The 72,089-nt window shown below is 38.6% G+C and overlaps 1 pseudogene; it reads left to right on the top strand.

Moving 5' to 3' along the window:
• Nucleotides 1-25,773: 25,773 nt before the first annotated feature.
• LOC129081008 (protein EFR3 homolog A-like) lies at nucleotides 25,774-60,068 on the top strand (annotated as a pseudogene).
• The last annotated feature ends 12,021 nt before the right edge of the window (nucleotides 60,069-72,089 follow it).

Raw genomic sequence — 72,089 nt, 5'->3', positions numbered from 1 at the left:
AAGGTTTTCTGTGTACAATATCATGTCATCTGCAAACAATGGTAGATTTACTTCCTCCTTTAATTTGCATAACTTTTATTTGTTTTTCTTGTCTGACCACCCAGGCTAGGGCTTCTGATAGTATGTTGAATAGAAGTGGAGAAAGTGGACATCCTTGTCTTGTTCCTGATCTTAGTAGGAAAACTTTTACTTTTTACCCATTAAGTATGATGTTGGCTGGAGGTTTTTCATATGTAGCCTTCATTATGTTGAGGTATGTTCCCTTTATTCCCATTTTACTGAGTGTTTTTATCATAAATTGGTGTTGTACGTTATCAAATGCTTTTTCCACATCTACTGAGATCATCATGTGGTTTTTGTCTTTCCTTTTATGTGATATATTACATTTATTGATATTTGTATATTGAACCATCCTTGCATCCGTGGGTTGGATCACACTTGATCGTGATGGATGATCTTTTTAATGTATTGTAGGATGTGTTTTGCCAATATTTTGTTAAGGAGTTTAGCATCTATGTTCATCAGCGATACTGGTCTGTAGTTTTCGTTCTTGGTGGTGTCTTTATCTGGTTTTAGGATTAGGACGATGCTGGCCTCATCAAAAGAGTTTGGGAGTCTTCCGTCTTGGATTTTTGGAATAGTCTGAGAAGGACAAGAGTTATCCCTTCCTTAAATGTTTTGTAAAATTTTCCTGTGAATCTGTCCAACCAAATGCTTTAGTGTGCTGGGAGATTTTTGATTACTTCTTCAATTTTACCAGTTGTTATCAGTCTGTTCAGGCTTTTGGCTTCTTCTACATTCATTGTTGGAAGGTTATACTTTTTCTAGAAATTTTTCCATTTTGTTGAGGATTTCATATTTCTTGGCATATAATTGCTTATAGTAATTTTTTACAGTTCTTTGTATTTCTGTGGTATCAGTTGTTATTTCTCCTCTTTCATTTCTGATATTATTTATTTGGGTCCTCTCCCTTTTTTCTTGATGAGTCTGCTTAAAGGCTTGTTGATTTTAATTTTCTTTTCAAAGAACCAGCTCCTGGATTGGTTGATCCTTTGAATCGTTCTTTTAATATCTATGTCATTCAATTCTCTTCTGATCTTAATGATTTCCTTCCTTCTACTTGCTCTGGGATTTATTTGTTGTTGTTTCTCCATTTCTTGAAGTTGTAGGGTTAGGTTATTTATTTGAAATATTTCTATCTTTTTTAGGTAGGCCTGTGTTGCTATAAACTTCCCTCTCAAGACTGCCTTTGCTGTGTGCCATTGATTTTGGACTGTTGTGTGTTCATTTTCATTTGTTTCCAGAAACTTTCTGATTTCTTCTCTTTTCTCATTATTGACCCATTTATTGCTTAATATTGTGCTATTCAGTCTTTATGAGTTTGAATGTTTTTGAAGTTTTTCATTGAAGTTGGTTTTCAGTTTCAAGCCCTTGTTTTCTGGGAAAATGTTTGTTATTATTTCAAAGTTCTGGAATTTCTGGGCTTGTTTTGTTTCCTATCACTTGGTCTGTCTTCGAAAATATTCCATGTGCCTTTGAAAGGAATACATATGTGGCTTCTTTGGAATGAAAGGTTCTATATATGTCAATTAAGTCCATTAGATCTAATACATCATTCGGTTCTGCAATATCCTTGTTTATGTTTTGTTTGGCACATCTATCCATTTTTGACAGTGGAGTGTTAAAACCCCCTACTATCAATGTGTTGCTGTCTCTATCTTTCTTGAAGTCCTCCAATATTTTCCTTATATATTTGGGTGCCTCTATGTTGAGTGCATATATGTTTACATTGTTTATGTCTTCTTGAAGGATTCTTCATTTGAGTATTATAAAGTATCCCTCTGGGTCACTTTTTATGGCCTTTGTTTTGAAATCTATTTTGTCTGATATAAGTATTGCTACTTCTGCTTTTTTTTCCCCCTGACCATTTGCTTGGAATGTTTTTTCCTTCCCTTGAATTTCAGTTTGTGTAGGTTCTTTGTTCTGAGGTGTGTCTGCTGTAGGCAGCATATGTGTGGGTCATGTTTTGTTATCCATTCAGCTTTCTCATGTCTTTTGATTGGGGCATTTAGTCTATTTACATTTAAAGTTATTATTGATAGGTACTTTTTCATTTCTTCCATTTTATCTGTGTTCTCTTTCTCACTCTTTTTCCTCTTCTTCTTAAACTAGTCCCTTTAGCATATCTTGGGTTTCTGGTTTCATGGAGATGTATTCTTTCAGCCTTTTTATGTCTGGAAAACTCCTTATTTCTCCTTCCATTTTAATTGAGAGACTTTCTGGGTAGTGCAGTCTTGGTTGCAGGTCTCTGCTTTCCATGACTCGGGATAGTTCTTGCCATTCCCTTCTGGCTTGTAGTGTCTTTGTTGAGAAGTCAGCTGCTGGCCAAACCAGGGCTCCCTTGTGCATTACTACCTGTTTCTCCCTTGCTGTCTTTAGGATTCTTTCTGTGTCCTTGCTATTTGCCATTTTAATGATGATGTGTCTTGGAGTGGGCCTTATTGGGTTCCTCTTGAATGGGGCCCTCTGTGCCTCCTGGACTTGCTTGAGTTTTTCTTTCTTTCAATTAAGGAAGTTTTCCATCATTAGTTTTTCAAACAAGTTCTCTATCCATTGCTCCCATTCTTCTCCTTCTGGTATCCCTATTATATGGATATTAGTACGTTTCAGGTTCTCCTGCATTTCCCTAAATGCCTCTTCATTCTTTTTGAGTCTTTTTTCCATTTCTTGCTCTTTCTGGGAGCTTATTTCCACCTTGTCCTCTAGCTCACTGATTCAGTTCTCTGCTTCATCTAGCTTGCTTTTTATTCCTTCTACTGTGTTCTTCAAGTCAAAAATTGTATTCTTCATTTTCTCTCATCTCTTATTGATATTTTCTATGTCCTTTTTCAGTTTGATATAATTTGCAGTAAGTTCCTCGTAGTTTCCCTGTAGTTTTTTCATTATTCTCTCTGAGCTCACTGAGCTCATTTAACTTCCTTAGAACCATTGTTTTCTATTCAATATCTGATAGTTTATTTGCCTCTTTTTCATTTAGTTCTCTCTGTGGGGATTCCTCCTTTCCCCTCTATTGAGGTGTGTTTCTTTTCCTTCCCATTGTTTTTGAGAGACTTCTTTTTTACTCTGATTCTTAAATTGATCTGCTTTGGTTTCCTGACTTTGTCCTGTGAACTTCTATGGTAGTAGGTGGCACTTTTTTTTTTCTTTCTTTCTGGATCTGCCTCTGGTGATGTCAGATGTTAACCCTATCTGGCCTTAGGCAGTCTGTTAGAGATTTCCAGGATTCTACTGTCTGTTCTGTCTCCTGCAACTGTTAATCTAGTCACTCTTCCCTCAGCCCTCAGGCTTTGGAATACAGAGCAGGCATTGCCTCCTGAAGTCAGGGCTATTGTGTCCTTACAGGCTGCTGCCACTTAGGGAAGTGGTCTGCCTGAGCAAGTTGGACATTGAGTGGTGGAGGAATGAGTACTGGGATCTCCCTGGCTACTCCCTTAGTTATATCCCCAATGTTTCCATCTCCAGTCTCTCCTCAAGTGTCTCCAGAACACTCTGCATCCCCTTTTGTCAGGAATTTTCAATCTGTGACTGCTGCTCTGTACTCAATGCCCAGGCCTTTGTGCTACTCCTGACCAGGGCAAAGCATCTTGAGGGTAGTGCTGTTGTTTCTTTCCTGCTGCTACCACTGTGGGGCATGGTGTGCCTGAGCAAGATGGAAACTGCAGAAAGGGGGAGGAGCTAGCACCTGGATCCCCTGAGCTACTCCCTTAGTTCTTTCCCCAATGTCTCTATCTCCAGTCTCTCCTCAAGAGTCTCTAAACAGCTCTGTGTCCCCTTTATCCAGGGACCTACTATGTGTGTCGGTAGCTCTGCTCTCAGCATCCAGGCCTGCACCCAACTCCTGGCTGGGGCTGAGCCTGTTAAGGGTGAGGCCATTGTGTCCTTTATGCCTGAGAAAGATGGATGCTGCTGAGGAGGATGTGAGTCAGAACCTGGGCCCCACTGGCCACTGTCTCAGTTTTCTCCCCAAAGCTTTTCTCACCAATCTCTCCTCAGGCAGCTCCAACCCACCCTGGCCCTGCCTTTGCCCAGAGACCAAGGTAAGTTCTACCACTGCAAATTTTGGTGTTGGCCCTTTAAACAGCTCCCTGCATTTCCAGCCATCTGTTTTTTGCAGAGAGCAAAACTATGTTTTTTGCAGCTGTCTTTTGTCTGTGTGCTTTTTGGGCTTTGGTGCTGTAGGCTGGAGGTCCTCGCTTATGATTCAGACCCTGCTCTTCTTAGGGGGATCCAACTGGTCATTTCAATATCCCACTGGCACTGCCGCCTGTGAGTGCCTAGCCTAACTTCTTGAGTTTCCACTGCACTTCTTAGACATTAGGTTGTGTGAAAGCCGAGTCCACTGTCTGTCTGAGGTTTTAAGGCTCCTCTCTCACTATCATTCCATTGTTTTCCAGGCTATTTCTCCATCATTTAGTTGCAATTCTAGTTTGGTCCTGGGAGGAGGTCAGAGTGACTTCCACTCACTCTTCTGCCATATTGAACTCTATAATTGGGTTTTGATTGTTGTTTGGTCGTTCTTTGGTGGGCTCTTCCCTCCAGGTTTTTGACTGAGCATCACTCTTCCCCACCTTGTCTTATGTGCTGCTGTGTGGGTGCACTGTTTTTTTCCTTTTTCATCAGCCTCTAGTGATGTCAGATGTTGACTCTGTCTGACCTTAGGCAGCCTGTTTGTGACTTGGTCTACTATCTGTGGCTGACTCCTTCAGATTTAATCTGTTCACTTTGCCCTCAGCTGTCAGGTTTAGGCATCATAGGGTGTTGCAGAATCCCTCCTGGTGTGTGCCTCAGGCTGCTGTCACTGCAGGGGAGTGGTCTGCTTGAGCATGCTGGTTACTGCTGCATAGGGGATGACCCAGAACCAGGATCCCAGTGTTTACTCACTCAGTTCTCTCTCCAAAGCTTTTGTCTGCAGTCTCCCCTCAGTTGTCTCTAGCCCACTCTGCCTCCGCCTTTGCTGGAGCCTAAGGGATGTCGCTGGAAATTAAAATTTCTTTCTTGGCCCTTTAAACAGCTCTTTGCACCTCCAGTGGTTTGTCTCTGGCAGAGAGCAACCCTGCTTCTTTTAATCGCTGTGTTGTTATCTGTGTACTTTTTGGGCTTTGGTGCTCTAGGCTTGTGATCCCAGCTTAGGGTTTAGACCTTACACTTCTCAGTTAGATCTAACTGACTGCTTAATTATCCCTCTGGCACTGCTGCCTGTGGGCATCCAACCAGGCTTCTTGCATCTCCACCATCCTCTTCAAGAGCCAGGTTGTTCCCCTTTATTTATTTTTTTTGAGGAAGATATTAAAGTCCCTAGGTGATTTGCAAATATATTTTTAAATGCAGGAATGATTAGGTTTCCTGAATTTCAGATCTGCTTTATTTATGGTGAGAAATTGACTGCATCAGAGTAAAGGGGTGGAATCTTAGCCCAGGATCCTGGCACTATTACCATTCACATCTGCTCAAGATATATGAACACACGAGATTTTTTTTTAAATTTTTTTTATTTACTTTTTAAATACATTTGTCTCTGCCTCCCCCCCACCTCTTTCCCTTGCCCCCTCCCACCTTCCCTCCCTCAGCTATTCCCCTTTGGTTTTGTCCATGAGTCCTTGCTATATGTTCCTTGACTTTCCCCTTCCCTTCCCCTTCCCTGCCCCCCCTTCTCTTTTGTCTCTGTTCATTTCTTTTCCTTTCAATGTTGCTGGTCATATTTAAAGATGTAGTAAACCAACTTCCTCTCTCCCCCTGCTTCATCTCCAAGGAAGCTGGAATATTAGAGAAGCCTCTTTACAAATATATTCTCATTATCATTCTCCTTCTTGGTTCTTGTACAGAAAAAAATAAAATTAAAAAATCTGAGATCTAATTAAATGAAATAAAAATAATTCTGCTCTTATTCCCAGAAAATAATTCTGTTCTTACTTACTCTCTTTGAGCAGCATGATGGTTATACATGCACATGTTTTGAATATGTATATGCTCTGCACATACCCAGGCTTACTCCCTATTCCCTCAAATACTCCTGAGGAACTGAAATTTCCCATTTGCCTGCTCCCTTCAAACTTCTTGAGAATAAGAAATTAGAGTCTTCTGATTTGGCTGAGAAGACTGGAAGAACTCCTTTTTTTCTACAATTAAGTACCTCATGTGGACTGTTGGGCCATATATTCAATTTGGGGATGAAAGTAGTGGTTGATGTCTGCCTATTTGGGTGGAAGTATTGTAATAAGGAGCCAAGCACTAGATGAGCTGTCTATATTTCCCACTATTGGGGTGCACAATGGGGTGGTCTAGAGAGGGAGAACTTCCTTTCTGTTTTTGAGGAAGTAGAGAGATGTTTGCTTTTGCAGATAGAAAGACAGGCAGTATAGCAATAGCTAATTTGTGCATAGTACTATTACCTTGGTGATTGCATAAACCACTTTGGTTTTACTGAATCCAGCTTTCTGCAGACTAGTAGGCTCTTTCATGAGCACGTCTTGACATCAATTTGCTGAACACTTTTCCTCAAGGTGAGATTGCTAAACCACCCACAGGGCATACTTCCCACTAGTCTGGGGCCAGAAGTTGACCTCATAGTGTTCACTGTCTCACGAACTCCTTCCACCCCGCAGTGGGAAATTCCTCCCACTCTCTACCTCCCGCTTGAAGTCTGTTGCTAGTTAGGCTCATGACAAATTCAGAACTAGCAGGGCCATCAAGTGCCATCACACTGGATGCATATCAGGGAAGATTCTGGTGGCTAGAGGTATAGAGTAGAAGGAGCCTCTTCCAAAAGGTTGATATGCATGTGTACATCACCAAAGGATGTGATAGAAGCACTTGCATTAGCTGACCTTTCATCTACCACCTACCTACTGCCTGTTTAACCCTGAGCAAGAGGCATAGCCAAGATGTTTATTATTTGTCCTGGAAATATTGGCTCTGAAAAAAAAATGTTCTTACTAGAGTCATCTGTGCTTGTAGCCGCTAGGATGATAAACACTAATGTACAATAGTTGGTGCTCACTAAACCTTGGTTTAATTAATGAAAAAACAGTATTGCCAAAGGCTTTTTCTGAAGAGTCTATTCTATAAATAGGCCAGCTGAGGGGGTCCTGGTTATGTGTGAGTAAGCCCCACCTCCCACCAAGTTCCTTTAAGTTCGTGATTTGGCTTAAGACTAGACTCATTACCTGATATGACATTCCCACCCAGGACCATTCCACTTTAAGAGGACCTCACATTAGCCATCACAGTCACCAGAGCCTGCTGGCTCCTTGAGTCCTGAGGTACTCAAATCTCAATATGGCACCTTCACCTTTCTACCCTGTACTTAGAGCAGAGGCTGGCATACATAGTCACTCAGAAACTATATGGTGAGTTCAATTATTGATATCGACTAAACTTTTGCTTTTTTAAATAAACTCTGAATATGAAAACAGAAGCCTATAGATAAATCATTGTTATATTGGGTGGGGCAAAAGTAGGTTTACATTTATTCATATGGAAATATGATAATTAATAAATAATAATACAAGAATAAACTCTGTGTTTCACATACTTACAGTTGTAAACCTACTTTTGCCCCACATGTGTAGCATCTTCCTGGTCTGCTGTTTGACTTTCCCTTTAAGGAATTCAAGGAGGTACCTTCCATAGAGGTGGTTTTTCAGATAATCCTTTCCTGATAATGTTTTTTATCCAGGTTCTTGATAAAGAAACAATAGCTCTTGTTCATTCACGTCACACAATTTTTGATATTAACTTTATTTTCTCCCACCCACTTATTCCCTCTTCCTCACTGTCACCACCCAGCACTACATCAGGACAGCTCCGTGAGGACAGTGCTAATGGCTGATTTGTTCACTGCTGAAACCTCAGCACCTTGTCCAATGCTTGGACCATAAAAGATAATATTATTGTGTATCATGACTAAATTGGTAAGAATGATTGACCATGAGTGAAAACACAAGGGTTCCTGATCTGGCTTGGTTTATTGCACTGGACAACTCTCTGCACATGTGAAAAAAAAAACAAAACACTTTTAAGTTGATTCTCTAATGAACCTAGTTTTGGCGCTGGGTGACTGGTCCACAGCCTCTCATTGTAGCCATTGCTCACCCATAAGCCATAGAAGTCTGCCCAGAGAAGTCTGTCTTTGTGTTGCTGTTGTTAATTTAGCATGTAAAATTTTGGAGTATTACATACATATAAGTTGCACATGACAAATATGTCCAGTTTAATAATTTATAATAAAGCAAATGTAAAATATCACCCATGTCAAGAAATAGAACATCACCAGTGCCCCAGAAACCCTCTTCTTGCCCCCTCCCAATCACCAACTTGTTTCCTCCCACAAAGGGAAACACTACCCTAACCTTACTGTAAAAACACATTTGGGTTTTACAGTAATAAACCAAATGTTTTTGGAATTACCAAATAAAGTAATTCCTTTATATTTTACCATTTGAAAATGTCTGTATCCTTCCTGGCTGGGTCGTTCTGTTGGTTGACCATTGTTCTGTACACCAAAAGGATGTTTCAGTCCTGGGTCAGGTCATATACCTAGGTTTCAGGTTTGATCTCAGGCCAGGATGTGTAGGAAAGGCAACTGATTGATGTTTCTCACTCACATCAATGTTTCTCTCTCTTTTTCTTCCTCCCTTCCTTTCTCTCTAAAATTAATTAGCATGTCCTCAGGTAAGGATAGAAAAATAGAAGAATAAAATGTTTGTATCCCAGCTGCTAAAATTTGGTTTGGTTTGTTTATTTATTTGGACATTATATAAATGGAATTATATAATATGTTTTCTGTGTGTGTGTGTGTGTGTGTGTGTGTGTATGTGTGTGTGCATCTGTCTTCTTTGGTACACCATTTTCTTTTTGGGAGTCACCCATGTTGTGAGTAGCTATAGTTCATTTATTTTTTATTATTGTCTTGTATTGTTATAATATAAATATATCACAATTTATTGATTTCTTTTACTATTGGACTTTTTCCATTTTTGCCTATTAAAAACAATATTTCTATAGCATTCTTTTAAAAATTTTTGTATGTATATTTTGGTAGAATTGATAAGCCATAGCACAGGAGTATCTTCAATTTTGGTAGTTAATGATAAGCTGTTTTCTGAAATGGTTGTACTAAATTTTTCTCCCAACAGACATATACAGATTTCCCATTGGATTATGTGTTTGCCAGTATTGGTATTTTCGATCTTTTTATGTTTAGTCATTTTAGTACGTATTTCATTGTGATTTTATTTTGCATGCTCTTACTATGTATACAGTCAAGTATCTTATGTAGGTTAGCCATTTGGATATTAACTTTGGGAAGTGCATTTTTAAGTTTCTTCCTTATTTTTTTCCCATTGAATTATTTGTCTTTTTCACATTAATTTGTAGTAATTGTTTACATATCCTAGATATAACCCCTTTTCTAGGTATATATGAAAATATCTTTTCCTATTCTGTGACTTCTTAATAGTACTTTTTGATGAAGAGAAGTTCTTAATTTTAATAGAGTCAATTTGATTTATGTTTTCCTTTACAGTTAATGCTTTTTGTGTTCTGATTAAGAACTCTTTCTCTACCCAGAGATTATAAATATATTGGCCAATATTTTCTTTTCAAAGATTATTGTTTTATGTCTTACATTTGATCTATAATTCACCTGGAACTGATTTTCATGTATAGTGTGAAAAAAGGACTTGAATTTTAATGCTTTTGCATATGGATATCCAGTTACACTATTTAAAAAAATTATTTAGTGTATTTTTTATTCTTCTGCTAATATTAGGGTTTTATTTATTTTGCTTTTTAGTTTTGATGTTGAGTAGATGAAGTGTTCCAAAATTTTGCTTTTATAACAGTATCTTAACTATTAATTGGCCTTGGCATTTACATATAAATATTTGAATCAGCTTATTATGTCTGTCCTCATTATCTTCAAAGTTGAGAAATTGATGGGGATTTCATAGACTCTAGATATCAGTTTACACAGAACTTATATCGTTATTATATTGAGTCTTCAGATCTAGGAATAAGTTCTCTATGTTTTCTAAACATTTAAAAAAGTAATGTTTGGGTTTTCTGAGTTAATTTTTATATATAATATTAATTATGTGTTGAAGTTTATTTGTTTGCATGTAGACAGCCAGTTTTGCATAATTGTTAAAAAAGCTATTGAATTCTCCACTGAATTACAACTTTGTTAAAAATCAGTTGTGTCTACTTCTGGACTTTTTGTTCAATTCCAGTCATCTATTTGTAATCTTTATGCCTATATCACACTGTGCTGGTTCCTGTAATTTTATAAATATTGAAATCAGGTAGCATGATCCTCCAACTTTGTTATTTTTAAACTTATTCTGGCTACATTAGGTCATTTGCATTTCCATATGAATTTTTGAATGAGCCTGTCAATTTCTATAAAAGAGCTGCTGAAACTCTGATAGGGATTGTGTGATACTTTTATCGACCAGCTTAGTAAAATTTGACATCTTCAAAATATATCTCTCCATTTATTTTAATTTTCTTAAACTCTCTTAGCATTTTCTATTATTTTCTTATTTCTTATTTTTTATGTTATTGTGCATGGTTTAAAAAAATTTATGTTCATTTCTTGTATGTAGAAATATAAATAATTTTTTGTGTATTGATATTATAATACTATTGCAAATCTTTTGTATTAGTTAGCTCACTTATTAGTTGTAGTGGTTTCTTTGTACATTCTATTAGATTTTCCAACCAGATCATCATGTTATCTTTTTCCTTTTCCTTTTCCCTACCCAGTAGTTATGTCTTGTCTTTATGTTTCTTCCCTTATTGCACTGGTTATAAACTTCAGTACAATGTTAAATAGAAGTAGTAAGAGTAAACATCCTTGTCTTGTTCCTTATGAGTAAAGAATCCAGTCTGTCACTAATAAGTGTGATGTTGACTAGGTTTTTTGTAGATATTATTAGATCATTTGAGGAGGTTCATTTCTATTCCTCTTTCTGCTGAAAGCTCTTATCGGAATGAATGTTAAGTTTTATCATACACTTTTAATACAAGTAGTGAAAATCATTTGAGTTTTTCTTCAGTTTGTTAATATTGTGAATTACATTGATTTTATTATTGTCTTTTTTATTGTATTTTTTCATTACCATTTATCCCCCTTATATTCTCCACTCCCACACAATCACCGCATGGTTGTCCATGTCCTTGACTCATTTCTCCTTTTGCTCAATCTCTACACACCCAACCCCTTTATAGTTGCCACCCTGTTCCCTAAGTCTGATTTTATTTTGCTTGTTATTTCAGTTTGTACTTTAGAATTCACATATGAGTGAAATTATATGGTATTTGTCTTTCTCTGACTAATTTATCTCATTTAGCATAAAGTTCTCCAAGACTATCCATGCTGTCCCAAAGGGTAAATTTTTCTTCATTTTTACAGCTGACTAGAATTCCATTGTGCAAATGTCCTATATTGTTTTATCGACTCATCTACTGATGAACACTTGGGCCCAGACTTCAAGATGGCAGAAGAGTGAATGGAAATCACACTGACTTCCTCAATTGGCCAGTCAGGAATTACAACTAAATTGTGGAAAAATCACATGGAACAAATGATTGAGCAATAGCAAGAGAGGAGCCGTATAACCTCAGACAGACAGAAGTATCAGGTTTAGCACATCTAATTGTCACTTAACCTGGCCTCTGGCAAAGGCGAGGGGAAGAGTGGACTATAGATACCTGAGAAGAGACTGGGGAAGGAGGCTTTGGGGAGAGGGTAGCCAGATGAATCCCAGTGCTGACTCATCCTCCATACTGCAGCAGCCATCTTGCTCAGGAAGACCACTCTTAAAGAGGTAGTTGTGTGAAAGGACACAGTAACACCACCCTCAGGAGGGACTCTGCCCCATTCTGAAGTGTCTAAGCCTAATTGCTGAGTGCAGAGTGACTAGATTAACAGCTGAATGAGGCAGCCACAGATGGTAGATTCCTGGAAGTCTCAAACAGATAATGTGAGACAGCTAAACTGGCAAAGGTCAGACAGCATCAACATTTGACATTATCAGAAGCAGATCCAGAAAGAATAAACTGTGATTTCCTACCATGGAAGTTCACACTACAAAATCAAGAAGTCAGAAAAGATCAATTTAAGCAGCAGAAGCAAAAAAAAAAAAAAAAAGTCACACAAATAATGAGAAGACAAAAAAACACCCCCCAATTGAAGGGAAAGGAGGAATCCCCAGAAAGAGAACTAAATGAAATAGGGGCAAGTAAACTATCAGGAACTGAGTTCCAAACAATGGTTCTAAGAAGCTCAGTGAGCTTAGTGAGGTCAGAGGGAATTACCAAAAACTACAGGGAAACTATGAGGAACTTATTGCAAAGTATTTCAGCATGAAAAAGGACATAGAAACTATCAAAAAGAGGCAAGAGGAAATAAAGAATACAGTGTGTGAATTAAAGAACACAGTAGAAGGAATCAAAAGCAGACTAGATAAAGCAGAAGATCAAATCAGCAAGCTGGAGGATAAGGTAGGAAAAAAAAATCTCCCAGAAAGAGCAAGAAAATGAAAAAAATACTCAAAAAGAATGAGGAGGCATTAAGGGACATGCAGGACAACCTGAAATGTAATAATATCTGTACAATAGGGATACCAGAAGGAGAAAAATAGGAGCAAGGGTTAGAGAACCTGTTATAAAAAGTAATGATGGAAAACTTCCCTAATTGGAGGAGAGAACAAGTCACACAAGTCCAGGAAGCACGAGGGTCCCATTCAAGAGGATCCCATTGAGGCCCACTCCAAGACACATCATCATTAAAATGGAAAATATCAAAGACAAATAGAGATACCTAAAGGCAGGAAGGTAGAAACAGGTAGACACAGACAATGGAGCCCCAAAACAGCTAGCAGCTGACTTCTAAACAGAAACACTGCAAGCTAGAGAGGAACGGCAAGACATATTCCAAGTAATGAAAACAAAGGCCTGGAGCCAAGACTGCTCTACCCAGCAAGGCTCTCAATTAAAATGCAATGTAAAATAGAATGTGACTGGATCAAAAAATTATGGTACATATACACAATGGAATACTACGCAGCAGAAAGAAAAAAGAAGTACTAAACTTTGCAACAGCATGGATGGAACTGGAGAGCATCATGCTAAGTGAAATAAGCCAGGGGGCGAAAGACAAATACCATATGATCTCACCTATAAGCGGAACCTAACCAACAATGCAAAGAACCAAGGAAAATATGACCAGCAACACTGAAAGGAAAAGAAATCAACAAAGACAAGAGGGAAGGGGGGGGGCAGGGAAAGGGAAGGGAAGGGGAAAGTCAAGGAACATATAGCAAGGACTCATGGACAAAACCAAAGGGGAAGAGCTGAGGGAGGGAAGGTGGGAGGGGGCAAGGGAAAGAGGTGGGGGGAAAGCAGAGACAAATGTATTTTAAAAGTAAATAAATTAATTAAAAAAAAAAGAAATTTAGCATATGCAGAGAAAAGAAGGTTTAAAAAAATACACCTCCATCCAACAAGCATTGCAAGATTTGCTAAAGAGACTGCATTAAGGACTTGAAGAAAAAGAGTCTAAGAATACCCAGATCCTTTCACAGTCACAGACTCTTGATCTTATAATATTTTTAATACATATTAATTAATTGTGACAATGATGTGTTATTTTAATTGTTCCTTTATTATTTGTTGAAAGTTTACCTGTCTTTGTGTATTCCTTGACTAATTCTGTTATTTTTAAAAAAGCTTTAAATTACTGTTTGGTATTCCTTATCCATTTCTTGATTAAGTGTTTTTAAAATTTTTCCCTAAGAAACCCCCCAAAACCTATGAACCCTTTTTTAGGAGTGTTGCAAATAATTTCCTATTCAATTCGAAAGTGGCAGAGGAGTGAATGGGAGTCATGCCGACCTCCTCCCAAGACCAAACTGGAATTGTGACTAAATAGTGGAGAAATCACCTGGCAGACAATGGAACAATAGAGGGAGAGGAGCCTTGGAGCCATGGACAGTGGATTCAACTCTCACACATCCCTACGGGTGAGAAGTGCAGTGGAGGCTGGAGTGGGTGGGCTGGGTGCCCACGGGCAACAGCACCAGAGGGACATTGAAACAGCCAGTTAGATCCCCCTGAGAATAACAGGGTCTGAATCATAAACAGGGACCCCTAGACTACAGCAGCTGAAATTAGGAAAACGCAGACAAAACGCAACCCCGAAAAGCTTAGGGGCGCTCTCTGCCAGAGACAGGTGGCTGGGGATGCAGAGACATTTAAAGGGCCAACGCAAAAATTTGCAGTGGCAGCCACCCTCCTTGATCTCTGGGTAGAGGCAGCACCAGAGTGGGCTGGTGCCTGGGAAAAGATTGGTGAGGAAAATTTTGTGAAGAGAACTGAGATGGTGGCCGGCAGAACCTATGTGATAACTCACCTCCCACTCTGCAGCTACCATCTGGCTCAGGCATAAGGGAATCAATTAACCTGCCTTTTGTGCGTTCTGCACACAGCTTATGTGTGGGGCGGGCTGGGGTGGGGCTAAGTGCAGACAGCTGGAAGAAATAGAGGATCCCTGGCCAAAGGGGTCGCAGAACTGCCCAGAGACCCCTGAGGAGAGACTGGAGACAGAGGCCTTGGGGAAAGAACAGGAGGAGGAACCGGGAGTCCCAACTCCTCCTTTCCATAGTCTCCACTGTGCAGGGGCAGGCCATGCCCCCAAAGAACCAAAAGCTGAAAAGCACACAATAGACAGCCCAAAACCACCCAGTGCACGCATGCACACACCCGCAGGAGTGGCTGGTGAGGGTTGGCAAGGGCGAGTGTGGACCTGCAACTGCAGGGGGCTGCCCAGTGCTCCTGCAAGTTGGTGCCCAGGGGGCCTGCGAGGTAGTGCACAGATTGGCGAGGGCAGGCGTAAACCGGTGCCCACGCAGGCCATGAGTGCAGAGCAGTCCGTAGAAATAGTGTATCCCAGGCCAAAGGGGTCACAGAGCTGCCCAGAGACCCTGGAGGAGAGACTGGAGACAGGATTAACCGGAGAGTCCTGGAGATGACTTCCTCCCATTTCTGTAGTCTCAATTTTGTGTGGGCAGGCCATGCCCCCAAAGAGCCACAAACGGGGAAAGCACACAATAGAAGACCCTAAACTGACCAGTGCCGGGGTGCCTGCCTGCAAGCGTGCCAGACAAGTGCTTGAGAACTGACTAAGAAGCGCCTCTGGGCTGGGGCAAGCATGAATGTCAGGGCGGGCGGGGGATCCTGCCTGGCCAGGGAGCCGTTCAAGGAGCCTGCATGAGAGTGCAGAGCGATCCACAGAAATAGTGGATCCCTGGCCTAAGCGGTCACAGAGATGCCCAAAGCAGGAGTCAGACACAGACAGTAGACTCCTGGTAGGCTCAAACAAACGACTCAAGGCCATATAGGGTCAACAAATGACATCATCAGAGGCAGGGCCAGAAAGAAAAGTAAGTAAGTAGATAAAAGACCCGCCTACTACCATAGAAGTTTATCCACAAAGTCAGGAAATCTAGACAGATCAATAGAAGCAGAAGCAAAAATAAATAAATTAATTACTTAATATACTCTCATAAAAATGGGAAGAAAAAGAATTTCCCCCCAAATAAGTGGAAAAGGGGACTCCCAACAGAGAGAGCTAAATAAAATAGAGGCAAGGGAACTATCAGATATTGAATTCAAAACAATGGCTCTAAGGAAGCTCAGTGAGCTCAGCCAGCAAAAAGAGAACCATGAGAAACTGCAAAGAAACTATCAGGACCTTACAGTAAACTATATCACCCTGGATAACGACATAGAAACTATAAAGACACAAGAGGATATGAAGAATAGCATTTCTGACTTGAAGAACACAGTAGAAGGAATCCAAAGCAGGCTGGATGAAGTCGAAGATCGAATCAGTGAGATGGAGGACAAGGTAGAAAGAAGCTCCCAGAAAGAACAAGAAATGGTAAAAAGACTCAAAAAGAATGAAGAGGCATTTAGGGAAATGCAGGACAACCTGAAGTGCAATAATATCCGCATAATAGGGAAACCAGAAGGAGAAGAAGAGGAGCAAGGGATAGAGAACTTCTTTGAAAAAGGAATGATGGAAAATTTCCCTAATTTGAGGAGAGAAAAGGTCTCATGGATCCAGGAGGCACAGAAGGCCCCACTCAAGAGGGACCCAAGGAAGTCCACTCCAAGACACATCATCATTAAAATGGCAACTATCAAAGACAATGAGAGAATCCTCAAGGCAGCAAGGGAGGAGAAAGTAACATTGAAGGGGGCCCCGATACAGCTAGGAGCTGACTTCTCAACAGAAACACTACAAGCCAGAAGGGAATGCCAACAAATATTCCAAGTCATGAAAAGCAAGGGCCTACAGCCACGGCTGCTCTACCCAGAAAGGCTCTCAATTAAAATAGAAGGGGAAATACGGAGTTTCCCAGACAAGAGAAGACTAAAAGAATACATCTCTACCAAACCAGCACTACAAGATATGCTAAAGGGACTGGTTAAGGAAGATGAAGGAAAAGAGTGAGAAAGAGAAAAACACAGGACAAAGAGAAAAAATTAATATGTTTCCATCAGTAATAACTCTCAATGTAAATGGACTAAATGCCCCAATTAAAAGACAGAAGAAATCTGAATGGATAAGAATACATGACCCACACATATGCTGCCTACAAGAGACCCACCTCAGAGCAAAAGCCCTACACAGATTGAATGTAAAGGGATGAAAAAAATATTCCTAGCAAATGGGCAAGAGAAGAAAGCAAGGGTTGCAATACTTCTATGAGACAAAATAGATTTCAAAACAAAATCCATAAAAAGAGACCCAGAGGGACACTTTATAATACTTAAAGGAAGAATCTTTCAAGAAGATATAAACATTGTAAACTTATATGCACCCAACATAGGGGCACTCAAATAGATAAGGAAAATCTTGGGCAACTTCCAAAAGGGTATAGACAGCAACACACTGATAGTAGGGGATTTTAACACCCCACTGTCAAAAATGGGTAGATCTTCCAAACAAAATATCAATAAGGATATTGTGGAGCTGAATGACGCACTGAGTCAAATAGACTTAGCTGACATATCTAGAACCTTACATCCCAAAGAAGAAAAATACACATTCTTTTCAAATGCTCATATCAGTTTTCAAAGATAGACCACATGATAAGACACAAAGCAAACCTCAGCAAATTCAGGAAAATTGAAATAATACCAAACTTTTTCTCAGACCACAAGGGCTTGAACCTGGAAATCAACCTCAAAGAGAAACTTCAAAAACCTTCAAACACATGGAGACTGAACAGTAGACTATTAAACAATGAATGGGTCAATAATGAGATAGGAGAAGAAATCAAAACATTTCTGGAAACAAATGAAAATAAACAGACAACAGTCCAAAACCAATGGGATAAAACAAAGGCATCCTGAGAGGGAAGTTAAGAGCAATACAGGCTTACCTAAAAAAGATAGAAACATTTCAAGTAAAAGACCTAACACTACAACTTTAAGAACTGGAGAAACAACAACAAATAAATCCAAAGGAAAGTAGAAGGAAGGAAATAGTCAAGGTTAGAACAGAACTAAATGACATAGAGATGAAAAGAACAATTCAAAGGATCAACCAATCCAGAAGCTGACTCTTTGAAAAGATAAATAAAATCAACAAGCCTCTAAGTAGACTCATCAAGAAAAAAAGGGAGAAGACCCAAATAAATAATATCAGAAATGAAAGAGGAGAAATAACAACTGATACCACAGAGATACAAAGGATTGTTGGAAACTACTATGAACAATTATATGCCAAGAAATTTGAAAACCTTGGTGAAATGGACACATTTCTAGAAACATATAATTTTCCAACACTGAAGGAGGAAGAAACAAAAAGCTTGAACAGACCTATAACAGCTGGGGAAATGGAAGCAGTCATCAAGAAACTCCCGGCACACAAAAGCGCAGAATTGGATGGTTTCACTGGAGAATTTTACAAAACATTTAAGGAAGAGCTAACCCCTGTCCTTCTCAGACTATTCTAAAAAATCCAAGAGGAGGGAAGACTCCGAGACTCTTTCTATGAGGCCAGCATCACCCTGATCCCAAAACCAGATAAAGACCCTACAAAGAACAAAAACTACAGGCTAATTTCGCTGATGAACATAGATGCTAAAATCCTCAACAAACTATTGGCAAACCACATCCAGCAATACATTAAAAAGATTATCCACCACGATCAAGTGGGATTCTGCCCAGGGATGCAGGGATGGTTCAATATACACAAGTCAATAAACGTAATACATCACATAAATAAAAGACAAGACAAAAACCGCATGATCATCTCAATAGAAGCAGAAAAAGCATTCGATAAGGTACAGCACCCATTTATGATCAAAACACTCAGCAAAATGGGAATAAATGGGGCATTCCTCAATATAATAAAGGCCATATATGAAAAATTCCTTGGCTAAAATTGTACTCAATGGGCAAAAAATAAAAGCTTTCCCACTAAGATCGAGAACACGACAAGGATGTCTGCTTTCACCGCTTTTCTTCAACATGGTACTGGAAACTCTAGCCACAGTGGTCAGAAAAGAAAAAGAAATAAAAGGCATCCAAATAGGAAAGGAGGAAGTAAAGCTATCATTGTTTGCAGATGACATGATAGTACATAGAAAACCCTGTAGACTCTATCAAAAAACTTCTCAACCTAATAAGTGAATTTGGCAAAACAGCAGGATTCAAAGTCAACATTCAGAAATCAAAGGCATTTTTGTACACCAGTGATGAAGTAGAAGAAGAGGAAATCAGAAAAAAAATACCATTCGATATAGCAACAAGAAAAATAAAGTACCTAGGCAAAAATTTAACCAAGGAGGTAAAAGACCTGTATGCAGAAAACTATACAACATTGAAGAAAGAAATTAAGGAAGACACAAATAAATGGAAGCATATACCGAGCTCATGGATTGGAAGAATTAATATCATCAAAATGTCCATACTACCCAAAGCAATTTATAGATTCAACAGAATCCCTCTTAAGATACTAATGACGTATTTCACAGAAATAGAACAGACATTTCAAAAATTTATATGGAACCATAAACCACCCCGAATAGCCGCAGCAATTTTGAGAAAGAAACACAAAGTAGGAGGGGTCCCAATACCAGACATCAAACTATACTACAACGCCACTATACATCATGTTTATTCTATTATAGTTTTCTTAAATTTTACGCCATTGCCCTTTTCCATCCATTCTACTCTGCCATCTTGACCCACAGTCAATTCCCACTCTGTTGTACATGTCCATGAGTACTTCATACATATCCTTTGTTAAACTCCTTCTTCTTCCCACCATTGTCCTCCTTCCCCAACCTCTCCGGTCACTTTCAGTCTGCTCCATGTTTCCTTGACTGTGGTTTATTTGGTTTGTTAGTTTATTTTGTTGAATATATTCCACTTATAGGTGAGATCATATGGTATTTGTCTTTCACCAACTGGCTTATTTCACTTACCATAATATTGTCCATTTCCATCCATGATGTCGCAAAAGGTAGGAGGTCCTCCTTTCTTTCTTCCTTTCTTTTTGAATGCAGATTGATTCTATTTATTCACTTTTTTAAATGTCAAGATCCATTATAAAATAATAAAAAGTTTAAATCCATTATAAAATCTCAGCAATTAAAACAACATAACACTACCACAGAAATAATCAAGTAGGTCAATGAAATAAAATGAGCATTCTAGAAACAAATGTATATATATGTGCCTAACAATGTAATATATTATTACATCTATATTTCAGATCAATGGGGAAAATAAGGTTTATTCAACAAATAAGATGCATGGACCAGTAGTACTTGAAATAAAACAAATATAGAGCTCTAATTAACATGTTATACAAGAAATATTCAGGTGAGTTAAAAATCAATATGTAAAATCTAAAGAGTTGTCTGAGTAAATTCAAAATAATACTTTCTTACCCTGAAGTAACATATTCAAACCCAGAAGCTACAAAGTTAAATATTGAGGATGTGACTATATTAAACATTTAAGACTGTAGAGTAATATATGCGTAAAAAAAGTTAAAGTGTGAGTAATAAAACAGGAAAGTATTTGCAACACATCTAAAACAGGTTAATAGGTTTTTTTTTTTTCTTTTAGGGCTAAAATTCTACAAACATTTAATAAAAAATAGATAAAGATCTAAAAATTCATTTAAAGCTTTTTAAAAATAATAGAAATAGGCAAGAAATATACAAAAACAGGTTTAGTTTCAACAAATAGTAAAGGAACAATTGAAATAACATATCATTGTCACAATCAGATTACTAAGTATTAAAAATATTGGTAATATCAAGAATTGGTGACTGTGAAAAGAACTGGGTATCCATAGACTCTTTTACTTATCTTAAAACAGTCCTTAGCATATTTGCAATGCTGGTTTGGTGGAGATGTATTCTTTTAGGCTTCTTTTGTTGGGAAACTCCTTATTTGGCCTTCCATTTTAATTGAGAGCCTTGCTGGGTAGAGCAGTCTTGGTTGCAGGCTTTTTCTTTTCATGGCTCGGAATATTTCTTACCTTTCCCTCCTTGCTTGTAGTGTTTCTGTTGAGATGTCAGCTGCTGGCCGTATTGGGGCTTCCTTATAAGGTATTACCTTTTTCCCCTCTTTGCCTTTAGGATTCTCTGTTTGTTTTTGATATTTGCCATTTTAATGATGATGTGTCTTGGAATGGGCCTCTTTGGGATCTCCTTGAATGGGACCCTCTGTTCTTCCTGGTTTTGTGTGACTTTTTCTCTCCTCCAATTAGGGAAGTTTTCCATCATTACTTTTCCAAACAGATTTTTTAATCCCTTGCTCCTTTGTTCTCCTTCTGGTTTCCCTATTATATGGATATGATTATGTTTCAGGTTATTTTGCATTTCCATAAATGCTTCTTCATTCTTTTTGAGTCTTTTTTCATCTTCTTGCTCTTTCTGGAGCTTTTTCATACCTTGTCCTCCAGCTCGCTGATTCAGTTTTCAGCTTCATGTAGCCTGCTTTTGATTCCTTCTACTGTGTTCTGCAATTCACAAGCTGTATTCTTCATTTCCTCTTGCCTGTTTTTGATAGTTTATATGTCTTTTTTCATGCTGATATACTTTGCAGCAAGTTCCTTGTAGTTTCCCTGTAATATTTGGCAATTCTCCTTGAGCTCACTGAGCTCATTGAGATTCCTTTGAACCATTTAGTTTGTACTCAGCATATGATATTTTACTTGCCTCTATTCCTTTAGTTCTCTTTCTGGGTACCTTTCTTTTCCTTTGACTAGGTGTGTTTCTTTGTCTTTCCATTATTTATGGGGCTTTTCTCTTTTGCTTCTGCCTCTTAAATTGATCTGTCTTGATTTCCTGACTTTGTGGTATGAACTTCTATGGCAGGAGACTGTTTTTTCTCTCTCTCTGGTTTTGCCTCTGATGATGTCAGAGGTTGACCCTGTGTGACCTTAGGCAGTCTGTTCAAGATTTCCAGGAATCTACTGTCTGTGGGTCTCTCCTTCAGCTGTTAACCTAGTTCCTCTGCACTCAGCAGGCTGTTTTAGAGACATCAGAGTGCGGGGCAGAGTCCTTCCAGGGGGTGGGGTTATTGTGTCCTCTCACGCTGCTGCTGCTCAGGGGAGTGGTCTCCCTGAGCAAGATGGCAACTGCTGTATAAGGGAGGAGTCAGCACCAGGATCCCACCAGCTACTCTCTCCATTCTCTCCCCAAAACCTCCATCTCCAGCCTCTCCTCAAGTGTCTCTAGACCAATCTGTGCACCCTTTAGCAAGGATTCTACTCTCTGTGGCTGCCACTCTGCACTCAGCAGGCCAGCTTAGAGTCACCACAGGGCAGGGCCAAGGCCCTCCTAGGGATGGGGCTATTGGGTCCTCTCTAGCTCTTGCTGCTCTGGGGAGTGCCTAAGCGAGATGGCTGCTGCCCTCTGGGGGATGTGTTAGAACTGGAATCTCCCCTGACTACTCTCTCAGTTCTCTCCCCAAAGCCTCCTTCCCCAGTCTCTCCTGAGGCATCTCTAGTATACTCTGCCTCCGCCTTTGCCGAAGCTGAAGGTAAGTGGTTACAAATAAAAATTGATGTATTTTCCCTTTAAATGGCTCTTTGCATGTCCAGCCACCTGTCCCTGGCAGGGAGCAACCCTGCTGCTTTTTGCAGCTGACTGTTTTCTGTGTACTTTTTGGGATCTGGTGCTGTAGGCTGGAGATCCCCACTTACGGTTTAGACTCTGTTCTTCTCTGGGGGATCCAACTGGCCCTTTCAATATCCTTCTGGTGCTGCTGCCTGTGGGCACCCTGCCCACCCTCTTGAGTCTTTACTGCACTCCTTATCAGTTAGGTTATGCTAAAGCTGATTCTTCTAATGATCTCAGGTTATAAGGCTCCTCTTTCACTATTGTTCAGTTGTTTGTTCTGAGTGATTTCTCCTCAGTTTAGTTGTAATTCCATGATGGTCCTGGGAAGAGGTCAGTGCTTCTTCCACTCACTCCTCTACCATCTTTGTTCTCTTTTTTTAATTATTTTTTGTCTCTATGTAATTTAGTTTCACTCTGATTTTTATAATTTTCTTTCCTCTATTTACTCTGGTTCTGTCTATTGATCATTTACTCTTTACTTTAAGTATAGGGTTAGATTGTATATTTATGGGTTTTTTTTTGTTGTTGTTGTTTGTTTCTTGAAGTAGGCATGTAATGCTACAAACTTCCCTTTCAGGATTGCTCATTTTCAATTGTTTCCAGTTAATTTTTTATTTTCTCCTTGACTTGGTTGTTAACTTATTCATTACTTAATAACATGCTCTTTAGCCTCCATATGTTTGATTTTTTTCTGCATTTTGTAATATAGTTGATTTCTATTTTCATATTATTGTTTCTGAGAAAATGCTTGATATGATTTCAGTATTCTTGAAATGTTAAAACTTATTTTGTGTTCTAACATATAGTCTAGCTTTCAGAATGATCCATGTGCACTTGATAAGAATATATATTCTGCTTTGGGATGAAATGTTCTCTAAATATCAATTTAATCCATCTAATCCAGTGTGCTGTTTAAGGTTGCCCTTGCATTCTTGATTTTTTTTGTCTGGGACATCTATCCTTTGATGACAACAGGTTGATATAATACCTTAATTTGACTGTTTTGCTGTTGATATCTTCCTTAATGTCCACCAAGAATTTTTAATATTATTTAGGTGCTTCTATTTTGGGTATATATATGTTAACAAGGGTTTTATCTTCATTTTGAATTGAACTCTTTAGTATTATATAATGATCTTCTTTATCACTTGTTACTCCATTTTTTAAAGTCTATTTTGTCAGATACAAGTATTGCTACCCCAGTTTTTTTTCTGTTTCAATTTCCATGGAATATATTTTTCTATTCCTTCACTTTTGGTCTTTTGTATATTTTGTTCTGAGCTGGGTCTCTTGTAGACAACAAATATATGAGTCATGTTTGCTTATATCTTTAGCTTCCCTGTGTTATGTGATTGGAGCATTGGTAATCCACTTATAAGGTTATTATTGTTTGGCATTTATTTACTGCCATTTTTTTCCTTTTACCTATCATCTTCTCTGTATTTCTTCTCCTTCTTAAAGCAGGCTCTTTAATACTTATTGCAATACTGGTTTGGTGGCAATGAACTCCTTTAGAATTTTTTTTTTTTTTTTTTTGGTGTGGGAAGCTCTTTTTGTTGCCTTAAATTTCAAATGATACTGTTGCTGCACAGAGTAGTCTTAGTTTGAGGCCCTTGCTTTTCGTCACTTTGAATATTTCATGCCTGAAGTGTTTCTCTTGAGAAGTCAGCTGACAGTCTTAAGGAAACTCCCTTTGAGGTAACTAACTGTTTCTTGCTGCTTTTAAGATTCTCTCTTTGTCTTTAACTTTTGCCATTTTACTTATAGTGTCTTGGTGTGTGCCTCTCTGGGTTTATCTTGGTTGGGATTCATTGTGCTTCGTAAGCTTGTGTGATTTTTTTCTTTGACCAGGTTAGAGAAGTTTTGCAGCCATTATTTTTTTCAAATAGGTTCTCTATCTCTTGCTCACTCTTTTGTTATTGTAGTATCCCTATGATGTGGATGTTGTCATGCTTGATGTTGTCTCAGAAGTCCCTTCAACTGTCCTCATTTTAAAAAATCCTTTTTTCCTTTTGATGCTCTTCTTGGGTGTTTTTTGTTTTCTTGGCCTCTAAATTGCTGATTTGATCTTCTGCTTCATCTAACTTGCTCTTGTTTCTTTCTAGTGTATTCTTCATTTTTGACTGGTACTTTTTATGGTTTCTTATTTTTTATTTAATTTACTGGAGTGACATTGGTCAAGAAGATCATATAGGTTTTACATATGCACTTCTATCATACTAGGTCTGTATATTACATTGTGTACCCACAATCCAAAGTCAAACCATTCTTCTGTCACTGTATATTAGTCCCCATTCCACCTCTCACATCCCTACCCTCATCTCTCTGGCAACCACCACATTGCTTTCTGTGTCCATGAGATTCAGTTTTGTATCCTACGTATGAGTAAAATCATGTGATTCTTAACTTTTTCTAACTTAATTCACTTAGCCTAATATTCTCAAGGTCTATCCATGTTTTTGCAGGTGGCAATATTTTGTTTTTTCTTATGGCTTAGTAACATTTGATTGTGGAATACTCTTCTTTTTTATGCATTCTATGTCTTTTTTAATTCTTACTATCTCTTTGTTTATGTTCTCCCTCTATGGTCCTTGGGCATCATCATTATTATTTTTTAAGCTCTGTCTCAGTATTTTAGTTGCTTCCATTTCATGTAGTTCTTTATCTGGGGACTCTTCTTTCTTTTCATTTGGGGCATATTTCTTTGTCTCCTCATTTTGTCTCTGTATATTAGGTAGATCTTCTATGACTTCCAAACTTGTTATGATGGTTTTATGATGAAGGTATCTCATTGGGCTCTCTGCTCCTCTTGTTTGACAGACAGCCACATGTTCCTGAGAAGTGCCAGCTGCAACCCTGAGACACAATGGTGAAGGTCTGAGTAATGGATTTGGCCATATCGGGTGCCTGGTCACCAGGGCTGGTTTTTAGTTTGGTAAAGTGAATATTGTTGCTATCAATGACCCCTTCATTGACCTCAACTACACGGTCTATATGATCCATTTTGATTCTACTCATGACAATTTCAAAGGCAAGTCAAGGCTGAAAACAGGAAGCTTCTCATCAGTGGAAAGTCTATCTCCATCTTCCAGGAGCAAGATCCTGCCAACATCAAATAGGGTGATGCTGGTGCTGAATATGATGTGGAGTCCACTGGTGTGTTCGCTACCACGGATGAGGCTGAGGATCGCCTGAACGGTAGAGCCAATAAGGCCATCATGTCTTCCTGTTCTGTGGATGTCCCCATGTTTGCGATTGGCAGGAACCATGAAAAGTATGAGAACTCCATGAAGGTTGTCAGCAATGCCCCCTGCACCACCAACCACTTGGCCCCCCAGAGCCATACATGACAACTTTGGCATTGTTGAGGGACCTGTGACCACAGTCCATGCCATCACTACCACCCAGAAGATTGTGGATGAACCCTCCTGGAGGCTGTGATGTGATGACTGAGGGGCTATTCAGGACATCATCCCTGCCTGTACTGGTACTTCCAAGACTGTGGGCAAGGCCATTCCTGAGATGAATGGGAGGCTCACTGGCATGGCCTTCCATGTTCTCACAACCCAATGTGTCAGTTGTGGATCTGACCTGCAGCCAGGAGAAAGCTGCCAAATATGATGACATCAAGAAGGTAGTGAGTCAGGCATCAGAGGATCCCCTAAAGAGCATTTCAGGATAAACAGAGACTCTGTTTTCTCCTGCAGCTTTAACAGTGACACTTTTCCACCTTCAATGCCGGGGCTGGCATTCACCTCAATGGCCACTTTGTCAAGCTCATTTCCTGGTATGACAATGAATTTGGCTAAAGCAACAGGGTGGTGGACCTTATGGTCCACATGGCCTCCAAGGAGCACTCTGGACCACCAGCCCCAGTGACAGAAAGAGATTCTGTCAGTTGCTGGGAATTCCTTGCCCCAAACCAATCTCTTAACACACTGAGAATCTCCTGATCTCTACCAAATGCCCTGAAGAAAGGGAGTGGTTTAGGGAGCCCTAACTTGTCACACACCATCAATAGAGTTCACTGTACCCAGCAAAAAAAGAAACAAGAAGACGTCTTGTTGGGCTCAGTGGCACAGTCTTCTAGATCACCAGAGATCCGTGAGCTAGGAATGTTTCTTGTGGGTTATGTGCATCTTTCTGTTGTAGTTGAGTCTTGAATGCTGTTTGCCATTTTGTGGGCAGAGTTAACTCTTCAGGCTGACTGACTGTAAGGGTAATCTTCAATCACTATGTATTAGATGCTTTGTAGATATTGCCCACCCCCTAAGGTGGAGTTGTTCCCAGTAGTGTCTGGTGCCTGCCAGAATCCCCCTTTGTATGTGCTGCTAATGTGGCTAGTTGGGTCAAGCTCTGCTGTGGTCTGGAGCCCACCACTGGTTTTATTGGTTCTGAATCCAATTAGGTGGGGTTCAGGTATAGATTGATGTTAGACATTGTGTGTAACTGGCCTTGGGCTACCTGTTTAGAGCTACTATGTTGTTCACTGTTGCTGCATCTAATGGATCTGGGTGTGCATGGGAGGAGCTGACCTGTGTATAAAGACTGACTTCCTTCAGCTTAGAGCTGGGGGAAAATTTGTAAAAGAAGTAAAGCTCCCTGAGGTCTGCTTTCACTTGTCACTACTCTGCCTCCACTGAGAATGCTTGGTCTTCTTCCAGGGCCTTCCAAAGAAAGACTGTAGGGTGGCCCCAGGCTGGTTGAGAATCACAACCCCTCCCACAGGTTGAAAGCTCAGTAGGGCAAGGCATATGGGACTGGAAGGACAGGGCTAGTGTGTTCCCTACTTGGGGATCATGCAGCCAGGCACTCAGTGAGGTAAAAGGGCTCCTGCTCCTGAGCCAAGCGATTCAGTCTCTGCCAGAGTCTTCAGCTCTAGCTCCTCATGAAGGGACTCACTACAAGTTCAGGTTTGGTGCAAGCACAGCCTTCTCAGGCTCAGTGGGACAGATCAAGTCTCCCACTGGGGGTGATGTCAGCCAAGCCCGCATGAGAGGGCTAAGTACTTTGTCTTGGTTTCAGACAATAGTTTCCAAGAGACTCACACTTGGAATATCTCAGCTATGATTCACTCTTCCTTCCCCTCAGGAAGATGCCTACTCTGCAGCCATCTTGGGATCTTGCCAAATTTTTCTTTTTCCCACCACACAGATAATTCAAATAACATTAATTATCTCCAGCTAAATGGACACTCTCTTTATTACAACAAAAGTATAGGCTAGATTGGTTATATAGATAGAAAGGAATTTGAAATGTTCAACAGGGATCCAATGGCTAATTATTCCACATCCAATATAACTACCCTAAACCAATTAGCTGTTCTAAAACCCAAATGGCTTTCTAAAACCCTGGCAGAACTTTCTTTTGAAGTGCTAGAGCAGAGATTCAGACTCTATAAGTTTGCTGATTTAGGGCCAATTTAGATTTATACCAGGTTAGCAGCCCATTTTAGCCCTTGTAGCATAAAAACAGATTGGTCCCATGCTCATGATCAAGGCACTCCAGGAATCTCTGATATTTCCAGCCAGCTTCCTGCAATACCAGGGCCATATTGACTCTCTAATTAGATATTAGAAATAAATATCTAATCATATAATTTCTTATGTACAAACTTTTAGTGTCCTTGACTATAGAATCAAGTCTAAGCATGATGCTTTAACAAGCCTTCATGATTTAAAGAAAAAAGGTTTTATTTATTTATTTTTAGAAAGAGGGGAAGGGAGGGAGAAAGAGAGACATAGATTTGAGAGAGAAATACAGATCAGTTGCCTCTCATGTGTGCCCTGGGTGGGGAATGAACCCCAATCTAGGCATGTGTTCTGACTGGGAATCTAAGAAGCAGCCTTTTGCTTTGTGAAATGATGCCCAGACAACCTAGCCACACAAGTCAGGGTGCCTTCATGATATTTTCCCCGCTCTGGCTTCTCTCTTGCCATATTCTCCCTTAAATTTTACAACTAACTATGCAAAATTACTTGTTCTCTCCAAAATGTTTTTGGGTACTTTTTGGAAGAACAAGGGGCTGAAACTGGTAAGTAAGCACTGGGTATTATTATTTATTTACCCCATTTACTGATATCTTCAGCAAGAATTCTGAGGTCCACTTCTGCATGTATCTCTGGGCTAGTTCCTGGGGGTTGGTCTATTCCTCAGATAGTGTATAATCTAGTAGAAAAGTCAAAAACGTATCCACATTGTGAATACTTAAATAACAATGGCCTATAACTTATGATAAGATACCAGGTTGACTGATAGAGACAATAAATGCTGTAAACCAGTATGACAGTCAAAATATTTAACAACTAGTAATGCACTGGCATCAAATGAGATTAGTGTCGCACTGCGCAGCAGCTATAGGGGCGCGCCACTGTGGGGGAGTGCTGAAGAGAGCGTAGCGCTCCCTGAAACCTGAGGGAAACTGGCTTTGGCCAGCTGAGGTAGGAGCAGGGCTCTGAAACCCGTAGAGCCCGTCCTGGGGTTGTCACGGATGAGGGGCAATAAACAAAAAACCTTCCAAACACTTTTCTGTTTGCCGGAAAAGCAGACAGGGCACTTCCCTCTTACTGGAGAAGTCCGTGGCACATCCCCCTAGTGGGGAAGGCCCTTTTGTCCTTTGTTCCAAAGCTTTAATTGAAAAGCTTATCAGTAGGCTAGGTAACAGGAAAGCATACGTACACTCGTTACATTAGCATGTTAAGTTTCACAGAGAATAGATACCTTTAAGAAAACAAGTGACAGGAATTCACTGATTTACATGGGCCTGAGAGGAGACCAGTCTAAACAAAAGAGAATGAAGATAAGGGCAAGCACCTTAATGATAAAGGGTAAGGGGTATAAATAATGTGAAGGTCCTTTGCAGCATGAGCTGACCAGAGATCTGAGGGAGGAACAGAGCACACTCTAAAGAATTTACTTTTAGGCCTGATTACCCTGGCAACTGCCAGATCTGATTTAGGGCTGTTTTTCCTGCATTGTTTCAAGCCTGAGCCAGGGGGGAGGAGGGAACCACCAAGAGATAAGGAGACTGCTTCTTGGCTGCAATGAGGACTTTGGCTATGTCCAAGCCACGCCAAGAGGTGTGGGGGCCTTTTTGTCCCTTCTCCGTGTCCCCCAATTTCTTATCTGCTACCCATACCAGCCAATGCCTGTCTTAGGTTGCCCCTCCCCCAACGGGTCTTACCCATTCTTGGCAGAGACCATCACAAGGCAAAGCAGAGAGGCAGGGGCTATGCCCCTGCCCTGGGGAACAGGTCAGGTCACCTCAGGAGCCTGTTTCTCCAAGGCCTCCTGATTATTTCCAGCCTTGAGGTCCTTCAGCCTGTTGGCAAGGTTACAGCTCCTGAAACCAAACTGGGCATTTCCCAACGGATTAGAAAGTACATGACCCTATCAGAACATACTCTAGGAGTAAACAATATGTACACCAGACCAAGAATATTAATCCTAGTTATGGGATGTTTGAGGAGCAAAAGTCCTTGAGGCCTGGGGCCTGCTCAAGACATTTCAGGGAGGAGGTAAAACACAGACTGAGCCTACCATGGTGGGAAGGGAGAGAGGAACAGGATAATTTAAATTCCTGTTTGATATAACAGGATGATATAAATGAGGTTCTTAGAAAATTTTTCTGATAGCTGTATGTGGGATGGAAGTAAAATGGAAGGAATGAAAGATGAACACTTGTGAAGAGACTGGTATACGACCTGAGATATGATGTGAGGAGACTCAAAGAGAAAAGTTAACTCATGAAACAGAAAGGACTGAGCAGTGGAGAATAACTCCATATCATACTGGCAAGGGCCAAAGCATTTTCTTACCCAAATTGTTCAGGTATGACTAAGACACATTAAAAAAGCATCATAAAGTATCAACTTAAGCCCCTGGCACTGTCACCACTCTCTTCCCTGAAATTCCCCTCCTACAAACCAACAAAAGAGTTAAAAAATAGTATTTATCAATATGGCTGGCAAAATAGAGCTGGGCGAACAACAGGAGTAGCCTTGTCAGCGAGACTTTTTTCTGTGTCTGCAATATTGAGGCCAAAGATGGGCATCTCAATCTCTATCTTTAGCTTAGGGTTGGAAGAAAGATAAACTATTTAAAAAAAATTTCGATGACTTTAATCAATTTGAATAATACACAATATAAACAAAACTATTTAGGTGAATAGTACATTCTTTAAATTTTCAGGAGAATATTAAATACACTAGAATATTGTAACTTTAAATAAGTTCTTTATAAATGTCCAAACACAAAAATTTTACGAACAATAAATTGTTCGCAAAATACCAATTCAAATACAGGTCACAGATCAACTGTCTTTTCATAATAGAGGTGTTTTGTTACCTATCTTAAATATCCCGCCATGCCCACATTTCAGCCTTCACTGAATTCGTTTTATTTTTATTCCTGTTCAAGTAGAAAAATAAATACTTTGAAGACTACAATCCTTGGAAAATCTATTCTTGGATGTCCCACTTTAGGAGCTATATCTGTTATCAAGAACTATGGTAAATTTCCTGACCTACTCTCCCAGCAAAGCCTAACCTCATCCTCCTGTTAAAACTGGACTTTGGGCACTCAACTCTTCAGCTCTCCACTGAATCAAGCTGGATGTAGAACTCAGGAGGTGGCTAGAGTAATAGGTTTTCCCTTTTGTATTTTTATTTTATTTTTAAATTTTTATTTAATTTTTTTTTATTGTTCTATTAGAGTAGCTCTCCCCTGGCCCACTCAATGTCACTCCCACAGTCAATTGCCACAAATGTATTCATATCCAGGGGGCATTTATACTTGTTCTTTAACTAGACCCATCCTCTTCTTCCCACCATTACCCCTCTCACCCTTGCCCTCTGGTCCCTGTCAGCCAGTTCCTTGCTTCCATGACTCTGGTTATATTTAGCTCATTACTTTGTTTTGTTCATAAGGTTCCACTTATAGGTGATATCATATGGTATTTGTCTTTCACACTGGGCTTATTTCACTTAACATAATATTCTCCAGTTCCATCTATGCTGTCATGAAGGGTTAGGAGTTCTTTTTTTTCTGCTGCATAATATCCATTGTGTAAATGACCACAGTTTTTTGATCCATTCATCTACTGATGGGTACTTAGGCTGTTTCCAGCACTTGGATATTATAAATAATGCTGCTATGAATATTGGGGTGTATAGGTTCTTTAGAATTGGTGTTTTGGGATTCTTAGGGTATAGTCCCAGCAGTGGAATCGCTGGATTAAAAGGCAGCTCCATCTTTAATTTTTTGAGGAAATTCCATACTGTTTTGCACAGTGGCTGCACCAGTCTGCATTCCTACTAACAGTGCACTAGGGTTCCCTTTTCTCTGCATCCTTGCCAGCACTTGGTGTTTACTGATTTGTTGATGATGGCCATTCTGACTGGTATGAATTGTTATCTCATTGTTATTTTAATTTGCATCTCTCTGATGGCTAGTGATGTTGAGCAACTTTGCATATGAGGTATCTGTATGTCCTATTTGGACAGGAGTCTGTTCAGGTCCTTTGCCTAATTTTTAATTGGATCTTCTTGGCATTGACTCATATGATTCTTTATATATTTTGGAGATCAAACCCTTCTCTGAGGTATGGTTCGCAAATACATTTTCCCATATAGTTGGTTCCCTCCTCATTTTGATGATGTTTTCTTTAGCCTTGCAGAAGCTTTTTAGTTTCATGTAGTCCCATTAGTTTATTCTTTCCTTTATTTCCCTTGTCCTAGAGGATGTATTAGTGAAAATATTGCTGTGTGTGATATCGGAAATTTTACTATGTTTTCCTCTAGGACTTTTATGGTGTCACAGCTTATATTGAAGTCGTTTATCCATTTTGATTTTATTTCGGTCTACAGTGTAAATAGGTGGTCTAGTTTCATTTTCTTGCATGTATTATTCCAGATCTCATAATATCATTTGTTGAAGAGGCTGCTTTTACTCCATTTTATGCTCCTGCTCCCTCTGTCAAATATTAATTTATCTTAGAGACATGTGTTTATTTTTGGGCTCTCTATTCAGTTCCATTGATCTATGTGTCTGTTCTTATGCCAGTACCAGACTGTTCTGATTACAGTGGCCTTGTAGTATAGTTTAATATCAGGTATTGTGATACCTCCAAGTTTGTTATTCTTTCTTAAGATTGCTATAGCTATTTTGGGTTATTTGTGTTTCCATAAATTTTTTAAAATATTTGTTCTAAATCTGTGATATATGCTATTGGTATTTTAATAGGGATTAAATTGAATCTATAGATTGCTTTAATAGTATGGACATTTAATGACGTTGATTCTTTCTTTTCTTTTTTTTATTTAATTTATTTCAATTTATTTTTTCAAGTACATTTGTCTCTGCCCCCCCACACTTTCCCTTGCTCCCTCCTTCCTTCCTTCCCTCAGCTCTTCCCCTTTGGTTTTGTGAATGAGTCCTTGCTATATGTTCTTTGACTTGACCCTTCCCTTCCTTTTCCCCGCACCCTCTCCCTCCTTCCCTCTTGTCTCTGTGGATTTCTTTTCCTTTCAGTGTTGCTCATCTTACTTTCCTTGCATCTTTGTATTGTTGGTTAGGTTCTGCTTATAGGTGAGATCATATGGTATTTGTCTTTCGCCTCCTGGGTTATTTCGCTTAGCATGATGCTCTCGAGTTCCATCCATGCTGTCGCGAAGTTTAGTAGTTCTTTTTATCTTTCTGATGCGTAGTATTCCATTGTGTATATGTACCATAATTTTTTTTAGTCCAATAATCTACTGATGGGTATTTAGGTTGCTTCCAACACTTGGTTATTGTAAATTGTGCTGCTATGAACATTGGGATGCATAGGTTATTTTGTATTGGCATTTTGGTGTTCTTAGGGTATAGTCCCAGCAGGGGAATCACTGGATCAAAAGGCAGTTCCATTTTCAGCTTTTTGAGGAAATTCCACACTGCTTTCCACAGTGGTTGCACCAGTCTGCATTCCCACCAACAGTGCACTAGGGTTCCATTTTCTCCACACCCTCGTCAGCACCTGTTGTTTGTTGATCTGTTTATGATGGCCATTCTGACCGGTGTGAGGTGGTACCTCATGGTGGTTTTGATCTGCATTTCTCTGATGGCTAGTGATGCTGAGCATCCTTTCAAATGCCTCTGGACCCTCTGTATCTCCTCCTTGGAAAAGCATCTGCCCAGGTCCTTTGCCCATTTTTTGATTGGATCGTTTGTCTTCTTGGAGTGGAGTCGAGTGAGTTCTTTATATATCTTGGAGATCAAACCTCTATCTGATGTATCATTAGCAAATATATTTTCCCATATGGTTGGCTCCCTTTTCATTTTGCTGATGTTTTCTTGTGCCATGCAGAAGCTTCTTATTTTGATGAGGTCCCACTTGTTTATTCTTTCCTTTATGTCCCTTGCTTTAGGAGACATATCAGTGAAAAAATTGCTGCGTGGGATATCTGAGAGTTTCCTGTCAATGTTCTCCTCTGGGACTTGTATGATGTTGCGTCTTATATTTAAGTCTTTTATCCATCTTGAGTTTGTATTTGTGTATGGTGTTAGCTGATGATCCAATTTCAATTTTTTGCATGTAGCTGTCCAGCTCTCCCAACACCATTTGTTGAAGAGGCCATTATTGCTCCTTTTTATGCTTCTGCCCCCTTTGCCAAATATTAGATGCCCATAGAGACCTTGGCTTATTTCTGGGCTTTCTTTTCTGTTCCACTGGTCTATGGGTCTGTTCTTGTGCCAGTACCAGATTCTTTTGAGTATAGTGGCTTTGGAGTAGAGTTTAATGTCCGGTATTGTGATCCCTTCTACTTTGTGTTTGTTTCTCAAAATTGCTGAGGCTATACGAGGTCGTTTATGTTTCCATATAAATTTTTGAAATGTCTGTTGTATTTCTGTGAAATACATCATTGATATCGTAATAGGGATTGCGTTGAATCTATAAATTGCTTGGGTAGTATGGACATTTTGACGATATTAATTCTTCCACTCCATGAGCACGGTATATGCTTCCATTTATTTGTGTCTTCCTTAATTTCTTTCTTCAATGTTGTATAGTTTTCTGCGTACACATCTTTTACGTCTTTGATTAAATTTATGCCTAGGTACTTTATTTTTCTTGTTGCTTAAAGGAATGGTATTTTTTTCTGATTTCTTCTTCTTTTATTGCATTGCTGGTGTACAAAAATGCCTTTGATTTCTGAATGTTGACTTTATACCCTGCTTCTTGGCCAAATTCACTTATTAGGTTGAGGAGTTTTTTGGTAGAGTGTACAAGGTTCTCTAAGTACACTATCATGTCATCTGCAAACAATGATAGCTTTAATTCCTCCTTTTCTATTTGGATGTCTTTTATCTCTTTCTCTTGTCTGACCCCTGTGTCTAAGACTTCCAATACGATGTTGAAAAGAAACGGTGAGAGCGGACATCATTGTCGTGTGCTCGTCTTAGTGGGAAAGCTTTCAGTTTTTGCCTGTTGAGTATGATATTGGCTGTAGATTTTTCATATATGGCTTTTATTACATTGAGGAATGCCTCATTTATTCCCATTCTGCTTAGTGCTTTGTTCATAAATGGGTGCTGTACCTTATCAAATGCTTTCTCTGCATCTATCGAGATGATCATGTGGTTTTTGTCTTTTCTTTTATTTATGTGATGTATCACGTTTACTGATTTGCGTATATTGAACCATCCCTGCATGCCTGTGATGCATCCCACTTATCGTGGTGGATGATCTTTTTAATGTATTGCTGCATGCGGTTTGACAATATTTTGTTGAGGATTTTAGCATCTATGTTCATCAGTGAAATTGGCCTGTAGTTTTATTTCTTTGTAGGATTTTTATCTGGTTTTGGGATAAGGGTGATGCTGGCCTCATAGAAAGAGTCTGGGAGTCTTCCCTGCTCTTGGATTTTCTGGAACAGTCTGAGAAGGCCAGGGGTTAGCTCTTCCTTAAATGTTTTGTAAAATTCTCCTGTAAAACCATTCCACCCTGGACTTTTGTGGCCGGGAGTCTCTTGATTCCTGCTTCAATTTCCCCAGCTGTTATCGGTCTGTTCAAGCTTTCTGTTTCTTCCTCCCTCAGTGTTGGAAGATTATACTTTTCTAAAAATTTGTCCATTTCACCAAGATTTTCAAATTTCTTGGCATATAATTGTTCATAGTAGTTTCTGACGATCATTTGTATTTCTGTGGTATCAGTTGTTATTTCTCCTCTTTCAATTCTGATATTATTAATTTGAGTCCTCTCTCTTTTTTTCTTTATGTGTGTGCTTAAAGGCTAGTCAATTTTATTTATCTCTTCAAAGAACCAGCTTCTGGATTTTTTTTATCCTCTGAATTAATCTTTTCATCTCTATGTCATTCAGTTCTGCTCTCATCTTGACTATTTCCTTCCTTGTACTTGCTCTGGGATTATTTGTTGTTTTTTCTCCAGGTCTTGAAGTTGTAATGTTAGGTCTTTGATTTGAAATGTTTCTATCTCTTTTAGGTAAGCCTGTATTGCTATGAACTTCCCTCTCAGGACCGCCGTTGCTGTGTCCCATAGGTTTTAGACTGTTGTGTATTCATTTTCATTTCCAGAAATTTTTAGATTTCTTCTCTTATCTCATTATTGACCCAATCATTGTTTAATAGTCTGCTGTTCATTCTCCATGAGTTTGCAAGTTTTTGAAATTTCTCTTTGAGGTTGATTTCGAGTTTCAAGTCCTTGTGGTCTGAGAAAATGTTTGGTATTATTTCAATTTTCCTGAATTTGCTGAGGTTTGCTTGTGTCCTATCATGTGGTCTATCTTTGAGAAACTGCCATGAGCATTTCAAAAGAATGTGTATTTTTCTTCTTTGGGATGTAAGTTTCTATATATGTCAGTTAAGTCTCTTTGATTCAGTGTGTCATTCAACGCCACAATATGTTTACTAATGTTTTGTTTGGAAGTTCTGTCCATTTGTGACAGTGGGGTGTTGTAATCCCCTACTATCAGTGTGTTGCTGTCTATATCTTTTTTGAAGTCATCCAACAATTTCCTTCTAAATTTGGGGGCTCCTATATTGGGTGCATATAAGTTTACAATGTTGATGTCTTCTTGATAGATTCTTCCTTTAACTATTATAAAGTGCCCCTCTGGGTCTCTCTTTATGGCCTTTGTTTTGAAATCTACTTTGTCTGATACAAGTATGGCAACCCCGGCCTTTTTCTCATGCCCATTTGCTTGGAATATTTTTTTCCATCCCTTTACTTTCAATCTGTGTAGGTCTCTTGCTCTGAGGTGGGTCTCTTGTAGGCAGTATATGTGTGGTTCATGTTTTCTTATCCATTCAGCTGCCCTGTGTCTTTTGATTGGGACATTATACCATTCACATTGAGAGATATTACTGATAGAAGTTACTCATCTTTTCTCTTTGTATCTGTGTTCCTCTCTGTCTCATTCTTTTCCTTCATCTGCTTAAACCATTCCCCTTAGCATATCTTGGAGTGCTGGTTTGGTAGAGATATATTCTTTTAGTCTTCTCTTGTCTGGGAAACTCCGTATATCCCCCTCTATTTTAATTGAGAACCTAGATGGGTAGAATAGCCTTAGTGTAGGCCCTTGCTTTTCATGACTTGGAATATTTGTTGGCATTCCCTTCTGGCTTGTAGTGTTTCTGTTGAGAAGTCAGCTCCTAGGCCTATCGGGGCCCCCTTGTATGTTACTTTCTCCTCCCTTGCTGCCTTGAGGTTTCTCTCATTGTCTTTGATAGTTGCCATTTTAATGTTGATGTGTCTTGAAGTGGACTTCCTTGGGGCCCACTTGAGTGGGGCCCTCTGTCCCTCCTGGATCCATGAGATCTTTTCTCTCCTCAAATTAGGGAAATTTTCCATCATTCCTTTTTCTAAGAGGTTCTCTATCCCTTGCTCCTCTTCTTCTCCTTCTTGTATCCCTATTATGTGGATATTATTGCGTTTCAGGTTGTCCTGCATTTCCTGAAATGCCTCTTCGTTCTTTTTGAGTCTTTTTACCTTTCTTGTTCTTTCTGGGAGCTTCTTTCTACCTTGTCCTCCATCTGACTGATTCGATCCTCGGCTTCATCCAGCCTGCTTTGGATTCCTTTTACTGTGTTCTTGAAGTCAGAAATGGTATTCTTCATATCCTCTTATGTCTTCTTGATAGGTTCTATGTCCTTTTCCAGGCTGATGTAGTTTGCTGTAAGATCCTGACAGTTTCTCTGCAGTTTTTCATAGTCATCTTGAGCTGCCTGAGCTCATTGAGCTTCCTTAGAACCATTGTTTTGAATTCAATGTCTGATAGTTCCCTTGCCTCTATTTCATTTAGCTCTCTCTGTGGGGAGTCCCCTGTTCCACTCATTTGGGGGGAACTTCTTTTTCTTCCCATTTTTGTGAGTGTCTGTTAAGTATTTTTGTCCTTTATTTTCTTTCTTGGCCTGCTTCTGATGATGCCAGTTTTTGACCCTATATGACCTTGGGTTGTTTGTTTGAGCCTTCCTGGAGTCTACTGTCTGTGTCTGACTCCTGCTGAGGGTTCGCTGTGACCCCTTCGGTCAGAGCTGGGCTATTTTTGGGGATCTCTCTGCACTCTCACACCGGCTCCTTGAGTGCGCTCGCAGCGTGGCAGTGTCCCCCACCTTCCTGGGCTCGCATGTGCTTGCCCCAGACCAGGGGGCTTATTCGTGACCTCAAGTACTCATCTGAACCCCCTGGCCTGCGAGTTCCCTGGCCCTGTCAGCTTAGTGTCCTCTATTGTGTGTTTTCCCCGCTTTTGGCTCTTTGAATGCTTTGCTTGCCCTCCGCAAATGGGGACTATATAAATGGGAGGAAGTCAGCTCCACGCTCTCAGGATAATCGTGTCTCCGGTCTCTCCTCCAGGGACTCTGGGTAGCTGTACTAATTTTGTGGGCCACTCCGCAATCCCGGGAGGGTGGGTCAATTTACACCTGCCCTTGCCACTCTCTGCACTCCTTTACAGGCCGTATGGGTGCCAATCTGTGGGAGGCCTTGCTGGCCGGTGCAGGCGTTCGCCAGCCTGTGCGGGTCACACACATGCTCGCCCACCCTCGCCGGTCCCTGGGCGCAAGTGTGCGTGCCTGCACTGGGTGTTTTTGGGGTGTTTATGTGTGCTTTTTGGCTTTTGGCTCTTTGGGGGTGTGGCCTCTTCCCTCACAATGGAAACTAGGCAAGGAGAAGGAGTCGGGACTCCCCGGTTCCTCCTCCCATTCTTTCCCCAACGCCTATGTTTCTAGTCTCTCCTCAGGGGTCTCCGGGCAGTTTTGTGACCCCTTCGGCCAAGGATCCACCTCCTGTGTGGACTGCGTTTCAATCGCAGTCAGTCTGGTTCCTGCGTGCCCATATTCTGCCTTTTTGGGTGTTCGCTTTTCCAGCCCACAATGGAGACTACTGAACGGGGAGGGAGTCAGGACTCCCCGGTTCCTCCTCCCGTTCTTTCCCCAACACCTCCGTCTCCAGTATCTCCTCAAGGCTCTCCCAGCCAGTGTGTACTCAGCCCCCCAGCTCACACGCGTACAAGCTGTGTGCGGAGTGCACAAAAGGCAGGTTAATTGATTCCCTTATGCCTGAGCGAGATGGTAGCTGCAGAGTGGGAGGTGTGTTATCTCCCAGGCTCCATCAGCAGCCCTGCGAGTTCTCTTCACAAAGTTTTCCTCACCAGTCTTTTCCCAGACACCAGCCCACCCTGATGCCGCCTCTACCCAGAGATCAAGGAGGGTGGCTGCCACTGCAATTTTTGCATTTGCCTTTAAATGTCTCTTTGCATCCTCAGCCACCTGTCTCTGGCAGAGAACGCCCCTAAGATTTTCGGGGTTGCGTCTTGCCTGTATTTTCTTCGTTTTTGCTGCTGTAGTTTAGGGGTCCCTTTTTATGGTTCAGACCCCGTTCTTCTCGGGTGAAGCTAACTGGCTGTTGCAATGTCCCTCTGGTGCTAGTGCCTGTGGGCACCCAGCCCACCCTCTCAAGCCTCCACCGCACTTCTCACCCATTGGGATGTGTGAGAGTAGAATCCACTGTCCGCGGCACCAAGGCTCCTCTCCCACTATCGTTCCATTGTTTTCCAGATGATTACTCCACTATTTAGTCGCAATTCCAGTTTGGTCTTGGGAGGAGTTCAGCATGACTTCCATTCACTCCTCCGCCATCTTCCTAATCTGATTTTTCACAGTATATCCTGTCATTTGTTTGCATAGTCCTTAGCTTCTGTCTTCAATGTAACATTATTCCAGGTACAAGTTTTTTGCCTCATTGGTTAACTTTATTCCTAGTTATTTTATTTTTCTTGTTGCTATAGTAAATAAGATTTTTTCCCCAGTTTCTGTTTCTGATATTTCATTGTTCATGTACAAAAATGTCCTTGATTTCTGAATATTGACTTTGTATCCCAATATATTGCCAAATTCATTTATTAGGTTGAATAGTTTTTTGTTATTTCTTTTTCTTGTCTGATCACTGTTGCTAGAACTTCTAATACACTGTTGAAGGTGATGAGAACAAGCATTCTTGTTTTGATGTCTGATATTAGGGGAAAGCTTTTAGTTTTTGCCTGTTGAATAGCACGTTATTTGTATATTTCTCATATATGGTCTTTATTATGTTCAGGTAAGCACTCTCTATTAATGCTTTGCTGAGCATTTTTATCATAAATCAGCTCCGTACTTTATCAAGTGCTTTTTAAGCATTTATTGATATGATCATGTAATATTTGTCTTTCATTTTTGTTTATGTGGTGTATTACATCTGTTGATTTGCAGGTATTATAACATCCATGCATCCCTTGGGTGAATCTACTTGATTGTAGTTTATGATATTTTTAATTTATTGCTGGATCCAGTCTGTCAATAATTTGTTCAGGATTTTAGCATCTGTGTTCATCAGTGATATTGGCCTGTTGTTTTTTCTTTAATGTGTCTTTATCTGGTTTTGGAATTAAGAAAATAATAGCCTCATAAAAAGAGTTTGGGAATCTTCCCTCTTTGAATTTTTTGGAATTGTTTGATCAGGATGGAAGTTAATTCTTCCCTAAAAGTTTGGTGAAATTCTCCTGTGAAGCCGTCCTGTCCAGGCCTTCTGTGTGCTGGGAGTTTTTTGATTACTGCTTCAATTTTGCCAGCTATTATTGTTTTTTTTTTTTTTTCAGGCTATCTGCTTCTTCTTGGTTCAGTTTTGGAAGATTGTATGTTTCTAGAAATTGGTCCATTTCACAGAAGTTTTCAAATTTCTTGGCATATAGGCGTTCATAGTAGTTTCTTACAATCCTTTGTATTTCTGTGGTATTGGTTGTAATTTCTCCTCTTTCTTTTCTCATATTATTTATTTGGGTCTTCTGCCTTGTTTTCTTGTTGAGTTTGGTTAAATGTTTGTCAGTTTTATTTGTCTTTTGAAAATGACCCAGCTCCTGGATTTATTGATCCTTTGTTTTGTTCTGTTAGTCTCTATGCCATTTATTTTGCCCAGATCTTGATTATTACTTTTCTTCTACTCACTCTGGGCTTTGTTTGTTTTTATTCCTCTAGTTCTTGTAGAGGGGAGCTTAGGTCTTGTATTTGAAATTTTTCTATCTTCTTTAGGTAGGCCTTATTGCTATGAACTTCCCTTTCAGGACCGTCTTCACTGTGTCCCAGAGGTTTTTGGCTGTTGTGCATTCACTTTTTTTTCCAGATAAATTTTAATTTCTTCTTTAACCTCATGATTAACACATAGTATTCCATTGTGTAAATGTACCACAGTTTCTTGATCCACTCATTTACAGATGGGCACTTAGGCTGTTTCTAGCACTTGGCTACTGCAAATAATGCTGCTATGAGCATTGGGGTGCAAAGGTTCTTCTGAACTGGTGATTCAGGATTCTAACTATAGTCCCAGTAGTGGGATCACTAGATCAAAAGGCAGTTCATTTTTAGATTTTGAGAAAATTCCATACTGTTTTCCACAGTGGCTGCAGCTGTCTGTATTCTCACCAACAGTGCACTTGCGTTCCCTTACCTCGCCAGCACTTGTTCTTTGTTGATTTATTCAAGATTGCCATTCTGACTTGTGTGAAGTGGTATCTCATTGTGGTTTTACTTAGCATAACATTAATGGCTAGTGATGTTGAGCATTTTTTCTTGTTTCTATAGGCCCTATATATGCCTTTCTTGGAGATGCGTCATGAGTTCTCTATATATTTTGGAGATCAAACCTTTGTCCAAGTATAATTGACAAATATGTTTTCCCATATGGTTGGTTATCTTTCCATTTTATTGATATTTTCTTAAGTCATGCAGAAGCTTTTTAGTTTGATGTATTCTCATTTGCTTATCCTTTCCTTTATATCCTTTTCCCTAGGGGACAAACATATTGGTGAAAATGTGGCTGCATGGGATATCTGAAATTCTCCTGCCTATGTTCTCCTCAAGGACTTTTATGGTGTCATGACTTATATTTACGTCCTTTATCCATTTTGAGTTTATTTCTGTGCATGGTGTAAGTTGGTGGTCAAGTTTCATATTTTTTGCATATACTTGTCCCATCTCCCAACAGATCTGCATCTCCCATGCAGCTCTCCCAACACCATTTATTGAAGAGGCTCTTTTTACTCCATTTTATGTTCAAGTTCCCTTTGTCAAACATTAAATGCTTTTATTGAACTGGCTTTACTTAAGGGCTCTCTATTCTGTTCCATTTTCCCATGTTTATTCTTATGTCGGTACCAGACTGTTTTGATTACAGTGGCCTTGGAGTATATTGTGATAGTGGGTATTGTGGTCCTTCCTACTTTGTTATTCTTTCACAAGAATGCTGAGTCTATTCCGTGTTGTTTAAGGATCCATAAAAATTTTTGAAATGTTTGTTCTTTTTTATTTTTTTATTGTTGTTCAACTACAGTTGTCTCAATTTTCGTCTACGGCTCCACCCACATCACCCATCCCCACCTCCCATCTTGATACTACCCTCCTTTGGCTTTTTCCATAGGTTCTTTATACATGTTCCTTGATCATCCGTCCTCTTTTCCCCCTCTTATCCCCTACCTCTTCCTTTCCTGTTATCGGCAGTTTGTTCTTTATTTCAGTGTCTCTGGTTATATTTTGATTGCCTGTGTTTTTGTTGTTGTTGTTGATTAGGTTCCATTTATAGGTGAGATTATATGGTATTTGTCTTCACTGCCTGACTTATTTAACTTAGCATAATGCTCTCCAGATCCATCCATGCTGTCCCAAGGGGTAGGAGTTCCTTCTTTCTTTCTGCTGCATAACATTCCATTGTGTAAATGTCCTATAGATTTTTTATCCACTCATTTACTCTTGGGCACTTAGGTGCCTATTGCAAATTGTGCTGCTATGAACATTGGGGTATGTACATTCTTTTGGATTGGAGTTTCAGGATTCTTAGAATATAATCCCAGCAGTGGAAACTCTGGGTCAAAAGGCAGTTCCATTTTTAGTTTTATGAAGACATTCCATTGTTTTCCACAGTGGCTGCCCCAGTCTGCATTCCCACCAACAGTGTACTAGGATTCCCATTTCTGCACAGCCTCCCCAGAACTTATTTGTTGATTATTTTAGGGTGGCCATTCTGACTGGTGTGAAGTGGTATCTCTTTGTGTGTGTGTGTGTGTGTGTGTGTGTGTGTGTGTGTGTGTGTGTTTCCAGATTTTATTTTATTTTAAGTTTTTTACTTTTATTTTTTTTAATTTTTAAGTTGTGTTTATTCTAATACAGTTGTCTCAGTCTTTTCCCCTTTGCCCCCGTCCACGATCCCACCCACACCACCCCTGCTCCCACATTCAATTTCCTCTCTGTTGTCCAAGTCCATGGGTCATTCATACATGTTCTTTGTTTAGTCCCTTCCTCTTCTTTCCACCACTGTCCTCTTTCCCCACCCCCTCTGGTCACTTTTAATCTGCTTCATGTTTCCATGCCTAAGGTTTATTTTGTTCATTAGTTTATTTTGTTGAATAGATTCCACTTATAGGTGAGATAATATGGCATTTGTCTTTCACTAATTGGCTTATTTCACTCAGCATAATATTCTCCAGTTCCACCCATGTGTCACAAAAGGGAGGAGTCCCATCTTCCTTCTTTCCTCCCTCCCTCCCTCCCTTCCTTTCTCGTTCTTTCTTTCTTTCTTTCTTTCTTTCTTTCTTTCTTTCTTTCTTTCTTTCTTTCTTCTTTCTAAATGCATATTGATTTTATTTATTTGTTAAATATCAAGATCCATTATAAAATATTTAAAAATTTAAAGACATTATAAAGTCTCAGCAATTAAAGCAACATGACACCAGCACAGAAGTAATCAAGCTGACCAATGAAATATAATGAGCATTCTAGAAACAAATGTATATATCTAACAATGTAATATATAATTAAATTGATATTTCCAATCAATGGGTAAAATAAGCTTATTCAACAAATAAGGTGCATGGACCAGTGTTACTTGAAATAAAACAAATATAGAGCCCTACTTCACACGTTATACAAGAAATATTCAGGTGAGTGAAAAATGAATGTGTAGAATCTAAGGAGTTTCAGGAGAAAATACAAACTAATATTTTTCTTACCCTGAAATGAAATATTCAAATGCAGAAGCTATGACTATTTTAGACATTTAAGAGTATATAGTAATATGCATATAAAAAAGTTAAAGGACAAGAAATAGAATGGGAAAGTATTTGCCACACATCTAAAAATGGGTTAATGTTTTTGTTATTGTTGATTTGTTTTTAGGGAAAAAAATTCTACAAACCTTTAATCAATAAATGGATAAAAAACATCAAACAGCCATTTAAAGCTTTTAAAAAATAATAGACATAGTCCAGAAATATACAAAAACAGGTTTAGTTTCAACAAATAATAAAGTAACAATTAAAATAACACATCATTGTCACAATCAGCTTAATACGTATTAAAAGTAATGATAATACTTATTAAAAGTATTGGTAACTGTGAAAAGAACTGGGTAGTCATAAACCTTTTTTCTTCATCTTAAAGCAGTCCCTTTAGCATATTTTGCAGTGCTGGTTTGGTGGAAGTATATTCTTTTAGCCTTCTTTTATCTGAGAAACTCCTTATTTCACCTTCCATTTTAATTGAGAGCCTTGCTGGGTAGAGCAGTCTTGGTTGTAGGCATTCGCTTTTCATTACTTGGAATATTTCTTGCCATTCCCTTCAGGCTTGCAGTGTTTCTGTGGAGAAGTCAGATGCTAGCTGTATTCAGGCTCCCTTATATGTTACTCCCTGTTTCTCCCTTGCTGTCTTTAGGATTCTCTGTTTGTCTTTGATATTTGCCATTTTAATGATGAGTTTTTATAAGTATGTAACTATGTAGTCTTAAATGTTTAATGTAATCATATTGTCAATATTTTACTTTATAGCTTCTTGGTTTGAATATGTTACCTCAGGGTAAGAAAAATATTATTTTGAATTTATTTGAAAACTCCTTAGATTCTACATATTGATTTTTAACTCACTTGAATATTTCTTGTATAATATGTGAACAAATATGTGTCTATATTTGTTTCATTTCAAGTAATAGTAGTTCATGCATCTTATTTGTTGAAAAAGCCTTATTTTCCCCATTGATTTGAAATATCATTTTAATCATATATTATATCGTTATATATATATATGTATATATATATACACACATTTGTTTCTAGAACAAATTTTATTTCTTTGATCTACTTAATTATTTCTATGCTGGTGTCATGTTTAATTGCTGAGACTTTGTAATGGATTTAAAATTTTTAATATTTTACGATGGATCTTGGCATTTAAAAAATAAATAAGTAAAAATTTGCACTTGAAAGCAAGCAAGCAAGCAAGCAAGCAAGAAAGAACTCCTAACTTTTGCGACATCATAGATGGAACTGGAGAATATTATGGTAAGTGAAATAAGCCATTTGGTGAAAGACAAATACCATATGATCTCACCTGTAAGTGGAATCTATTCAACAAAATAAACTAACGAACAAAATAAACCACAGGCAAGGAAACACGGAGCAGACTGAAAGTGAACAGAGGGGATGGGGAAAGAGGACATTGGTGGAAAGAATGAGAAGGGGGTAAACAAAGACCATTATGAAGAATCCATGGACATGGACAACAGAGTGGGAATTGACTGTGGGTGAGGGGGGCAGGGTGGGTGGAGGAGGGCAATGGAGGAAAAATTGAGAAAACTGTAATAGAATAAACATGATTTAAAAATAAATTTAAAAAAGATTTTAGTTGAAGGAAAATACAAAACTTATGGAACAAGGAAGAATAATAACCACCAATGAGCACTGACCACCTCTGTGCCAGACACAGTGTTAAGGGTTTTGTATTATTATCACAACAACCCTACGATTGTCACTGTCATTATCTCCATTTTTACAGGTAAAGAAACTGAGACTTCTTAGCAGAGGAAGTAAGTTGCCTAAGCTGGTAGTAGGTGGTAGAGCAGGTATCCTCTAAATTTAACATGATCTCATCAAATCCTAGGATTATTAATAAATGAAGTGTTAATTTAAGCAGCTAATATTCCTTCTACTCCTCTCCCTGAGGAAAAATTTTTTTGGGACAACTAGATTGCAAAGTTTAACTAAAATGTTTTGAATATTCTGAAAAAGAGCAATAATAGGGCACTACACTTACGTGACATTACTTATTACATGAAGCTATAATAATTTAGATATTCAGGTGCTGGTTTTAGGAACAAATAAGTTAATGATACAAAATAGAGAGTAAATATGAAAGTGTATGACACTTATAGTAGTATCTGTAGTATATAATAAAGTTGCATATTACATATGATTGGACAATATATGTTCTACAAATAACAATGGGATAGTTGAGTATCTATTTTTTTTTTAACACACATACATGCACCGCATTCAGTCTCAACCCTACTCGCTTTGTGTGCCAAATGCATCAAAGATTTAAATATAAGATAATTGACATCATAAAGGCACTATAAGAAAATTCTGGTAGAATTTTAAAATAGTCTACCATAAGAGAACCTTTCTAAGCCTGGCACAGACCTCTGAGGCTGTTAAAGGAGAGATTAATGAAATGAACAACATAAAGATTTTTTTTTTGGTTGTTAAAAACACCATAAACAAAATAAAAAGACAAGCAGTGCTAGTTTGTTCTTAGATGATAGTATGATGTATCTATGTGTTAAAGTCACAAGAGTTTTTAAAATTAAGCTACTTTGAGATAATTATAGATTCACATGAATTTGTAAGATATAATACAGAGAGATCTTACTTCCTCACAACAGTAATATCTAGTAAATCTGTAATACAATTTTACAACCATGACATTGACATCCTTACAGTGCACCAATCTTAGGTTTTCCCAGTTTTATTTGTATTTATTTGTCTGTGTTATATGTGTGCATTTACAGGGCTCAGCACAAATAATGCCTGTTTTTATTATAAAATCTTTTTTTTAATTGCTCAAATATATTTGTCTCCATTTTCCCACCACCACTTTCCCCTGCACCACCCACCCCCACATCCTACTCTGAGTTCTTCCCCACTTTGGCCTTGTCCATGGGTCCTTTATACATGTTCCTTGTTTTGACCCTTCCTCTTATTTTACCCATTATATTTTATTACAAAATAATAAGCATGTAATTCTGTAACATAGCAACATCACACTCAAGTACACTATATGACATTTCAGGTGAAATGTTCAAATTAAAACTATAAATTATTACACCCATACTATTACCCTACCAACCACACTCAAGCCGGAATTAATTTGCTGAACCCTCTATATATGTCTGTCTGGAAAAAGCCCAGCCACTGTTAATATAATGAGAACGGTTTGCATAACATCAGTGTAAACTGACAGCCAAGGGGAGTGGACTGAAATGCACATGTGTGAGTAATGACTGTTTCATTGTACGAGTCAGTGGGGATGGTAGAGACCCTTGAGTGAGCATGTGTACTGTATAGCTGTCACATTCAAAATGACTGAGTAGAGCAATTAATCTGCATCAAATTTTGTGATAATCCTGAACATTCCTCCACAGAAACTATTCAGATGATTCAGAAGGCCACAGCTATGGGCAACTGGTGATTGACAGTTTCATCATGACAGTGTGCCTACTTATGCATCACATCTCATGCAGAGCTTTCAGTGAAACATCAAATCACTAGGTGTCTCAGCCCCCCCCCCCCCTCTACAGCTCAGATTTGGTGATCTGCAACTTCTGGATTTTCCCAAAACTAAAATAAACTTTGAAAGTGAAGATATTTCAGACTGTCAATAAGATTCAGGAAAATATGACGGGGCAGCTGATGGTGACTGGGAGAACTATGTGAGGTCCCAAGGTGCCTACTTTAAAGGGGACTGAGGCATTATTGTCCTATGTATAATGTTTCTTGTAACTTGTATCTTCTTCAGTACATGTTTCTATTTTTCATATTGTATATGGCTGGATACCTTCTGGATAGACCTCATATGTATTTAGTTCTATAGAATATTATCACATATGCCTTGTGTTCATTTGTTTATGCACCACTGCAGTTAAGATACAGAGCAGTTCTAAAACCATGTGTTACCCTTATATAATCACATTCACCTTCCTCCTGCTTCACCTCCCCCACTCTGGCTCTTGCAATCTCTTCTGTTCTTCATTTCTATGGTATTATTATTCAATGAATGTTATCTACATGGAATCATACATATGTAATCTTTTGGGATAGGCTTTTTCATTTCACATGATTCTCTGGAGAGTCATTCACTCATTCATTCATGTTGTTGCATCTACCAGTAGTTTGTTTCTTTTGTCATTGAGGAAGTAGTCCATCATTTAGATGGACTACTCATGAAGAACCACTCACTCATGAGGAAAATCTAGGTTGTTTTAGTTTTTTGTATTACAAATAAAGTTGCTTTAAATATTCATGTGCTGACTGGTGTGTGAACATGAGTCCATCTCTCTGGGATAAATGTGAAGGAGTACAATTGCTGGGTCATATGGTAATGCATGTTTAGTTTTATGAGAACTGACAAACTTTTCCAGGGTAACTATCACTTTATGTATACATTGTGTTATATGTATAATATATAATATCAATAATGAAAAAGTTAACTGCCAAAAAATAATTAGCAAAGGGCAAGAACAAGTGGTTCACATAAATATGAGTACAAATGGCCCTTTAACATGAAAATGTATTTAACCTCACTCATATGAAATATAAAAAATAAAATTATAGTATATGACTTTTTTTGGTCCTACTATTTTTTCCTTTTTTAAATTTTTGTGCAATTACAGTTGTCCTGATTTCCCCCCATTTCTCTCTCCTGCCCTACCTCTCATATTCAATCCTCCCCCACCACTGTCTTTGTCCATGGGTTCTTTATACATGTTCCTCGATGACCCTTCCCCTTCTTTCCCTCATTGTCCTCCTCCTCCTTCCCCTCTGGTTACTGTCAGTTTGTTCTTTATTTCCATGTCTCTGGTTCTATTTTACTTGCTTGTTTTTTTTCTTTTTTTTGTTGTTGTTGTTGATTAGGTTCTACTTATAGGTGAGATCATTTGGTATTTGCCTTTCACCTCCTGGCTTATCTCAATTAGCATAAAGCTCTACAGTTTCATCCTTGCTGTTGCAAAGAATAGGAGTTCCTTCTTCCTTTTGGCTGTATTATATTCACTGTGTAAGTGTACCATAGTTTTTGATCCACTCATTTACTGATAGGCACTTAGGCTGTTTCCAGCACTTGGCTATTGTAAATTGCACTGCTACGAACATTGGTGTGCATAGATTCTTTTCATTTGGTGTTTCAGTATTCTTACAGTATAATCCCAGCAGTGGAATTGCTGGGTCAACCCACCAAACTGACAAGGACAAAAAGTTTGAGAAAACATTTGCTGAGTGAGAAACAGATAAGTTTATACATTATTGATGACAATATGGCTAATCAAACTGTATGGAAAAGTTTAACAATATTTTTGAAAAATTTTACTGTCAATAACCTTTGACTCAGCAATTCCACCCCTAGAAATTTATCCTGGAGATATCAGATATGTATGAAATATATAAATTTATTCAATAAGTATTTATTTGCCACTGTTCTAGCTGCTTTTGATGCATCTGTGATTAAACAAAGATCCTTTGCTCTTGTGAAGTTTATATTCTAGGAAGGGGAGACAGGCAAAAATTATGAACATAATAAATGAGTGATAAAATATATCATGACAGGTGCTCTGGAAAAACAGTGCAGAATAAAGAAGGTTGGTGTACATGTAAGTTATAGTTTTAAATTGATGATTGGAGTTGGCTTCATTGAGATGACCTGAGCAACAGCTAGAAGGAGATCCAGCAGGGATATTTGTTGCTTACAGAATATTGTGCTTCCCCACATGTCCCAAACTCCTTGAAAGTAGGCAGGGTCCTATGATTAGTTTTGATCAATAGGCTATAGGTGGAAATGGTTTGTGCAGAAGCATTTAAGAATTGGTACATGATCCCCCACCATGACACCCAAACTCTCTCTTTTCTGCTGTGGCGATGTGGAAGCCTCATGTGATGATGGTGGAATCATAAGATGGAAGCAGCCCCAACAATTTGGCCACCACTTGAAAGGACATTCTATGAACAGCCTGCATGAGACATTTATGTGTTTAAATCACTGAGATTTTGAGGTTTATTTCTAAATTTATCCTAGCCAAGTCTTACAAATCCAGGAGTTGAGAGAGTTAGCAATGTGGCTATTTGGGGGAAGAGCATTTTAGGCAGAGGGAGCAGTAAGGGCAAAGATCCAAAGATATGAATGTGCCTGGATGTTCCAACAATTTATGTGCAAAGTTATTTATGAAACATTGCCTCAGTAGCAGGAGATTTGAAACAAACTAAATATTCTTTAATAGGGGGCTTTAACATAATGGCACACCCATTATTAGGTAGCTTTATGCATTGATATATAATGATCTCCGAGATAAATGAATAAGTAAAAAATGCAAGACAAGAATAATGTGGAATACCATAATATGGTTTTAAATAAAATAAATATTTATTTAAAAAAATAAGGATGTGCTCTGGCTGGGTGGCTCAGTTAGTTGGATCATCATCCCATACACCAAAATATTGTGGGTTCTATCCGGGGTCAGGGCACATTCTTAGGTTGCAGATTCAATCCCCTGTTAGGAGGCAACTGGTCATTCTCTCTCTCTCTCACTCTCACTCTCTTACTCTCTCTCTCTCTCTCTCTCTTCCTCTTTCTAAAATCAATAAATGTATCTTGGGGAGAGGATTTAAAAAAAGAAAAGACAATAATGGCATACATATATGTACTTGTTTAAGAACAAGGTTATAAGTGTTAGAAAGTTACCTCCTGGGAAATATTAAGGTGTGTCACATGCAAGAAATAGAAGAGTGTCAAGGTTCTCAACTGGGTGTGATTTTCCTTCCCCAGGGGGCCTTTGGCAATGCCTGGAGACATTTTTAGTTGTCATGACTGGTGAAGAGGATGCTACTGGCATCTAGTGGGTAGAGGCCAGGGATGCTGCCAACATTCTACAATGCACACGGTTAACCCCCACAAGAGAGAATTATGTACCCCCCTAAAAAGTCAAAGGAGGTAAAGTTGAGAAATCCTGGTTTATTAAGCTTTGATTAAAAGGTTTCAACTGAAATGATGAAATGTACTACTGTGTGCTACCAGTGCTCCATAGCATCAATTGTATTGTCCTCTGTAGCCTGAGAGCTAAGATCTTCATAGGAGCCAGCGGCTGGGAAAAGACCAATCAAACAAGAAATTCTCATCAGCTTCTTTTAGTCAAATTCTTTTTTTTTTTTTTTTCTGGTTAGAAAATAATGACTTTCTATCTCTTAGCAAAAGCTCCCTCTGTATTTAAATATACTCTTGCTTATAACAAATAATGTGCTTCAACAAAGAGAAAAAGTATCATAAAAGGCAACAGATGTAGCATTGATTTTGGTGGTGGCAAGATGTCCTATAGGACAAATCACACTATATACTTCCCACTCATAGCCACCAAACAAAATGCTTCCAAATTAGGAAGATATGACTGTTGCTTTACTTTTTATGATAAACCAAAAATAAAGCCTTCAGCGTATTGAATCTATTTTTGAACCATAATTAGCTGTGGTGTTTGGACTTTATGAGCTCTATGGTAAAATAAATAATACTTATGGTTTTCTCAATGTATCAAATCATTGTTTATGAAATGCAGTGTAGTGTGAAATGCTCTCCTCTCTCAGAGTTTAGACCACAGAGAGGCCAGGCGTTCGTTCTGGGGGTTGTGATTGAAACACTGGAGCTCAGCATGTGTAATGTCCACATAGACACTCTAACCACAGATGTTAAAGAGCTCAGCAGTGTCTCAGACCCATGCAGACTCCTTGACGGGTTTTTAACCAATGCCGTTAACATTGCTATGTAAGCTTGGGATGGAATGGAGGAAGGGTAGCATTAAATACACTGAGTAATCTGAAAATGAAGGGTAAGAAATTAAAAATAAGTTCAGTTGGGTCCAAGGAAAATTTCTGAGGATGTCAGCATTTTCCATTTGGGGAAAAATATGCCTTTTAAAACTTTTCCATAAGAGAACTTGCTAAAATCTCATCAGTGCATATGTGAACTAAAATTGTGTGGGGAAAAAAATGTTTAAACCTTTAACAGAAATGTAAAGTTTAAAAGACCCAAACTAAAATAATGTGTCAATAGGAATCAATGATGACAAACACGCCTTAGTTTTCTTATCTGTAAAATAAGGGAGAAATAATTCCTTATCCAAAATTCTTGGAGTAAGACGAATTTCACAATTCAGGATATTTAGTATTTTATAAAAACAATAAAGTGCACATATAATTAATTATATAGAACCCTAAGAGGGTTTTCAGTCTGTGTCCCCTATGAAACACATAATCTTCCTATGGTGAAATGCACACCAAATGGGTTAAATAAAAATTACAAGTAGCCTCATATTGTCAAGTCAGGTTTTGCTGCCAAATGTTTGCTCTAGACGTATGAACAAAACTTGAATTTTCAGAACTTTTGGATTTATGTATTGTAAATGAAGGATTATATATCTGTATCTGTCTCAAAGAGGTGTAAAAAGAATAAAATGCTATAATGGATAACCTGTGGATAGTGCTGGCATATAGTAAGCATGCAGTTACGGTGGCTGTTGTTATTAAGTTCAGCCATATGAAATTTCTGTTTTCACAGATAAAAAAATTAGATGCTTATATTATAATATCATTGTTACTTTTGTAATTCTTTGAGTTGATATATATTTTAGTTCCATTACTATTTCATTCTTTTCTTTCCTTCCTTTCTATTCTTTTCCTTCCCTCCCACTTTTCCTCTCTCCCTCTCTCCTCTCCTACAAAGTTTTCACCTTAAAACTCTTGCATATAAATAGCAAGGACTCATGGACAAAACCAAAGGGGAAGAGCTGAGGGAGGGAAGGAGGGAGGGGGCAAGGGAAAGTGGTGAGGGGTAGGCAGAGACAAATGTATTTGAAAAAAAAAACTCTTGCATATAAAAAGTGATAAAAGTGGTCATTTTTGACCCAATTTGGTTACTGAATAGGCTCTTTAAGCTTCATCTACTTGTATATGTGTAGAAGGCCTTTGCTTCAAAAAGAAAAAAACAAAAACAAAAAACCCCCAAAACACTGGAACAAGCAGCAAGCATTTTACTTGTCTTAGGTTTCATGCCTTTCTTTCTCAGCAAGACAAAACTGTTCAAGCCAAAGTGATTGTGATGACCAGGAATTCCAGAGCTGGCAGCCTGGACTGAGTCAGAGGGATCTGAATTGGATTAGTGTGGAGTTCAGGCCAAACTCATGGGGAACTGATAGGAATCACATACATACTCCACAAAGCACCCTGCTGCCAAGCATCTCAGAATTTTACATAAATGAGTTGCCACTTACAACTTCATCCTGGTCCTCACTTCTACGTATTCCTTTCTAACTGCAGACCTTTCAGTCATTCCCTCAGATAATTCTAGATCTTAAATAATGTTATGAACCATCCACAGGGGCAGAAAAGCCAAAAATTCCTGAACTACAATCTGTTTACAAATTCTTTTCCAAGGCTTATTATTTATTTGCTAAAGAATTTTTATGTCCCTAATAGGACCTTAGTAATTTAAAGATGCTTTTATTTTATTAAAATGTTTAGTAACACTTGATTTTTATAGTAGGAATGAATCTAGGCTAGTCAAATATTTTCATGGTAATTCCTTTGGTAGAGATGGAAGATCAGATTTAATCAAATAATTTATGATGAGAAGAAAGGTATTGAAAAGTGGAACAAATATTATTTCCCTCTAGAAGACTGCTCTGTAGCAGTAATTATTTTTTTAATCCTCACTTAGGTTATGTTTACTGATGAGAGAGAGGGAGAGAGAAAACATTGATGTGAGAGAGAAATATAGATTGGTTGTTTTCTGCATATGCCTCTAACCAGAAATTGGACTCACAACCTAGATATGTGCCCTAACTGGGAATCAAACCTGCAACATTTTTGTGTTCCAATCAACTGAGCACAACTGAGATATTTCTGTTCTTATTTCCAGGGACTGCTTGTTATAAACTCCCTAATCATCCAATGCATTTTTATAACAATTTCCATCATATTTTTGAGTTAACCTGATAACTTTTCACCTTGCCAGTTAAAAATAGAGTCCCATGAACACTTCTGGTTTGTTCTGAAGACATTGTTTATCAAAATATTTCTTTTCCTCCTGCAAAATTGGTTCATAGAAAATTTAAAAGCACAACTAAGTACCTAGCAGAAAATAAAAATTAACCACAATTTCTTCCATTTAATCAGTGTTAAATATATGCACACACACAAGCACATATTAAATATATATATACACATACATATATGTATATATCTGTAGTGCTCTATCTAATTACAAAAATCGAAACACCCTGTATATGTTATTTTATATTTTTTGCATTTAACTATTATAGATATCTTTTCTTTTTTATCATAATATACTTAATGGTTAAGCCATATTCCACTGTATGTACAAAGTTTGTTATCCCCAATGCTGAACATGTTTTTGCTACTATAAATGCTTCTGTGTTAAATAAATTCATAGCTAAATGTTGGCACACATATGTGATTATCTCTCAGGATAAAGTACTGAAAGTGGAGTTATTAAATCAAAATGTATGTACAGTTTTAAGAGTTTTGATTCTATGGACAAATTGTAACTCAAAAATTTGTGTTAATTTACACATCAACTCAGCAGTCTGACAGTCAAGTTTTCTTTTCTGTGGCTTGTCTCTCCAAGCTTTTCACTGCATCTGAAATAAAATTGCTTACCCTAACCTTGTTAGTTTGGACACTGGGCACTTTGTCTCAGAGCACTATGCACTCTCCTCTTCCTTTTCCTGCCATTGATTTTCCCTGTGTTGAATTGCCTACTAATCAGTAGAGGAGAAAAATGAATCTAGTTTTATTTATATCCCACCCAGCCTTGGGGAGACAGCAGTAATAGCAAATTAAACTTAAGCCTCCCAAGATTTGCTTCTGTTGGGAAATGAAAAACCCATCTTGTTCAAGGAGACCATTAGTGGCGAGTAAATTAACAGCATAAACTGAAAGAATATTCAGTTTGCATCTTGGTATTACACAGTTTCTTGAGACTTATATAATTTTTCCTTGTTGAGATGTTTTTAAAGACAATGACAACTCTGATTACATTCCTGGTATAGTACCTAGGGTCAATCACCTATTAACTCTAGTCAACAATCAAAGACAGTTGTGGCAAATGCTATGTGAGACAATAATAGAGGGAAATAAAAACACCAGTGCTTTTTTTGTTTGTTTGTTTGTTTGTTTTATTGTGTGACTTTTCATCTTATGTGTTTAGGGAAACAAGGCCTGAGAATCTTATTTATGGGCTGTAAGACTCTCTCTCTCTTTTTTTTTTTGAAAGTATATTTTATTGATGTGAGACTCTTTATTTAGCCCTTGATGGTCAAAAGGGCAATTTGGGAATTTTGCTGTTAGTTGGCAGTTCCAGTGCAGCAAGGAAAGGCTGGTTAAAGAGATAGTTATTTTTACTGCCTTCCTGCTTCTCTGGTAAGAACTTTTGAAAACTCTGAGAAGTTTGAGGCTACCCTCTAACAAACTATATAGACAAACTAAAGTCTATATGTTGGGCTTTTGTGGATTTCCTATTTTAGTTATTCATGTTCATCTTAAACAAATTAGTCCATGCCATTGAGAATACATTGTATTTTTCATACATTTGTTTATTCACTCACTATTACCTTGTTCAAAAGACATCTATTGAATATTTATGATGCTCCATGTTTTGCATATGTTTTTTAAAACTTTGTATTTTACTTAAGAATTTAAAATCTATGAAAAACATTGGTTTTAGATTCATATATATTATTGTGTCTAGTTTTACAACAGTCTAGTAATCTACCCTCTGGAATACTTCAAGTCCTCCAGTCTTACGGGTTGGGTGAAGGTTGGGAGATTTCTTTTGAATTAAATAAAAATGTATGAACTGTGCTCTCACACAATACAGAAAGATCAGACCCTACCCAACATTTCTAAGAAGGTATTTGTGGTGGGAGGGTGTTTAGAGGGGTGTGAACTTGCTCTGCAACCTGTGTCTCTGTTGTCATTTGGCAGCTATGGTCTCTCTTACTTCCTGCAGCAGGATTCTTGTTTTGGCACAGCTTTCCCCCATGCTGGCATCACCCCTCTTCCTTTTGTCCCAAAGCTCTACCAATTTAAGATCACATGAAGTAGCTATTTCTGAGTGCTGTGGGGTAATGCATGGTATTTACGGTATAGTTTATCAAACTGCAAGATCTGAGGGAACAGTCCCCACCAGATTGTCCTTACTTCTGACACCAACTGCAAATTCAGGGACTTTTCCAAATGACTATCTGGTCAGAAAGTTTGCTAGAAGGAGTCACAGAACTCACTAAAAGTTATAATCATGGTTTATTACAGTGAGAAGAAACAAGTTAACATTAACCAAAGGAAGAGGCACATAGAGAACAGTCCAAGAAGCAGTTAAGGTGTGGAGCTTTAAATTGTCCCTTCCCTGTGGAGTCATGAACAATATTACACTCCTCTATCATGATGTGTGACATGCAGAGTATTGCCAGCCAGGAAAGCTTATCTAACCTTTTGGTGTCCATAGTTTTTATTGGCATTGGATCATACGCTGCCAGCATGACTGAATTTAAGCCTTCATACACTGGGAGGTGTGAGCTAATACCTTGAGTTACTTTAGACATGGCAACTGATACACATGGCCCAAGGTCTCCATTATAAATTATGTTGTTAGACCACTGAGTGGCCAATGCTCCCAGGCCAAAAACAAAACACAAAACAAAACAAAACAAAGGCAAATATACTCCTATCATTCCAGGGGTCTTCCAGTCACCTCCTAGTAACTAAAGGATGAAAGCCAGACTTCTCTTTGGATAAGGTTAATTGTTCAGTACACAGTTACATTAATGACAAATTTCTAGAAACTTATTGGTCATTATTAATGTCACTGACTGTCCCCTCTAATTTTTCATTATGTTTTTTGAGATTCTCTCTTTATCTAAACCCTCTTAACGTCTCCCTTTAAACTCATTTCTGGATGCACAAACCATCTTTTCCACTTTGCCCTTATAAATACAAAATTCTCATTTTACTATGCAGAAGAATCCATCCCTCTTGGCCTTGCCCAAGTACAACCGGATTGAACCCAGGAGTCCCCCACCACTTTCTTTTCCTAAAGGCCCATCAAAACCCATGACAGTGTTTTTTTCAACAAAAGAGCTATGCATTCCTTATTAATGCCACTCCTTTAGAAGGCAAATACCAATCAAAAGTAAATATTAACCACAGATATCTATACATAGTGAAACTATCTTCATGAATGAAGGTAAATTAAAATCAATTTCAGGCAAATAAAAGCTGAAAGTCCCTTACTAAAGAATTTTTTTTATTTTTAAATAATTGTATATTTTCAATTACAGTTGACATACATTACATTAGTTTCAGGTGTACACCCCAGTGATTAGACATTACATCCTTAATAAGTGATCATCCCAATAAATCTTGCACACATCTCACACCATACCTAGTTATTAAACTATTATTGACTATATTCCCTCTGCTGTACTTTACATCCCCATGATTATTCTGTAACAACCAGTTTGAATTTCTTATTCCTTCACTTTTTCTTCACATCCTCCAAACTACCCCCATCTGACAACCATCAAAATGTTCTCTTTATCTATGACTGTGTTTCCGTTCTGCTTGTTTATTGTGCTTTTTTAGATTCAGTCGATAATAGATATGTATTTGTTGCCATTTTATTGTTCATATTTTCTTCTTTTTCTTAAAGAACTCCTTTAGCTTTTTCTGGTCTGGGAAACTATAAGCTCTTTATATGCTGGGAACTTTCTTTGGTAGAGTAATCATGGATGTAGGTCCTTTCTTTTTATCACTTTGAATATTTCTTGTTAATCCCCTCTGGCCTACGAAGTCTCTTTTGAGAAATCATCTGATAATCTTATGGGAGTTCCTTTGTAGGTAACTAACTGCTTTTCTCTTGCTGCTTTTAAGATCCTCTCTTTGGGACATACAGAGGGCCCAGAGACAGAGACATATGAAAGGATGCTCAGCATCACTAGCCATCAGACAGATGCAAAATACAACCACAATAAGATACAACTTCACACCAATCAGAATGGCCATCATAAACAAAACAAACAATAAATGCTGGAGAGGTTGCAGAGAAAAGGGAACCCCAATACACTGTTGGTGGGAATGCAGACTGGTGCAGCCACTGTGCAAAACTGTTTGGAATTTCCTCAGAAAGCTAAAAATGGGAGCTGGGCCAGCCCTGGCAGCAGTCACCTGCTTCATTGCCTGAACCACTGGTCTGCGTCAGTCCCTTCACCCTTTGCCTCCTCCAATTCTCTGCTGCTCGGCTGCTGGAATCAGGGGTATTCAAGGTGTGGTTTGCAAAAACAGTTAATGATGAACTTCGGGCTACAAATTGGGAACCCTCGCATATGGATAAACTTGTTTCATCTCTGCTGTTTAACATGCAGAAGATAGAAGAGGCCAACAGTTGCATAGGCCCTCCCTCCTCTCCCTCTGCAGCTGACAAAGACGAGAATCCCGTTTTGCTGGCTGAAAACTGTCTCAGAGAGCTGCTGGGTCAAGCACCTTTTTGGGACTATGAATAATGTTGTTAGGCCAGTTTTTGTGCATTTAGATCATCACAAACTGTGGGATCCTAATGAATTTGCAGTTCACTGTTTTAAAATTATAATGTATTCCATTCAGGCTCAGTATTCTCACTATGTGATCCAGGAGATCCTTGTTGTTCATAAGAAAGATCCCCCCAGGTTCAAGCTAGTATTATTCAGGTTCTGTTGGAGGCTGTTGTCATAGCTTCTAAAGGTTCCATAGGGTCTATGGTGCTGGAGGTCTTCAACACTCTACTGAAGTACCTGTACGTCAGTGTGGAATTGGAAGCTAACAACTTTCTGGAGGGATCTGCAGGCAGTGACAGCTTAAACATACATTCCAAGGACAATGATGAGGAGATTGTTTGGATTGTTTGGATTGCTATCATCCAAACTATAGGGGGTTTTTTTGCAGTAACCTACCAGATTATCAGAGTCCAGAAACCATCATGTTCATTATGGGGAAAGTGCCAGTTTTTAGAATATCTACCCATACTTTGGATATCAGCCATCTAGGGGATCTGCAAACCAGGTGGATTCAGAACATGTTGCTGAGATGCTCATCTCTGGTTACAAAGCTAAGACAATTGTTACCGTACTGCCAGGGTCTTTTCTGGATCTGCTGGTAGCATCCTTCATGGAAGACTATGAACTGTGACAGTTAGTCTTGGAAGTGATGCATGACAACAAGGTAAAACTTCGAGGGATCAGAATAATACGTGATGTAGCTGACCTGAAGATCAAAAGAGAAAAAATGTTTAGACAAGACACGAGTTTCATGAAAAGGAATAGGCAGCAACTCTATCAACACATATATTTGGGCTGTAAAGAAGAAGACAATGTTCAGAGAAACTATGAGTTACTTTATACTTCTTTTGCTCTTGAATTGACCAATGAAGAAGTGGTTATTGACCTCACTCTCATAACCATTGCCTTGCAGGACAGCGCAGTCATCAATGAGGACAACTTGCCAATGTTCCATTGTTGTGGGATCATGGTGCTGGTCGTTGCATAGCTTAACTTCGTGAGCCAGATGATAGCCATGCCTGACTTTTGCCAGCTTGTTACCAAAGTTTTTGAAATTCAAACTATGAAAGCCCTTATTTTCTGCCAGAGCATATTTTCAGAGATAAGTGCATGCTTCCAAAATCTTTAGAGAAGCATGACAAAAATCTGTACTTCTTGACCAACAAGATTGCAGAGTCACTTGGTGGAAGTGACTATAGTGTTGAGAGATTGTCAGTGCCTTATGTACCACAAGTCACAGATGAAGATTGACTTTCTAGAAGAAAAAATACTGTGGACACTGTATCCATTCAGGTGTACATTTTACCCAATAGCATTCTGTCTGATGACATGGTTAGTAACACTGAGGAAATCACTTTTGAAACATTAAAGAAAGAAATTGATACCAATAGAATGAAAGAACAGGAAAAGGAAAAGAGGCACCTTGTCATAGAGAAATTCCAGAAAGCACCTTTTGAAGAAATATCAGCACAGTGTGAATCCAAAATGAATTTACTTCAGGATAGACTTACTCAAATACTGGAACTCACCATAACAGTCTTCCTCCCAGCCCTTTGGAAACACTGACCATCACTTCTGGGCATGGCCAATACCAGTCTGTCCCAGTCTATGAGATGAAGTTTCCAGATCTGTGTGTGTACTGAGTGACTCAGGAAGATTTCAGCATAGGATTTTAAAGCCTAAAAATCAAGGCCAGGCAGTTTGTTTTCAAGTTTAATTACTGCATATTAGTGTACTTCTTGACAATAACAATGGAACTTACCTTTGACCAAATGTTTGGCATACCACATTAGAAATTTTGAAACTATATGTGATTTTGCATACTTTTGAAGATAGATTTATGCCATGTTAATTTCTTTTGAAGTTCCTGTTGGCTTTTAAAGTGGAGCATGTATTGGTCTCAAAATTATTTCATTGTTAAACAGTGTATTTTAAACTTTTCAAAAACATGTAATTTTTTTTAAGTAAGCGTTCCAAGGGTTGAAAGATGTATGAAGTGTCTACTGTATTTCTTAAACATTTGCATAACTGCTTAGAAGTAGGATTGCTTTTGTTTTTGGTCTCCTGCAAAAGCAAAAACATAGAAATATAGTCCTGGGGCCACAAAACTTCTCTGTGACCCATTGTGTCTATGTTTTAGATGTTGTGGTAAACGTCCTTTTATTCATTTCCCATGATAACATGTGATAGACATTCCTCAGCTTGTTTATGGTAGTGACATATATTGAAAATATTCATAGAATATGACCCTAAAAGCACCATACTCTAAAATGTCAAGTTTTGTAATACTGTATTTTCTGTCAAGAGTTGGATCATTCTGCTTGAGAGATTCAAAGAGTACTCTTGGGATACTGAACTGTGCAATATTTTTACATCATCTAAGATGTATTAGCTTACAGACTGCTTTGAAATTATAGTAGTATTTTGCTTTTGCTCCATTAATTAAGTTAGTTATATATTTAAAATAGCTATTAGTTCACCTGTGAGAGTATACATTTTGATTTTTATTAAGAGCACATTAATTTACAATTTTTTATTATGCTTTGTCTTAAATCCTCATAGTCAGAAAATGACCATAATGGACTTCTAATTTGTAAGACTCGAACTGTAGCTTGTATGAATTTCTGTTCAGAGTTTGTTATATTACATTTGAAAAGAGTGCCTATGGTTTTAGCAATCAAGTGTGCTAAGGATTGTCAAAGGAAGCTTCTGTTGATTGAAGTTACCAAGCTTACCTGTATGGACACTCTACTTGTGTGCTGACAGACCCACAGTGTTTTCTGAAAATTATGTGCATTTTAGTGAGTTCCATTACACAGTAAAATGAACAAGTTTCTTTGTTGTTCTTTGTAAGTCTTATAACATTCTCTTAGAACATTTTTATAAGATAACCTGTTTATAGTTCTACATTTTCAGAATTTATTTCTTTTTAATTAAAAAATATACCTATCAAAAATTGTAGATGAAAAAAATTCAGTTTTTAGCTTTTGTTTTTGTTTGGAAAACTGCAGTGAAGATTGGCATATTACACATTTGTGTTGATGATTGTTTGGGCACCTGTAGTACAAACAGAAAAAATCTCATGAAGCATACTCAAAATTTTTTGAATATTTAAACTGAGGTATAGCATCTTGAAACGTCTTGCAAAAAATTCTAGTCATTGAAACCTACAAAAGGACACTCAGATATCCTGGATGCTTCAGTAAATGTAGGAGAGGAAGACCTTGTTTTCTGAGTAACAGTGCCGTCACCACTGGGGCACAGGGGTCCTATGACAAACTTGGATGTCATTTTATATATCAACACTGTGTGCTTTTGTATGAAAAATATATAATTTAATAGTATGAGAAACGAATATATATATCCACTTGCACTCATACAGAACAAACTTTGCAGTACAGAATTTCATGTTTCTCTGTGATGTATCAGTGCATGTGTTATATGTAGAGGGCAGTCATTTCCTCTAATATCTGTCACCCCATTCTCTTGGTCCATTTGTAAACTGTTGATTGGGGTTTTGTAGGGGGCAGTTTTGTTTTCAAAACACAGTAGACATCTGTATACCCTCCATTGTGGAACTGGTCATAGTAACAGTGGTTCCCAAGAAGTAGATCTTTCTTTTGGTTTGTTCCTTCCGGGAGATCCTGCAGGGAGTAGACATGCATACTGTATTGTAGCCAGCTTTGAGACTGAAAGTATAGGACTTGTTGAAGTCCACTGTATTGCTATATTTTTGTAGATATGTAAAATTCTTAATAAACTGTTAATCACTTTCTTTTTGCTGTATACAGATGCTTATATCATTCTATTTTTTTTCTTGACATTGAATAGTTAACATTTAAGTCTTCCTCTTATACTTGTGTTGTCTTTGCTTATAGAGAATTTGATTGTCATTGGAGTTAGCCTGAACTCTCTCTCTCTCTCTCTCTCTCTCTCACACACACACACACACACACACACACACACACACACACTCTCACACACTTCCTTAATACTTCTGAACTCATCATCTTTTAGAATAATGGAACAGTTTACCAGTAGTTAACTTCCCCACCTCAAAATATTTCTCATCTTCTTGTCTGCAACTTATTCATGGCAATATATATAATAAGTGTAATGAAGTGAGCTTCTTGAAATGTAAAAATTCACTGTGCAATTCAAATGTGAAGAATTAAAATTTTTTAAAAAGTTAAACATGGAACTGCTTTTTGACCCAGCAATTCCACTGGTGGGATTATACCCTAAGAATCCCAAAACACCAATTCAAAAGAACCCATGCATCCCAATGCTCATAGCAGCATTATTTACAATAGCCAAATATTGGAAGCAACCTAAGTGCCCATCAATAAATGAGTGGATTAAAAAACAATGGTACTTTTACATAATGGAATACTATGCAGTAGAAAGAAAGAAGGGACTCCCACCCTTCGTGACAGCATGGATGGAACTGGAGAACATTATGCTAAGCAAAATGAGCCAGGTGGTGAAAGACAAACATCGTATGATTTCACCTATAAGTGGAATCTAAGAAACAAAACAAACAAGCAAGGAAAATATAACCAGCAATATTGAAAGAAAAAAAAAAAACAGACCAAGACTAACCAGAGGGGAGGAGGAAGGGGTGTAACAGGGAAAAGAAGGGGAAGTGCTGAGTCAAGGAACATGTATGAAGGACCCATAGACAAAGCCAAACTGGGGAAGGATTGAGGGTGAGATGTGGGGGTGGATGGGGCAGGGGAAAGTGGTGGCAGGTAAATGGAGACAACTTTACTTGAATAGTATAAAAGTTGCTTTTAAAAATTAAATCTAAAAAAAAAGAAAGATCCTCTCTTTTTTAAAAAATTATTCTTTTAAAGGGCTGGTGAGGATCCTCTCTTTGCCTTTAACCTTTGGCATTTTAATTATGATGTGTCCTGGTGTGGTCCTCTTTTGGTTTATCTTATTTGGGATTCTCTGTGCTTCCTGAAATTTAAGTCTATTTCCTTCACCAAGATAGAGAAGTTGTCTGTTATTTTTTACCATAGGTTTTCAATTTCTTGTCCCTTTTCTCCTGCTGACATCTATGATGAAAGTGTTGGTTTACTTGAAGTGGTCAAAGAGGCTCGTTACACTATCCTAACTTTTTTTTTTTTTTTTTTTTTTTTTTTTACTTTTTTCTTCTTGCTCTTTTGATTGGTTGTTTTTTTCTCCCTTATATTCCAAATTGCTTATTTGGTTTTTATCTTCATCAACTCTACCGTTGATTCTGTTAATTGTTTTTTATTGTAATTAGTGTATCCTTCATTTCTGAGTGGATCTTTTCTATGCCATTAAGGTACTTAGTAAGTTCATTGAGTATCTTTATAATCAGTGCTTTGAACTCTGCATCTGGTAGATTGCTTATCTCTGTTCTGTTTAGTTCTTTTCTGGAGTTTTCTTTTCCTTCATTTGGGTCATGTTTCTTTCTTTCCTAATTTTGGCAGCCTCCCTGTGTTTGTTTCTCTGTATTAAGTAGAGCTGCTATGTCTTCCAGGCTTGGTAGAGGCCTAATGTAGTAGCTGTCCAGTGAGATCCAGTGGTACTGCATCCTCAATCACCCAAGCTGGACACTTAAGGTGCGTTCCCCCTTGTTTGGGCTATATACACCCTCCTCTTGTAGTTGAGCTTCGGTTGCTGTTGGCATGCCATTGGGAGGGATTTCCCCGGGGTGATAAGCTGCAAGAACTGACTGTGACCACTGATCTCTTACCTCCAACCACTGTGGAGGATCAGCTGTGCAGGGACGTCCTCCTCAGAGCAATACTTTCTTCAACATGACCCTTACTTGTCACTACTTTCTGGTGAGCTTTTTCAGGGCACTCACTCCAATTGCCTCTCCTGGGTGACAAAAATGGAGTTCAACTGAGATGTTTTACTGATGCTTGCTGAGTCTGCCTCTTTAGCGTGTCACTTGTGAAGATGGTTGGGTGGTGGTGCTTCAATGTGTCTGAAGCTGTCCACTGGGTGCACTGGCTATGCAGCTTCCTCGAAGGAACAGTCCAAGGTCAGCCACCATCTGTGTTCTGCCCACGGCCATCTGGCATAAGCTAGAAAATGATCTGCAAATGGCTACTACTTGTGTTGGGCTTGGAGTTGCCCATGTGAGGCCAAACTGTGAAACAAGGCCAGGCACTGTTAGGGCTTTGTCTGGGACTACTTAACAAGAATTATGGGGCTTGCTGAGGCTAGATGCCGCTTTTTCGGAGAGAATTTAGGAAAATCTGAAGCATGAGTAATGTAGAAATGATTTAAAGTATACAGGAAGATGTGCATAGGTTATATGTGAAAACTATGTTATTTTATATAAGGGACTTGAACATCTGTAGATTTTGATGGAGGGGAAATCTGGAACCAATCCCCTGAGGAAATCAAGATAAGACTATATTTCTAGGTAATGGATTCTTAGTCTGATTGCTTAAACTATAAATTGAAGAGAAATAGTATGGATGGTAAACTGAAACTCTATAGTGCAGTTTAGTAAAAAAGAACAAACGATATCACAGACATCAGTTTCTATTTGGAATTTATGTTTTGAAGCTCAGCGAGCCCTCAGAGCTTTCTAATCAAGTAGGAAAGCACAGGGACTTAAGAAAGTACAATAGGGTAACTGGAATCTAGTTAAGTGAGATGGGGCACCCTCAAGACCTCTGAGTGGCAGAGGACTGCAGAGTATTTCAAGCTGGCAAGCTGACTTTTCCTTCTTCAGCTTGTGCTTCTATCCCGGGGAACTTGTGTAAAGGTTCCTTTCATTTCAATGCATGTTTGTGTTGTTGCTAGCAACAGCTGTGCATTCTAACTAGAGTACTTTATTCCTCCAGAAAATTTTGTATGTGGAGGAAGGTGATTTGGTGATGGTTGTTGTTGGACAAAAATTGATCAAGTGTAAGAGGGAAGGCAGTGGGCCTCACACTGTCATAGTTGATAGCAATTTCAAAATCTCCATGTAGAGATTTTCTTTTACTATAACTGGCAAAGCCTCAAAATGTTGACTGTCTTAGACCTATAAATTCTATTTCTTGCAAAAAATATGATGTATATTTGGGTAGAGTTAACAGCCTCTGGGTATGCAAAAATGTGGATGTTTGTCTTTCTTTTATGGGGGGCTAGAGACTTCCCTGAGTGTGGACATGGCTGAAATTATGGGTGGGTGGTACAGGGTTTGTGTGGGTGTGGGAAAACCTTCATGAGTGACACAATCTTTGTCATTTCTGAAATGTTCACATGGACTACGTGTTCTTTGCTCTAAAACAGTTGATGACATTTGTCAGCAGTGGTATATCTACACAAGTGCAAAGTTCCAGACCCTTACTTGTCACTACTTTCTGGTGAGCTTTTTCAGGGCACTCACTCCAACCGCCTCTCCTGGGTGACAAAGATGGAGTTCAACTGAGATCTTTTACTGACTTGGAATGTTTTTATTAACTATCTCTTTGGAAATGGAGGGCTCGGAGGTTGATTCTTGTTCTTTTGGTTTTATAAATGTATGTGGGTGAGGAGGAACAGAGGAAGGCAGTCCTTGGATCTTAAAAAGGGTGCAAAAATTCCTAAAATGTCAGGTGTGTGGTTCTATCTCTTAAGCCAAATCTGACTGACTGATACATGACTAAATGAACATTAAAAATTTCAGTAGAGAAATGAGTAACTGAATAAATAAATAATTGAATAATAAAACCTGAACCTCAGAACATTTAGAGACTTCTAGAATGAAAAATATTTTAGAAATTGTTTTGTTATATTCACCCTCTTACATATGAGAAAATAAAATGAAGATGTCTAAACACTAATCTTCTCCTGTCTAGGTTAGGGCACATTACTAGATAGTCTGAGAAATTGACCTTGAGATGTTTGCATTAGAACATCCACTTTGTGATCCTGCCTCAGTGACCTTTTTGCTCAGAATCATTAAGGATGGTGTTCCCTACAGGAAGGAGTTGCCTTAAGTTCTCTGCCCGGATGATCTTTGTGAAGATGCACCTTCTCCTTTCTGTTGCTTTTCCTTTTTCCTATAATATCTAACTGTTTATATAGTTAAACAGTTTTATTGTATTTTTTCATTGACTATTTTGTTAGGGCAATTTAAGTTTCTTTTCATTTTTTTTTTTTTTTGAATTCTTGGTCAATATAGTATTATCTTCTCCTTTTTTCTAGCTTATCTTTCAGGTTTCCTGTTTTAACTTTTATTTTCAGTATTTTCTTTATGTGCTGCTGCTGCTGATGATAATGATAAAAAATAGTTACATAGCAGCTGCTATGCACTAAGTATTATCCTGAGTTCTTATGTATATAACACATGGAGTCTTAGTGTTATCCTCCTTTTATTAATGCTCATGTACTAAAACTTTTCTTTAATTAAAATAGATTTTAATTCTGATTTTTACCTAGTTTTGGGACCAAAGTTTTATTCCCTTTCAAATTTATCATTCTTGGAAGATGGAAGATGGCAGAGGAGTGAGTGGAAGTCACACTGACCTCCTCCCAAGACCAAACTGGAATTGTGACTAAATTGTGAAGAAATCACCTGGAAAATAATTGCATGATAGAGTGAGAGGAGCCTTGGAGCTGTGGACAGACAGTGCAATCGACTTTCACACATCCTAACAAGTGAGAAGTACAGTGGAGGCTCGAGAGGGTGGGCTGGGAGCCTACAGGCACCAGTACCAGAGGGACATTGAAACAGCCAGTTAGATCCCCCTGAGAAGAACCAGGTCTGAATCATAAGCAGGGACCCCTAGACTACAGCATCTGAAACCAGAAAAGCACACAGACAAAAACATATCCACAAAAAGTTTAGTGGTGCTCTTTGCCTGAGACAGGTGGCTGGAGACACAGAGACATTTAAAGGGCCAACACAAAAATTTGCAGTGGCAGCCGCCTTCCTTGATCTTTGAGTAGGGGTGGGAGCAGAGTGGGCTGATGCCTGAGGAAAGATTGGTGAGGAAAGCTTTGTGAAGAGAACTGAGATGGTGGCCAGTGGAGCTCCAGTGATAACTTAGCTCCCACTCTGAAGCTACCATCTTGCTCAGGCATAAGGGAATCAATAAATTTGCCTTCTGCGTACTCCACCTAGAGCTTGAGTGCTCATAGGATGGGGTACTGAGTGCACCGTGGACAGCAGCAATAGAGGATCCCTGGCCAAAGGGGACACAGAGCTGCCTAGAGACCCTTGAGGAGAGACTGGAGATGGAGGCATTGGGGAAAGAAGTGGGGGAGTAGCGAGGGATTCCTGGAGCTGATTCCCTCCCCATTCCATAGTCTCCATTTTGTGCGGGCAGGCCATGCCCCCAAAGAGGCAGCAGCGGGAAAGGAAATAATAACCCTGGTCTCAGGACAGTACTGCCAGGACAGGAGTTGCATGCGGGCCTTGATGCTGAGTGCAGAACTGCCTGCAGAGATAGTAGACCCTGGGCTAAAGGGGACACTGAGCTGCCTAGAGACCCTTGAGGAGAGGCCTGAGGTGGAGGCATTGAGAAGAGAACTAAGGGAGTAGTCAGAGAGGGGATCCCGGGTCCGATTCCTTCCCCAGTCCACAGTCTCCATCTTGCTCAGGCAGACCACTCCCCTGAGTGACAGCAGCCTGTAAAGGCATGATAGTTCCACCCTTAGGAGGCACTGCCCTACCCTGTGGTGCCTAAGCCTGACAGCAGAGGGCCAAGTGACTAGATTAACAATTGCAGCAGACAGACACAGACAGTAGAATCCTGGAAGGCTCAAACAAATGGCCTATGGTCTGACAGGGTCAACAACTGACATTATCAGAGGCAGAACCAGAAAGAAAAGAAAAATAAATAAATACATAAATAAATAAAAAGACCTGCCTACTACCATAGAAGTTTAAATCACAAAGTCAGGAAATCAATTATGATTAATTGAAGCAGAAGAAAAAATAAAAAGACTGTCACAAATAATGGGAATGAAAAGAAACACCCACCAAATGACGGGAAAGGGGGAATGCTCACAGAGAGTGCTAATGAAATACAGGCAAAGGAACTATTAGATACTGAAATCAAAACAATGGCTCTAAGGAAGCCCAATGAGCTCAGCAAGCTCAAAGAGAATTGTGAGAAACTACAGGAGAAATATCAGGAATTTACTGAAAACCATATCAGCCTGGAAAAGGACATAGAAACTATCAGGAAGACTCAAGAAGAAGTGAAGAATACCATTTCTGAATTGAAGAACAAAGTAGGAAGAATCAAAGGCAGACTAGATGAAGCAGAGGATTGAATGGCAAGCTGGAGGACAAGATAGAAAAAATCTCCCAGAAAGAGCAAGAAATGGAAAAAAGACTCAAAAGAATGAAGAGGCATTTTGGGAAAGGTAGGACAACATGAAACATAGTAATATTCATATAATATAGATACGAGAAGGAGAAAAGGATGAGGAAGGGATAGAGAACCTGTTTGAAAAAGTAATGATGGAAAATTTCCCTAATGGGAGGAAAGAAAAGGTCTCACGGGTCCAGGAAAACCAGAGGGCTCCATTCAAGTCGAACCCAATGAGGTCCATTCCAATACATAGCATCATTAAAAAGGCAAATATCAAAGGCAAAGAAAGAATCCTAAAGGCAGCAAAGGAGAAAGAGCTAGTAACATACAAGAGAGCCCTGATACGGCTAGCAGCTGACTTCTCAACAGAAACACTACAAGCCAGAAGGGAATGGCAAGAAATATTCCAAGGAATGAAAAACAAAGGCCTGCAACCAAGACTGCTGTACCCAGCAAGGCTCTCAATTAAAATGGAAGGCAAAGTAAAGAGTTTCCAGACAAAAGGAGAGTAAGAGAATACATCCCCACCAAGCCAGCACTAAAACATATGCTAAAGAGGCTGGTTTAAAAGATGAAGAAAGAGTGAGAAAGAGGAAAACACAGTTACAAATGGAAAAAATGAATAGGTTACTATCAATTATAACTCTCAATGTAAATGTACTAAGTGCCTCAATCAAGACACAGGAAAGCTGAATGGATAAGAAAACATGACCCACACGTATGCTGCCTACAAGAGATCCACCTCAGAACGAAGAACTTACACAGATTGAAAATAAAAGGATGGAAAAATATAATCCAAGCAAATGGGCAAGAAAAATATGCAGGTGTAGCAATACTTATATCAGACAAAATAGATTTCAAAAGAAAGGCCATAAAAAGAGACCCAGAGGAAGAGTTTATAACACTTAAAGGAAGAATCCATCAAGAAGAAATAAACATTGTAAACTTATATGCACCCAACTTAGGAGCACCCAAAGATATAAGGAAAATCATGGACAACTTCAAAAAAGATATAGACAACAACACACTGATAGTAGGGGATTTTAGCACCTCAATGTCAAAAATGGACAGATCTTCCAACAAAACATCAACAAGGATATTGTGAAGCTGAATGACACATGAAATCAAAAAGATTTAACTGACATATATAGAACATTTCATCCTAAGGAAGCAAAATACACATTCTTTTCAAATGCGCCTCAAACTTTCTCAAAGATAGACCACATGATAGGATGCAAAACAAGCCACAGAAAGTTCAGGAAAATTGAAATACTAACAAGCATTTTCTCAGACCACAAAGGTTTGAAACTGGAAATCAACCTCAAAGAGAAACCTCAAAAACTTGCAAACTCATGGAGAATTAAGAGCACATTATAAAATAATGAATGGATCAATCATGAAATTAGAGAAAAATACAAAAAATTTCTGGAAACAAAAGAAAATGAACAGACAACAGTCCAAAACCTATGGGACACAACAAAGGCAGTCCTGAGAGGGAAATTCATAACAATACAAGCCTACCTAATAAAGATAGAGACATTTCAAATAAATGACCTAACACTACAGAACTGGAGAAACAACAACAAATAAATCCCAGAGCAAGTAGAAGGAAGGAAATAATCAAGATCAGAGAAGAACTGAATGACAGAGAGATGAAAAGAACAATTCAAAGGATCAACCAATCCAGGAGCTGGCTCTTTGAAAAGATAAATAAAATCAACAAGCCTTTAAACAGACTCATCAAAAAAAAGAGAGAGGATGCAAAAATAATATCAGAAATGAACGAGGAGAAATAACAACTGATACCACAGATACAAAAGATTGTAAGAAACTACTATGAATTATTATATGTCAAGAAATTTGTAAACCTCGATGAAATGGACTAATTTCTAGAAAAGTATAATCTTCCAACACTGAAGGAATAAGAAGCCTGAACAGACCGATAACAGCTGGGGAAATTGAAGGTGTAATCAAGAAACTCCTGACACACAAAAACCCTTGGCTACACAGTTTCACAGGAGAATTTTACAAAACATTTAAGGAAGAACTAACCCCTGTCCTTCTCAAACTATTCCAAAACATCCAAGAGGAGGGGAGACTCCCAGATTCTTTATACCAGGCCAGCATCTCCCTAATCCCAAAACAAGATAAAGACCCTACAAAGAAAGAAAACTACAGGCCAATTTCGCTGATGAACATAGATGCTAAAATCCTCCACAAAATGTTGGCAAACCGCATCCAGCAATACATTAAAAAGATCGCCATGATCAAGCGGGATTCATCCCAGGGATGCGAGGATGGTTCAATATACGCTAATCAATAAAGGTAATACATCCCTTAAACAAAAGGAAAGGCAAAAACATGATTATCTCAATAGATACAGAAAAAACATTCGATTAGGTACCGCACCCATTTATGATAACAAACACTTAACAAAATGGGAATAAAGGGGGCAACGTAATAAAGGCTATATGAAAAACCTACAGCCAACATCATACTCAATGGGCAAAAACTAAAAGCTTTCCCACTAAAATCAGGAACATGACAAGGATGTCCGCTTGCACCACTTCTTTTCAACATAGTATTGGAAGTCCTAGACACAGCGGTCAGACAAGAAAAAGAAATAAAAGACATCCAAAGAGGAAAGGAGGAAGTAAAACTCTCATTGTTTGCAGATGACATGATAGTGTACAAAGAAAACCCTGTAGACTCCACCAAAAAACTCCTCAACCTAATAAGTGAACTTGGCAAAACAGCAGGATACAATGTCAATGTTCAGAAATCAAAGGCATTTTTGTACACCAGCAATGAAATAGAAGAAGAAAAAAATCAGAAAAAATACCATTTGCTATAGCAATAAGAAAAATAAAGTACCTAGGAATAAATTTAACTAAGGAGGTAAAAGACCTGTACACAGAAAACGATACAACATTGAAGAATAAAATTAAGGAACAAACAAATAAATGAAAGCATATACCGAGCTCATGGATTGGAAGAGTTAATATCATCAAAATGTCCATAATACCCAAAGCAATTTAGAGAGTCAACGCAATCCCTATTAAGATATCAATGACACATTTCACAGAAATATAACATTTCAAAAATTTATATGGAACCATAAATGACCCTGAGGAGCCACAGCAATTTTGAGAAAGAAACACAAAGTAGGAGGGATCACAATACCGGACATCAAACTGTACTACAAAGCCACTATACTCAAAACAATCTGGTTTTGGCACAAGAAGAGACCCATAGACCAGTGGAACAGAATAGAAAGCCCAGAAATTAGCCCAGGTCTATCTGGGCATCTAATATTTGACAAAAGGGACAGAAGCATAAAGTGGAGTAAAAATAGCCTCTTCAACAAATGGTGTTGGGAGA

This window comes from Pteronotus mesoamericanus, unplaced genomic scaffold (genome assembly GCF_021234165.1).
Source record: "Pteronotus mesoamericanus isolate MK-2021 breed Mesoamerican mustached bat unplaced genomic scaffold, CSHL_Meso_final contig_94, whole genome shotgun sequence".
NCBI lineage: Eukaryota > Metazoa > Chordata > Mammalia > Chiroptera > Mormoopidae > Pteronotus > Pteronotus mesoamericanus.
The sequence above is the reverse complement of the archived record's forward strand: the minus strand, read 5'-3'. Positions and strand labels throughout refer to the sequence as shown.